This window comes from Dromaius novaehollandiae, chromosome 5, assembly GCF_036370855.1.
Source record: "Dromaius novaehollandiae isolate bDroNov1 chromosome 5, bDroNov1.hap1, whole genome shotgun sequence".
Lineage (NCBI taxonomy): Eukaryota > Metazoa > Chordata > Aves > Casuariiformes > Dromaiidae > Dromaius > Dromaius novaehollandiae.
Window position 1 is genome coordinate 17,921,959 of NC_088102.1, and position 70,369 is coordinate 17,992,327.

The 70,369-nt window shown below is 42.1% G+C and overlaps 3 protein-coding genes across 3 annotated transcripts; all 3 read left to right on the forward strand.

Moving 5' to 3' along the window:
• The first annotated feature begins 437 nt into the window (after positions 1 to 437).
• LOC112993594 (alpha-1-antitrypsin-like) lies at positions 438 to 5,664 on the forward strand. Its single transcript, XM_026117376.2, has 5 exons — positions 438 to 573; positions 1,304 to 1,987; positions 2,474 to 2,744; positions 3,393 to 3,540; positions 4,363 to 5,664. The coding sequence occupies exons 2-5, from the start codon at positions 1,321 to 1,323 to the stop codon at positions 4,561 to 4,563; spliced, it is 1,287 nt and encodes a 428-aa protein (XP_025973161.2). The 5' UTR covers positions 438 to 573; positions 1,304 to 1,320; the 3' UTR covers positions 4,564 to 5,664.
• A 15,694-nt stretch (positions 5,665 to 21,358) lies between these two features.
• On the forward strand, positions 21,359 to 27,874 carry LOC112993591 (alpha-1-antitrypsin-like). The gene is made up of 5 exons (XM_026117374.2): positions 21,359 to 21,641; positions 23,317 to 23,983; positions 25,464 to 25,734; positions 26,410 to 26,557; positions 27,638 to 27,874. The coding sequence occupies exons 2-5, from the start codon at positions 23,329 to 23,331 to the stop codon at positions 27,845 to 27,847; spliced, it is 1,284 nt and encodes a 427-aa protein (XP_025973159.2). The 5' UTR covers positions 21,359 to 21,641; positions 23,317 to 23,328; the 3' UTR covers positions 27,848 to 27,874.
• Positions 27,875 to 34,419: 6,545 nt separating this feature from the next.
• LOC112993592 (alpha-1-antitrypsin-like) lies at positions 34,420 to 40,680 on the forward strand. Its single transcript, XM_026117375.2, has 5 exons — positions 34,420 to 34,519; positions 37,306 to 37,976; positions 38,266 to 38,536; positions 39,105 to 39,252; positions 40,353 to 40,680. The coding sequence occupies exons 2-5, from the start codon at positions 37,322 to 37,324 to the stop codon at positions 40,560 to 40,562; spliced, it is 1,284 nt and encodes a 427-aa protein (XP_025973160.1). The 5' UTR covers positions 34,420 to 34,519; positions 37,306 to 37,321; the 3' UTR covers positions 40,563 to 40,680.
• Positions 40,681 to 70,369: the final 29,689 nt, after the last annotated feature.

Here is a 70,369-nt window from a genome sequence, read left to right on the forward strand (position 1 = left end):
TGTTCAGCTCCAGTCACACAGGATATGGCTCTACTAGCAGATATGCACAGCAGGCTTTTAATGTGAATACCAGGCACCATTTCTCTATGCCAACAAGGCTGCCTGTTGCACAGTGCTGCTATTGATGCAGTCCTCGAGCTGCTACGCTCCCAGCTTTATGAAGGTGGGAAGGAAAGTGTTTAGTCAGCCAATACCAATAATCTGTAGCTTTCAGCCCCTGTCCTGGGAGGACACACTGAGGAGAGTAACTGCTTCAAGATACAAATCCTCTAGCTTCACCTGAGCCCTGGTCACATGCTGTGGCAAGTGGAGAAGTGTCTGCAAACATGGAAACTGCAAAAAATACAGTTTCAGTTCTCCCCCAGCATCCAGCAGTATTAGCTTGCTTGAGTTGGACAAACTGTCCAGAAAATCTAGTGTCATTACTGTTTGCTGTTCATCCTCACTGGTAGTTTTTATCTGAACTCATTAATGATTAATGGGTAGATGCTGCTTAATCCTGTTTAATGGTCGTGAGTTGAACAAGGAGCAGTCAAGATCAGATGGACACTGCAGGCTCCTTTTTGTTGCACTGTGAGTACCCTTTCAGTTTTCTCTTGGATTGTTTGTGCATTTCAAATCGGGGGATTTTGTTGTTGTCTAGGAAGAGTGCTGTTCAACATGTAAACAAAGTGATATATCTATCATGCGAAAATCAGGGCATGCCAGGAACAAGCAAAAACTGGCTGCTAGTAAAAACGATACTTTACATAGCTAAATAAAAATTATTTTGGAAACCACAGAGATTGCTACAGAGAATTTGCTGCCACAGTGGCCAAATATTTTATCTTTGAGGAAATTGTACAAGTATTTTGTAACTTTGGTCCTAGACAATATGATCTGTGTTTATATCACATTTTTATTTGACAGATTTAACTCTCTAGTCATTTGTTCAAATGATGAAGACTTACAGGGCTGCAGTAGTTATCATACAGTGCCAAGTACAAAAACAACGTCCACCAGTTTCCCAACTTTTACTGGGGAAAAGGTCATAAGCTCCCAGTTCTTTGAAAACTTAAAAAAAATCAGTATTATGCTATTTTTACATGTTAATATGATCAAAATGACTTCTTTTGAGGGAGCAATTATTATACAAATAATTTATCATGAGACAGTTTCTGGGAATCACTGGCATCAGGAACAAGAAATATAGAAGTGAGGGGTTTTTTGGGAACAGTGTGTGTTCTGAGGGTGTCATTTTACTTGGCTGAAGTACACACGATGAAGAAATTAATTTCCATGCTATGTTCTGTATGTCTTCCAGAAAGGGTTTAACGGAAAATGAAGCCCACTTTGTGTTTTTTGCTGGCTGGACTGTTTATCGTTGCCCATTGTAATCAGCGCCCTTATCACCCCAATAAGCAGGATCATCCTAAAGGGACGTATTACCCAGGTCATAGTTCTCAGAGTGAAGGCGTTTATCCAGATAAAAATACAACCTTTATCAAACTAGCTCCCAGCAATGCTGATTTTGCATTTGCATTTTACAAGTTGGTCACATCTGAGGCAACCAATCAAAATATTTTCTTTTCACCCATAAGCATCTCTACTTCCTTTGCAATGCTGGCACTTGGTGCCAAAGCAGCAACGCTGATGCAGGTTCTGGAAGGACTTGCCTTTAACCTGAGAAAGACTCAAGAGCAGGAAATCCATGAAGGTTTTTGCCAGCTCCTCCACATGCTGAACCGTCCAGAGAGTGAGCTACAGCTGAGCCTGGGCAGTGCCCTTTTCATAGAAGAGACACTAAAACCACTACAGAAGTTCTTGGATGATGTCAAACGCTTCTATGAATCTGAAGTCTTTTCTATTGACTTTAACAACTCTCCTGGTGCTACAAATCAGATCAACAGTTATATTGAGGAAAAAACAAATGGGAAAATTGTTAAGTTAGTGGAAGATCTTGATCCTCTCACTGTGATGGTTCTTGTAAACTATGTCTTCTTCAAAGGTAAGAAATGTTGTAGAGTGAGAAGCTTATAACTTAGATGCTTACTGCTTATTACAGGGAGCGAAAACCTAAGAGAAAGAAACTGCAATTTAAATATTTTAAATGGAGAAACCCATGTTCAGTATTCACAAAATATTCCTGTAAAAGATTCCCATCTAAATGCGTTGTCAGTGTCAATGTTTGTGCCCTCCCCTGGCTGAGGAAAGACTGGGGTTTTTAGCAGATATCTTTGTTCCTGAGTAAATTCTTTAACGTGATGATAGACCAACGCTGAAGTGAAAGATGGTAATTTGGGGTTTTATCTCTTTGTGAAGCTCTTTAAGCACCTGAAAAAAAAGAGCTGCAATGCTGTAACACCTGAGGGTGTGGTATATTGAAAAATAATATTTGCTCTAACAAAAGAAAGGTTGTGGGACTAGACCTGTCTTATTCACAATGACAATTACTCTTTGTATTCCACTGAATTGTATTTCTTTTTGTCATCAGCCCATTGGGAAAAACCCTTCAGTACTTTAAATACAAAACAGGAGGATTTTTTTGTGGATAAGGATACGTCTGTAAAAGTTGACATGATGTATCGGAAGGGTTACTACAGAAATTACTATGATGAAGAGCTGTCCTGTTGGCTGGTACAAATACCTTACAATGGAAATGCTGCAGCATTACTTGTTTTGCCCGATGAAGGGAAGATGAAGCAAGTGGAAGATGCTCTCTTTAAAAGAACTGTGTCTCGATGGGAAAAATTCCTCCGAGACAGGTAAGAGGTTTTGCTATGGTGAGAAAGGCCACATTAGGAGCATGTATCTCACCAAGGCAAAACATTAAAGGTGGTCTTGTTGTACAGAAGCCTATTGATTTAGCAGCAAGGTAAAGTTAGCACACCTTTGTCGCATATGGGCATTGTGAAACTAGAATGGAGTGGCTACTTTTGAAGCATTGAGTATGAGGATGTTAAAAGCCATGTGGGATTTGCCACGTTGTATGCAAGAGAGGAAAATTTACTTATTCGCCAATACAGGGACAACTTCCATGGTGGCCCAGGCCATGTTTTATATGAGAACAGCCTTAGGACTGCTGGATATGTTCTTTTGAAGAACACCTTCTACCTGGCAGTACTGAGTCTCTGTTTGTCCTAGAGTTGGTTTAACTGTGTCTTGCTATCTTTCCCCGCAGTCCTAAGTCCCCCTTTCCCCAGCACAGTGGATATATGGAGAGAGGGGCGAGCATAGGCTGATACTACTCCAGCCCTCTACTGTAGATAGCTGTACTGGTCAGATGTGCTGTTCAAACCCTCACAGCAGACTCTTAACATTTAGGAAAATAAATGGGAAGTGTCACTAGACTGAAGCCACTCAGGAGCACTACCTAGATGACAATTTCTCTGTGTGTTATTTCTTTGTTACAGAAAAATACATCTGCACATTCCTAGATTTTCTATTTCTGGTACCTATGATGTGAAAAAGATAGTCAAAAAAGTGGGTATGATTGATGTATTCACTGAACAAGCTGATCTGTCAGGAATTACTGAGGAGCCTGGACTGATGGTTTCAAAAGTAAGTCAGCACATGCAATGCAGTGTTCACAGGATTTGTTGGTTCCTGGGAATATGGCACTGATACCACGTAAAAAGTTTATCACAGTCTTTCTGAAGCAATACTCAAACATCAACAGCTGCCAGTCTGAAGGCAAAGCGAGCCCTTCTTTCCTAAAGCTGAAGCCAAGCATACTTACCCCCCGCCCCTTACAAGCGGTTACACATGCACACATGGTTCGAGGACAAGTAAGAAGACAAACATGCAATTAAATGTTCTTTTGGCTACTAAATAAAATTACCTAAAGGTAGCACATTAACTTTGGTAAAATATCCTCTAATTCACCATACAGAGGGTAAAAGGCTGTTATTCTTGCCCTTCTAGTGCCCTCAAAAAGTTTTTTTTTTTTCCACTTAGATGATAGGGTCAATTCATGATAATACACAAAGCTACCAAAGGCAAAACTAAATCTGACCTAATTTACCAGGTTTGTTTACTTCCGGAGCTTCTTTCCATCAGTCATCCTGAATGCTCCTCGGCTGTGCACTGTTAGAGGGTTGTTTTCTGTGTAACATTAACACCGGTCGGCAGAGATGATGTGATGACGTGGTTGTGCTGTGGTGCGAAGAGGAGCAGTAGGCGATGGCCTTCCCGAGGCTCGCGCGCTGCGTCTGGCATAACGCAGGCTCACTAGACAGGAGTGAAGCGGGGGCTGCTGCAGCCTCCAGGAGAGAGCGTGCGGATCTTGATCCGGCAGCCACAGGGTTCATGCTGAAGTAGAAGTAGCGGCTCGTTTCTTGCCAGGATGCTAGGTGGAGGCTGTTTCACTTTGTCTCTTTGCAGGTGATCCATAAAGCCGTGCTGAATGTTCATGAGAACGGCACCGAAGCAGCAGGAGTCACGGTGAAGGAAATTATATGGAGATCTGGTGAATTTCCTGCTCCACGGCGAGTCAAATTCAACAGGCCCTTTCTCTTGATGATTCTGGATAAATTCACCCGCACCATCCTCTTCATAGGGAAAATCGTAAACCCTCTGAACTGACTGGCCAGAGGACACGCTGTAGCGCTTACATACAGTGCTGGCTCAATTCCTGCGGTCCAGCAAAACATTTACACGTACACACCGCTAGGTACTAGTGCATTTCTTTCACCCCTTATCATTATATATGTTTCTAATCCCTTAAAACACACACACTATTTTTCCTTGCCCAGAAGTTACTGGTATTTCCTCCCTCTCTACAGCTGTGTATAGCTTGTAGTGTTAAAAAACCATAAGTCACTTTTCCTGTTTTGTAATGAGCCCTTTCTGCCGTGCTCCTGTGGGGCACTGGAGATGCTCAAAGGCTCTCGGATGACCTGCCTTGCGCTGCGTGCTCAGTGTGCACAGGGGAGGGCAGGGAAGGGACATTAGGGAGAAGGAAGTGGGAGGCTGTAAGTCCTGTCTGTTTAACCTGCTGACTTCTGACAGCTCATCTCAAATGCAGATCCCCATAATATTGGAGTGAATCCCATTCCTTTCTTTGGTTTTTGCCGAGTATGGCATGAAGGTTTGCTGCCTGGGACATTGTAGGACACCCCAAAACTTGTTTATCAGTACAGCTCTTCTACCTGCCTCCCTCTGTCTCCTCCTGTATGAAACCCTCCTCCTGACAAGAAGGTTGTTTCACCTTGCAAATGATGTTTGTTCTAAAAACAAAGGAAGCAATAACAGCAAAAAGACTTTCGTTTGTTTTTGTTTTATTTTGCTAATATAGCCATGTCAATGCCAGGACATTTCACGGAGATAAGAGTACACTGAAGCAGTCCATGCGATAGTACCAGTTTCCTTTTATAGCTTTCTCGTCACTGTCATTTGTTACTTCTCCTACTGAGGCCGCCTTCACTATCACATGTTCCAGCTAGCCTGTCAGACTTGGTAGAAAAGAGAAGGAATGAAAAATTATAACTTCAGAGTGTTTGTATTTCCTCCCTGGAAAAAACAGAGCTTTCTTAGGGACTTGTTAAGCTGCTTAAACTCAGATGATTACCACAGGCACACAAACAAAATGCAAGTGATATTTGAAAAGTCACCTTTCTAAATATTAGCAGTGGATTATTGCTATTGAATAAAAACGTGTTGTGATTAGAAATTTGTACTTTTTCAGTCAAGGTTTCATGAGTCTAATTTATTTCTATTGTGTTATGTTGTTTTACAGAGACTCTTAGCTGATACCATTTTAAAATACTAGCCACACTAGATAGTTTTAGGGTTATGAATGGAAGGAAAAACAAATCAGTAAATATTTAAATTATTTTGTTCTTTTTTCTTTTATTTTGTGAATGAATGTTCCGAACATATCTTCATAAAAATATAGAAAGCCAATGAAAATACTTAAATTATGATTGATTAGATCATTTTGTTGTAGAATAACTAGAATTGGCAGAAAACAGCAAAATATAAATGGAAGCTTTTTTAATTTTAGGGTCTTAAAATGTTTGTCAAACAAATATAATTTAAAAGTGATGATGATTATTTCTAAAATATAATTATCTTGATTGGTTAGGTTCTTAATTTTCATTGACAGATTAAATTAGTATTACTAATATTACCAAACTGTAGCTGTAGGTATCCTGATAAGGAATATATGATCCTGTACATGTCTAGCTGTCAGCTCGGTAGCAGTAGACATTCACTCTAGCACCCTCCTCAAAGTCATGTAGACCAAAAGCATTGACAAAACTTTCTTACTGATAGCTGTATTTATTTGGTCTGCTTAATGTTCAGTAGTGAATAGTTGGCTTCATACCATTAAACATGTAAGGATTTGATCTTGTTGTAATACAGAAACTGATTCTATAGAAGGTCACGTAAAAGTTAGTGGCAATCCTAGGTCTACTTCAGGATAGTATGTCAAAGTCCAGCTCTACGATGACAAATGAAGGAATACCAGGAGACTTTGTTTGTTGTCCCTCAGGGACCCCAGATCAATAGTCCTGTTTGCTAGTAGGAAAAAAATAAAACGACTTTTTGCCAATCAGAACTCCCTTTGAGAGGTAAGCTTGGTGCTAAACTTATTTGCAAGTGGGTGGAAAAAATCAAGGTGCATGTAAGAGCATGATCCAACCTGTGCATTGACCTTGATGTCTGAAAAAGTACTAAGAGCTGTTTTGTGAAACTATAATACACTGTACCCCTTTCCTATATGTTATCTTCCCAAGGAAGGATACTTAATATGTGAGGTACTTAATTTGAAATGACATGTAACTGTATGGTTCTATAAAATAAATTACATATTTTATTGAATTCAGAAAACTATGTTTTCCCCTCCCCCAGTAAAAAGTGTAATCTTGACATATATGTAACCTATTTTTCCCCATAAATCAGTTCTTAAATAATGGCATGAGTCAGGTACTGTGTTATCTTATTCATGAATTGATTAAGTTTCTCCATAAAATCAGGTTTTTGGTTTTTTACCCCTGCTATTTTTATGGTTAGAAGCCTTCCTCTAATCTGTAACTTCAGGTTGTTTCAACCCAATTTAAAACTTTTCATTTCTTATGTCTGTTATCTGAAATAACTCTTTTCCTTTTCTGGTGTTTATCTCTCTATATATGCAGATTTCATCCTTATCTTCCCTTAGCCTATGCTTTTTTATACTTAAGAGTCCTAGCTGTTTTTCAGATTTTCATTGTGTGCATGTTCTGAATATCACTTTTTTTTACACTTGTTCCATCTTGAACATATTTTCCTTCAATATAGAAGACCAGAATGTTCCAGTCACCTCATATAATGCTTTTAATACTTGCAGCTCTACCAGTATGTCCTAATGGCATATTTTCCCCCTCAAAGCTCAATTCTTTAATGTTTATGGGCCATTTATTCCACTCTCAGAATCCTTAAAGTATCTTAAAATGCCATCTATCCACATGTACCGGACTCTGTCTCACTGAAATTTTGAGTTTAGTGTCTGGCTTTCTAGAAATGTTAGGTCAACTTTCAAGATTGGACGTAAGAGGTAACTAACTAAAATCCAAATCCTGAACAAACATATGTCTTGATCATGTTTTATTCTTGGAAAGCTTAGTCTCAGAAACTAAAACAGACTTTTGTAAAGAACTGACCCTCTATCACTAGCACTGTCGTCAGTATTAAATTATTACTGGAGTAATACCTAACTGATAAATAACAAGAAATTGTTGTCAGTAGAGAATCATCTTCAAATGGGAATAGGGGCCTTGTCTCTCTCTCTCTGTTTCTACAAAGATCAAGAAGTGCCACTTACTGAAATGTGCAGCAGACAGCAGGAGTGGGTAATGAGTATGGGAGGGTCACAGAGGAGACCAAAGGTGGGTCAGCCTCGAGGCTGTCACAGAGCCAGCACAGTCACAGTTTGCTCAGGACAGTGTTTCCTCTTTCAACCCACTGTTTCATTCCTTCCTCTTGTGGGGTTTTTGTTTGCTTGCTGGTTTTTCTGGTGACAGTGAATTCCATGAACAAGATGTCTCAATACAGCAGGGCAAGGAGCTTTCTTCCGGCTGGTGTGGTAGAGAAGCCCAGTGGCAGGGCGATGCTGCCCAGCCATGTCCCATGGGATGGTGTGGGTGGTCCCACATGCCCCTGCAGACTGGCCAGGACCAAGGGACCCTTCGTAGCCCATGCCGAGCTTGCACTCAGGTGGCTTCTGGGCCATACATCTGCAACTGCAGAGGAGCCTGCAAGGCTGCAGGTGGAAACTGTCTTCCTGAAGGGCTGTTTTTTGAGCAACAGCTGTGGAAGATGAGCTGCCAGTCCAGTAGAAGCAGCACAGACTGAACGGCTCTCTGAAGTAAGAGAAGGGATTTGCATCACAGGAGTAGCGATAAACTGTGTATCTGTTGTCTTGTCATCACCAGGAAAGAATTGTCCATAAAACTGATCCAAAGCGTAAAGGCATGAACAAGGAGCTCAGAAACCAGGATTAATCCACGGTGGAGATAAATTTAGCCCTAATCTACAAACTGCATGAAGTCAAAAGGCATTGGAAGAAAACCAGCAGCTATTGTGAGTAGTGCTAAAGATCATAAAAGAAGGGACAAGCAAGAAGTAACAAAACATATCCTGGTTTGGGGGCACAGAGAAAAAATATGCTTGAAGTAAATCAAGGAAAATAACGTATATCAAGTGGTCAGTGGTCAGTGCCAATGTGCAGGTCTGTCATTGTTCCCAAGGCTGTGCAGCATCGACTAGGAAAAAACTACAGGTATGTAACATAACCAACAGCCTTAAAGGTCACGTGCCGAAAAGCAAATTGCATATTCTGCTGGAAAGAACCACTAATACCTCTGTTAAATGCAAGCAGAAATAGGAGCCCATATTTTGATGAGGGAAGACACTGGCTGCTTGAAACGAAAAATTTCTGATAAAGCTGAGTCATATAATCCTGATGATGGTTTATCCTCATTAAACAAGAATTGTCATAGAATCATAGCATAATTTAGGTCCTTTACAAAATAATAATTTTTTTTCTGTTTTCTAACATAAAGCAATTAAATAGGTTCGTCTTGTTATTATATTGGTAAGGAATGACATATTCTGTTCTTGTATTGTATGATACTATTCTCTCTGCATGTCACTATTAGGAGAGAATGATGAAGAAAAATTTTAGCAAGGTTCATAAAGAACTGGTGAGGATGGACCCCATCATCCCTGAAGTAAGAGACTCCCCTTGATGCTGGTATGCCTTTGCTTTCATTTTTAAAGATGCTCTTCAGTTTTTCACAAATCACCATTAGGCAAATGAAAGCAGTATCAGGTTTCTTTAAATGTTTTACTATATGTCAACATACAGCAAAAATAATATTTCCTTTATTCCTGAAAATTAAACAGAGCAGCTGATGGGTAACAGTAGACTATCCTTCCAGGTTAGCAGCTGTAGAGACCAAGTAGTTTTCACTATGAAAAGTATTTTATATTTTTAGCATCAGGCAAATTATATGGTATTCCTTCTTGCTCAGATGACATTGTTCAATCTGATATACAACACCGAAGCTTGTAACGCACTACTGCAGGTCAAAGAGTGTGTAGCTGCTATTAGAACATTGTTGTACCTAACATATCCTTATATTTGTCTAACCAATGGAGAAGTAATGGAGATGTATGGTTGCAAGACATATGATTCTAAAATCATATGACTGGTGCATAAACAAATCCACTCAGGCTCTCAGATAGCAGCTCCACATTCATGAACAGCCACAGACCTGAGCATTAAATAGACAAAAGTATCAGAGAGGACTACTAAGCATGTTTGCATAAACACAGCACTATGATAATATTGTGGAATTTTGTTATCAAAACTATTAATGAATGCAATATAAGGTAGATACTCTATAAAAAGCAGAAAACTTAAAAATACATAGGATGCAGGTGTGAGAAAGGAAATGTTTTCAGTGTGAATGTGCATGACACAAAGCACTACTGAAACATACTATAAAAGAGCATGACACAAAGCATTAGTGAAACATACTATAAAAGAGCCATTTGACATAGAGCTGATTGACATATTCTTCTAGAAACTGTTTATAACTCTGGCACCAGAAGTGTCAAATTGTAGGAAAACTAATGGTCTTTGATCTAGGAACTGAAGGTCTTGGGGTGTGGTGTTCTCCTGTGAATTCAGAAACAGAAAGCTGGATCCTATCAAACTATGTAACCAAGATTCATAAGAAAATAGAAGTAGAGGATTAGTTTAAAGGCAGACAGAACAGCTACCTTTTTCTTGAGATAGAGAGGCAGCAGTTGCTTAGCATCCTTTGCTTGAAGGATCAACAACCTGAGGGCAAATATTGAAGCTTGACCCTAAGGAAGTATGGAAAGCAGTAGCTCTGGCACTTTTCACTAATGGGCCCAGGCAAACTCCTTCCCAGCTCCTGGTCCTATACCAGGTAGCTCCTTTTCTTGCAGGATGTTAGGCACTGTTGAAGGTTGACAAGAATAGCACTGAGGCAGCAGCAGTCACTGTTGAGGTATTCTTATTTCTTATTTCTTTCTTTTCTTCCTACCATCAAATTTAATCAGCCCTTCCTGGTGTTGATCATTGATCAACATACTCACGACATCCTCTTCATGGGGAAAATAGCAAACACTGCAGGAGACTGACTGGTTGGTGCCATTCGTGTCATAGACACATCACTTGGTGGTGTCTGACTTCTCAAAATCAGGTATCATATATTTCATTATGTAGTGAGAAAGTGTAGTAATTATCACACAACTAATAATTAATATGCATTCCTAAACCAATACTTCGTGAATTGCTCAGGTCCCAAGGAACCAAGTGATTTTTCACTGCTGAAAATGTAGCTTCTATTGCCACCAGGAACTTGGCTGCTATAGAAATGCCATGTCTGAGATCCACATAGCTTGCATCCATCACCTGCTAGTCACACTAATGCTCAGAAAGCCCTTATAAATGATATATTGTTAAAGGCAATACACTCCAGCAGACTTCACAGAGCATTGGTAACCCAAAATACCAAATACATCACTCTGGCATATGTCAGAGCAACCAGCCACATGGTTGCCTTACATGAGGCATGGCTGGGGCACCACCAGCTCAGAATGGGGGGGCCTGAATGCAGCAAGTTTCATTATTGCAATGGACCTGAAAAATGATTTCTGAAGGGAACTCACTTTAATTATACCACTGGCTGCTAAAAGACTGGAAAAGCCAGAACAAAACCGAAATTGTCCTTGAAGAGTACAAATGAATGCATTTCACACCAACATTTCCAACTCTTTTTAATGTAAAACCATAATGTTAACTCAGTAATTCTGTTATATATCAGATTCCTGGCTTGTGCTCTGTCATTTGGCCAGGAGAAAAAATATCTGCAGGGCAGGATGGAAGGTTTGTGGTTATTTGACTCCTGCAAAGGCTTGGCAAAGAGTTGTATTCTCCTCTTCAAATACAACATGGTTTAGTCATTTTAATCTTACATGTAGCATGATATTTCTTCCCTATTAGGAAAATATATATGAATATGACAGTGCAGTATTATGATAACTATATTTTGATGCACACGGGCAGGTCAAGTACTGGAAATACAACTGCCTTTTTCTCCTTTCCTCTCTTGTTGGAAACTTTCTTCCTGTGCATGCTGAAGTTTACCTGGTCCCAGGCTTTGACTGCAACTTTCTTCCAGATAAAGATTCATGGGATGCTTTTCCTGAGGATCTATTTGCTTTCTGAGAACTGCTTTGAGATTATGGCCTTAGAAGTTGAAGTTATAGAGCTGTCAGAATATCTCACTAACCCTCCCCACTTCACCTTTCCAGGGAAAGCAACATGCTTCAACCTTCAGAAATCAAATGTAGCTGTAAACCAGAAGTCATAAACAACCTCAGTCAGAAACTATTTCAGTCTGGGAAAGAGGGCTGGTGAAGAATTGGGTTCATAGTGCCCATCAGAAAGGGACGGCCCCATAAGCAAACCATTCTGTAACTAGGACTGTTGGCTTTCCATCACATTCTTTACATCTCTCACTCCTCAAAAGTAGCTGATGTTGACATTTCTTATGAGATTTCTTCTGTTTAAATGGAACTGTAAATTTTGCAGATTAATTGAGAAATGTGTGTCAGACTTTTAGCACAATATCTGCAAAAGCACCTGAACTACTAGATGCCCAGCACAAAATACTAAAAAAAAAAAAAAGGAATGAGAGCTTTCTCAGAAGCATATTTACAGCATCCATGACAGTTTTGACGTTGCTATTTAATTGCCTTATATATATATGGAGGGCAAGTAATGGAACAAAGAGCAGAAGATGACAGCTTGGCTCAGCAGGCTTCTTGAGACTGCTGTGAGTATGAGCTTAAAGCCACTTTTGCCTGTGTTAATTATGGTCAAGAAAGGTCAAGAGAAGTTTAAGTTTCTTATTTCACCTGTGCAGAAGGGTGGCTTTGACAGTGGTGGTAAAGAGAATCACCTCTCCGCAGAGGTGTTCTATAGGGAGCAGGAAAAATATCTGCTTTTGTGGAGCGGTACACAAACAGAAATGTCTTTGGAGTTTCTGTGAGGAAACATGCCACATCTTGAAGAGCACGGCTCTTCCCTGGAAAGAGGCAGAAGTCTATGGATTTACTTGCCTGGTCCAGAGCAGTCCTATGGAGCAGCTGGGAAGGGGAAGGAGCTACCAAGCTGGCTGAAATGCCCTCTGTGCACTGCGAGGGCCAGAGGCACAGGCTGAGGTCCCTCCTGCATTTGCCTTGAAACAGCATGTCTCCGCAGGAATGCAGGAAAGCAAGAGCAACCTGGCAGCATGCCTGCGCTAATTGGCTCATCTGTCTGGGCAAGCCATCGTGCAGTGTAGACTGTTAGTCTTTCTAAGGCTTGATTGGAACTTAATTAGTACATGTTAAAGCTTTTGGCATAAATAAGCCAGTAAATGATGCCAAAGAAAGGAGAAGCAAAGGAAATGATTGCAGGGGAGAAGAATTAACACCGTGAACTTTTCAGTTAGATGTCATTTAATCACGGGGTACAAGCTTAGACCAGTTAACTGCAGTTTGATCTCAAAGTAGCAGATCTGGCATATTCAGCCTGCCACAGTTGCACTAACAGAGGCTCCTGCCCTGCGATGATGTGGTAACAAGGGGAGTGCCACGAGAAGATGCTCACAGCGAGGTTCCTACTTGCACTTGCAGCCACACTGTCCTTTCTCCATTGCTGAGTCTCCAAAGGCTGGCTGAGGTTTGTCTTTCACAGGCTGGCCACATAACTTCCTTAAAGCTTTTAGACTGACAAACTTTAGGAATAAAGATTCTGGCCCTTCCATTAACTTTCTAAATTTGTATTCCTATATCACTTTTATTGGACAGTTTCATTCACGTTATCTTTTGTTTGTGTACCATATGGCACGTATAAGATCTTGATTTCAAGCTTTTGTCTATATTTTTTGTATATCCTTGAGTCTTTGGGACAGACTTCCTGAAATTGTTTCTCCAAGGCAAGCTTGTGCATAGGAGCTGGCAACTGATACGACACAATCACTTCTTGTTCCTTCTTCCTTATTTTGGAAGTACATGGGGCTCTCCCTGCAGCAAGCCGTGTTGCAACTTCAGAGCACAGAGGCAAATCCATGTTGTCTTCTGATACATTAATTAAAACTGCTCTAACTGCCAGCAATACCATCCCAATATCTGCTCAAGAGCCACTCTCTGCCAAGCTCTAGGAGGTGATGGCTACCACCCTTTTTTCATTTTGTAGATCTGGTACAGTGGAGTTAGACTCAGTGTTTAATTTAGACCCATTTGCATCCAACTCATTCAGTAAAGTTCTATGAATCATAAATGAAACTCAGAGTTATTCCAATCTGAGATGACTCACATTTTGGCCAGTTTTTGGATAATATAACACGTGGAGGCTGCTTAAAGCAATAATTCACTTTCTGCACTAAAAAGAAATGAAGAAAAAGAGGAGGATGAAAAAGACAGTTGAGGGAAACATATAGTTTGGATTCTTATGTCTCTTTCAGAAAAATATCCTTTTTGTAGTTGCGTTGCTGTACAAACTAAGATATCACAAGTATACATCTTCATTTAATTCAGCATAGCTAAATGAAAAGAGCAAATCAGTTGAGAGGTGGTAAGGAGTGTCTGATATGTCCCATCTTTCCATTTTTTTAACAGTAAAGACTGTGTTTGTCCATTTTTGTTTTTTTTTAACTGACATTGATCCCCAACATAGTTCTTCCTATGATCCCCCAAGAATTCCAGCTCTGTTTTCTTTCCAGAACACTCCAGTTGGATGTGACATGTATGCTTTGGATGGAGGTGGAATTTGGAAGGGGGAAGATGATGAAAGGTCAAGAGAAGTTTAAGGGGAAAATAGCCTCTCTAAACACTTCAGTATTCGTGGAGTTTGGCAACACTGAACTAACCACTGAGACTTGAGCCTTGTATCTCATTTCTGCGGGCAAAAGCAAGGAATTATTTTTGGCAGTGTGTGGATTTAATGGGTGTTCCAGTCTTTCTTTAGAAACTACTTCAAAGGCATTAATTAAGCCCCTTTTCTCTCATTGTTTGCTTGCTGGGCTGTGAGCTCAGTCGTAGATCTGAACTAGCTAAAATTAACCTTTATAACAAAATATTGATGGCACTCTATGGAGGGAAGGGTAATTTTCATTATGAGTTCTTACTGAGATGGCAGTTTCATTCCTCTTTGACATTGTAAATGGCAGCCAAGCCAACAAAAGTCCACTGTGATTATGTTTCACCCGCACATACTAACTGGTCACCAGTGATCAGTTCAGCTTGAGAGCTGTAAATTGTTTAAACATCTCCCTGGAAAGCAACGAAGGAGTTGAAACCTGGCTCATCTCAAGGTAGCCCTCAGTAACATTGACTTTGCATTAGATTTTTTCAAGCAGGTCATGGCAGAGGCAGGTGCTGACAAGAACGTTTTCTTCTCTCCTCTGAGCCTCTCCATCACCTTTGCAATGCTCTCCCTGGGCCCAAAGTAGCCACGCAGAGCTGCACAAAGGCCTCACCTTCAACCTGGCAGACCAAGGAGCAGGATGTTTATGAAGGTTTTCCTTCAGTTACTACTTGATATTGAAAAGCAAATATTGAAAAGCAGATTAATGCACAGTTCAAATATGGGAAATTCAGACTAGGAAAAAAATTCTACCTTTAGGGTGGTCAGTTGCCTGGAGAGGCTGTGAAATCCCCATCCTTAGAGGGATGTCCCTCAGCAACCTGATTTAGGTAGGCCTGTTTTGAGCAGAGTGTTAAACAAGATGACCTCTTGAGGTCTTCTTCCAACCTAAATTATGATACTATGATTCTACTGCACAGAGACAAAAACCCATGCATTTTGTGAATTGTATTTTCTTTAAAAGTAAGATTTGTTATATAGAGGGATATAGTTCCACAAATATCATGTCTTAATGTTTGACTTTGATCCCCAAGTTTTGGTCTTTCTCTGCCATATTGATTGATTTGAATGATCCTGCAAGAAACCCTTGGATAATAAAACTGCACAGATTTTGAGTAAGTTTTTTATTAATGAATGGATACAGGTGTGTTGTTGTAGGAACACAGGGGTTCTTTCTCTTTTTCCCCTTTCTACTTAAGTCCTTTCCAACATTGCCAGTTCTCATTTTCCTACTCCCCATGAAGTCTGTTTCTTGTCCTGGGGTCGGGTTTCCTCCCATTCATTTGCTCCAGGCGGTCACTCCATCAGGAACCTCCCTTCACACCACCACCATCTGATTCCTGTTCCTATGAAATTTGCCTCCTTTTTTTGCAGGATGTTCATAAAGCCCTGATGAATTTTGGTGGGAATCGCAAAGAGGCTACACTAGCTAGTACTGCTGAATATAGGTTTTGTTCTTGTCCTCGCACTATTCAGAAGTCATCACTGAGTGTGACTGTAGATTAAACTGTCCATAGCATCTTATCCAGGGAGAAAATAGCAATAAATTCATGTTATAGGACTTATGCTTTGAGGTGTCTCTCTTCTCTTGCTCATGAGGATGCTCCAAAACTTCAGGCACCCCAGTCAAACCCTAAATGACATTCCCATGCAATTCAAATAGGAATTTCGAGTTCCTGGAGGATCTGCTGTTTCTTTCCACATTAAGAAGCCATCAATATGAGGATGAAGTTTCTGCTGCCATCAGAGTCTTCACCGGGTTTCCCTAACGGGGCCTCTGGAGCTGTTCCTTGGTGCACATAGGAGCTCTCCTTGCAAGTGTCCTGGTAAGTCATATCCATCCCTTCCTTCCCTCTTCTGCAGCAGAGTAGAAGGCCTCTCCCTTGCCATGTCCCCTGATGCAGCAGGCACATGCTCCTGCATGAGACCAGCACAGCAGGGGCCACTGCTTCAATCAAATTCACAGCAGAAAAAATGGGAAACCCTGGCTCAGAATTTGAAAATCTTAATGCAAGGCAGTATCTTGCCCTTGTTCTGTTACCATCCACATGAGAACAAAAGGAAAACAAAACAAAACAAAAAATCTTTTCCAAAGTGTAAATGAAGATACTATAAATTTAAACCTGTGGCTATCTCTGTGCTTTGGGAAGCTTGCTCTGTGCTGCAGACAGGGCTTTTGTCCTCTGACACAATGATCTATGTTGGCAATATTATGGATTTGGCCATATTGTTTGTGGTTTCTTGGATGATACGAACTTTGACGTACCCAAACAGCTAGAATATGAATTTGGTATAGGCATTGCTAATGCTAAGCTTGAAGATAGCCTGTATTAAAGCTCAAAACAAAGAACATGCTATTCTCATTAACTGGATCCTGTTCTTTAAAACTGGGGGGGAGTTGTATGAGAAAACAACTTGAAAATGAAGATTCTACTACATAATCCTTGAAAAACAAGGAAAACTTGCAAGGAGAGATCTTTATTTCATATGCATACACACATGACATTCACCAGCTGTACTAACAGATACTGTGCCAGCAGCCAACTGTCAGATTGGATTGGGCTAATAAAACATTATTACTTTGTTAGGCACGGCTCATTGAACAGCCACTGCGGTTGCTGTAAAAAAGTCTCTTTTCAGCAAATTATTACCACTCAAAGAACAAGTTAAAGAAGAGCTATTTAGGGTCAGTAAGACTTTTTGGTAGATAAACTTTCCACTAGCATAATTGTAGTTTTCAAAGCTGGATTTTAAAATTACACTCTTTCTTTAAACCACAGCAATGTACCTCAATAAAAAAAATGACTTGGCCAACAAAATATCAAGCAATTTAACGTTTCTTTCAGGTATCTGCCACGTGTAAGCATGGAGAGCAGATTATTAAGACATTTTTGTTCTGGTGCATAAACATGGATTTAGAAAGCCTGTTTCCAGCCATTCCAGTGTAAGAAGTTTGCTTTCCACATGAGATGGAAAGCTATAGAAAATAAATAAATTCCATAGTTATTCTCCAATCAATAGGTATTGCACATGCACAGGAAAATTTTAAGGAGCTAACAAATGGAATAAATGGCATTATATCCTTTCTCTACTGAGGTTTTAGAGTTGAAATATTGTTTTTAAAGCTTTGCAATATCAAAATGGTAACACAATTATTTTGCACACTTCCTAATTATAACCGAGCTGTATTTCTCCCTCACTTAGTGTTTATCTAGTTTGGAGTGCTTTTTAGATTGTGACTATTAAGAGAAAAGTAAAGAAAATCATGAATTATCTTAAAACTATGAAGTGTGAAATTCTGTACCTGAAAGGCATGATTTTAAGGGCAGTCAGAAACTGAACTTCTGCTTTTTCATGTCTGATTGACATATGAATCTCAGCTCTATCTAGATTCAGTGAGAATCATAGACCTAAGTCACTCTGAATATGGCTAATCTATTCAGGCATTCATAAAGCAAATTTGCATGTCTGTGTTTATATATGCAGTTTATACATAATTCATTTATGGCTTTTAATCATTATGCACGTCAGAGTGCTATCACTGAAGCTAGGATTTATTCTGCATTGCTATGTGTTCTCATCAGCCTAAGAGTCATTCTGAGGGAAAAAGGATCCAGCATAGCATGGACCGTCTGTCAAGTCCTTGAGGAAAATCACAAGCACAGATGTGCAGGTTCCTTTCTCTCCCTCTTTGAACATTTGATGAACTATCACTAGGATGAGGCTCTGCATCCCTTTACTTGGAAAGCGGGATTTTGAGGCTTGTTTCTAAAGCCTTGCACAGAATACACTGGCCAGCACATGTATCTCCTCACCGCACCAGAACGTGTGTGTGTAGAAAACAGAGCTAGGCTTGGTCCTAACGTGAGGGTAAGAGCTGACATACAACCAAACACAGTGACCCAGCTTTCCAGATTAACTCTATTCAAAAGTGGCTTGTAGGTGATGTCTAGGGACTAGTTAAACAGGTTAAACACACTACACCAGGATACTTGCCTTTTCTGCAGAGACTTGTAGCTCAAAGGCTGTCTGAAACAGATAATTTATTTATATTTATAAATTCTTTGTGGATTTTTCTTCCATGATTTCATCCAGTTGCTAACTGGCAAGGAGTTCCACTGCTTAACCCTTGCATGAAATTCTGTTTTTTTTTTTTAACGTGAAACCTGTCATGAAGTGCTTCCCAGAGTTAGATTGGAAAATGGTGCCCAGTCCTTTCCTATTCATTTTTGCCGATCGTAATTTTAAATACATTAACATAGACCTCCTCAGTCATCTTTTTTTCAAGGCTTGAGTTATTATCTATTCAATAGTTCCTCATTCTGCAACAACTTCATTTTTCATCTTTCTTGTTGTCCTTCTATGTACCATTTCCAGTTCTACTCTACCCTTTCTGAAATGGGGGAGTAAAAGCTGCAAACAGAATTCAAGATGTAAACACGCCTTGCAGTTGTACAGTGGTATAATAATGCTTTTTTCCCCTACTTCTTTATTAATCATAAATTCCTAGCATTCAATTTGCTTTTATAAACACTGATGAACAGCAATCTGACCTTTTCATTAGAATAATTTGAACATCAAGATCTCTTTCTTGGTATCACTCAATAGGAAGATCACAGCAAATTACTGTCCATGTAAAATTAGTATTGTTTTTCCCCATAAGTCTCATTTTACATTTCTCTACATCTTACCTTTTATTGTCCTGTCACTCAGCACTGTGAAATCCTTCTGCAATTCTTAACATCTGTCTCTTGCCTTTGCAGCTCCAAATAACTCCATGTCATCAGTAAAATTTGTCACTGTTTTCCAGATTTGTTATGAATATATTGAAGAACACAGATCCCACAGCAATCCCTTTGGGATTCCACTAGTCATCTCCCTTCACTGTGAAACTGAGAATTTATACTGTTTTTTAATTTCCCATCTTCTAATCAGCTATTTATGTATATAAAAACATTCTCTTTTATTCCATGGAGCTGAAATTTCATTAAGAGACTTTGGTGAGAGCTTTGTCAGATGTCTCCTGTAAGTCAGCCACGTCAACTGACAAATACTGTCAGGTCACCCACTGACTCATTTAAAAAAGGAAAGAAAGAAGGAAAGAACCTCCAAGAAATTTGTAAGACAGGACTTCTTTTGTAAAACTGTGTTAACTCTTCCCTAATATATCCAGATATTCCCTAATTCTATTCTTTGGAACATCATCTATCACTTAGCTCAGATTTACATCTGTCACTAAGCTGAGATTTACTGGTCTGTCATTTCCCAGACACACACCAAAATCCTTTGGGCAGTTGGAAGGTTCTCATCAATGTGTCTTACAGATTTTTGTGCTCCATCAACTCCCTCTTATCCTAATTTCAGGTTCTCACTGCTTCACATAAGATTTAGTTCAGATTAGATTTTGTGCTGTTCTGACTGAGTTTGCCTTGCTTGCTGGTTGAATTCCATGTTGTTATAAATTATTATTGTGTCTAAACTACATATAAAGTACTGCTCTAGAGTAATAAAGTGAGAATATGATCATTCTTATCCTCCATTTCTGGTATTTTTTCATCTCCCATTGAAATGCAGCTCGAGAAATGCATATTACTTCCAACACCAGCTGGGTTAGTAATCAGGCTTTTTGTGGCTCACCAAAAATATATTATCCTTGGGAAATAAGAGATGTATCTATCTGAGAGGACAAGCTGAAAATACTGTTTTCACAAATACATCAAGCAATGAATGCATGTCAAGCATGACTTGTACACAAAAGAAGTGTGAATCAACGTATTACAGATGACAAGGTGGAAGACCATAATCTGACAAGCTGTAATGCTGAGAAGATTTACATTTCATAAAGATAACCAAGTGGATATGTTCCAACTAAAGGAGGCAGCATTACCTCTGACTGTGTAAACAAAACTAAAGCCAGTATGAAGGTATCACCTCCCTTTAAGTCAACAAGGAGATGACCGTTGACCTTCAAGTTAGAAAGGATACTTAAACCAGCATGCCTAGGAATCAACCAAATTGTGTTTTTCCTTGCAAAGCATGGAGACAAGGAGAGAATTAAGGACTATAGTCCATTTAAAGTATTGTTAAGAACTTCAGAGATTTTAATGAACTCGGCAGAGAAAAGCTATGTTTAGGGATTGAGTTTCAGTGCAGATCTGTTAAACACAGTAAGTGATACCACAAGGTTCTGCTCACTTGATGTATTATTTCAGGATTGGTATTTCTAGAAGGTTAATTTAATTTCAGGATATTTTGGGGCCTTTTATAGGAATTACTGAAAGAAATTCTAAAGTACTTTTTTTATAGATGTGTTGATCTCTCTGACTGTGCAAACTTGGTCCAGGTACAGAAGCAAAAGAGAATACTGTACTATACAGTCCTCACCATCATGGCATGGAGCTGATTGTTATTCTTTTTCATCAGTTATGCTTTGCTGTGTTTGACAGAGGCCCAGTGTAAAAGAAATAATAATCCTAATTCCATTAGAATATTTCTTGTGTATTAAGCGAGTTCTAGTGTTGGATACGTATGACAGGGTAGGAAAAACAGGACAATGCTTTTCAAGGGAGAATCCCATTAGCACTGCCAATAGTTTTAGTCACCATTCCCCCTGCCCCTCCTCTGGGATTTCTGTATTTGGTGCAAAGGGGAGGAGTGGGCTTGTGGTCTCAGTGTAAGACTGCACGTTGTGGGATTATGAGTTCTGCTGGTATACCTCTAGCCAGATGCACGAAGTTCCTTTGAAGCAGCGTCCAGCAGGCTGGGCAGTGTGGCTGATCTCGGATTGCGCTCCCACCAGCTCCCTTGCCTGGGCTACCCGTTCAGCCCTGCCATCACAGGTTAGCGCCAGGCGAAATTGTGCGTCTTTGGCTGAATGTTAATCTTTGTCCTCAGGTAACATATAGGGCAAAGTAACCAGTCTTGGCACCAATATCTTATTTCCAATAAATATTTGTTTAATAAGGGTTGCATACCGTTAGGGACACAACACTTCACAGACCCAGCTACCAACCAACTCGACCCCGTGGTCTTTGCTCTCGGTTTGGAGTGGACAGTTGTAGATACATGAATTTGATGCCTGGGAAAATTTGCCTCATCAGCATTCAGCTGTGTCCTTGTAGATAATCTGTATTTGAAGCCATGTAATGTTTAACAGAGGAAAGTAGCAGTATAAGTAAAGAAGCAAGAAACAGCACATCTCATATGAGAGCAGGACCCTTCTGAATGTAATGTAAGTACCCAGTTACCTTTACCTTAAAGATTTTGATGTAGCTGTATGGCAATTAGCTAGTGAGCCATGAAGCACATCTGCTTTGAAGGGTGAGACCTGGTGTCTATGCACTCAAGACAGCAGAACTTAATTCCAAGAAATACTGAATAGAAAATTGTGTAGATACATTATAGCAGCTCTACAGAATATGACCTTGCTCAGAACATTTATCCTAAATAGTTCTTTCACCTCAAAAGAAACCTGCTTCATTAAAAGGGGGAAAATATTCTGACTTCTCAACCACCAACCTTACCTGTCATCTTTACTGAGATTCCCTAGAGCTGTACTGCCCATTACAACCAGGCTGCCAAGACCCTGGCATGAATAGGATGCCTTACTTATGCCAGCATGGTCCTGACAGGATTCACAAAGCTTATTTTTGCTATACCAATCTCCCCATAGGTCCTCATCTGCTTGCATTTCACAGAGCAAAGTTTCCCTCATGGAGAAGGACTAGCTGGCTCCTTTTTCACCCAAATCTTAGTGGTTAGTGTGCTGACACAGTGTGGGGAAAATTCCAATTAAAATGTCATCATCTCCTCCTGAGCCATGTCTGAGTGCTTACCAGTCACCTGTAAGGTCTGAGTAGGTAACTCATTTGATCTTCTTCCTTGAAGCTGTTCCACTGGTGAAGACTGTTTTGAATTGCATTTCCAGTCACTAGTAATATTTTTAGTTGGCATAGCTGTTACCTGTTTTCTGACAAGTTGAACATCCTAGATACTACCAGTTATCCCTATGAATTCTTAATCTAATGGGTAAAAAAGGAAAGCAATAAACAAAGAATGCCCATAGTTATCAGAAATGGCCAAGATGCCATAACTCAGGCTCTTTGCTGGGTGCTGCTCCAGCCATGGGGCCATCTCCCTTGTGAAATTACCTCCCTGCTAAAGCAAAATTTGCAGAGACAGGAGGGGCCGAGACCACATCACTAACCTCACCCTCCTATGACTAGAGGAGAGGGTGGGCACAAATAGAGAGGGATCCATTTGGAAGATATTCCTAAGTTGAAGAAGTTGTTTAAAATAAAGCAACATACTCCAATCTAATCAAAACAGGTACGGAAGAAGGAAAATGCTGCTAGCTGCCTTGTGATTACTCACTTTTTATGTTAAAATGAGTCAGGAATGAGAGGAAAACTGTATGTTTGAGTGCTGCGGTGGCATATTAAGTGTATGTTTTCCATTGACGTAGCTATGTCATTTGACACGAGCCTCATTTAATCACTAATAGCATAATAACTGTCAGAGTTCTTAGAGGTAAACATAAGAGAATTAAAAATTGTTCTTGATGTGCTGTCTCACCATAAAAGAGATTTGCACTGAGATCAAAAACAGTTTGTCTCATTTGTTCTTTTCCTCTGACTCCTAACAAGTCCTATTTTTCTTTAATACTCACTTGCTTCTCTCTTCACAAGCAACCATTGATGAGGGACTTCTATAGCTGGAGGAAGGCAGAACTAAAATGGACAGGAATTACACACAGAAGCAGAGGATTTCAAAACGCTTCCATAGTAAGAGAGCTGGTCAAGAGAGAACAGTGATTACCAAATAGCTGTTGAATCTAGAAATGGATAGAAATAAAAAATGACATGTTTACACGACTATGACTGTTTTGTTCCTTCTTCACGCCATAGCTGCAAAAGGAGATGAAGGCCACCCTCCCACTGTGTTTGCTGGTGGCCACACTTCACCCCGCTGTCCACAGCCTGCCCCAGCTGGGCCACCACGATGGCAAGCACAAGGCAACTCACCCCCAGGAGCAGCATCCCTGTGGGGAAGATCCTCGTGGGTCCTGCCACAGGATAGTCCCCAGCAGCGCTGACTTTGCCTTCAGGTTTTACAGGCAAGTGACCATGGAGGACCCCCACAGGAACATTTTCTTCTCTCCAGTCAGCATCTCTGCTGGCTTTGCTGTGCTGGCCCTGGGCTCCAGAGCTGCTACTCAGGCCCAGGTCCTGGAAGGGCTTGCCTTTAACCTCACCGAGATCCGGGAGGAGGAGATACATGATGGCTTTCGTCATCTCCTTCTCGAGCTGAACCGCCCTGACAGCCAGATGCAGCTGAATATGGGGAACACCCTGTTCATGGACAAACACCTCAAGCCACTGAAAACGTTTCTGAAGGACAGCAAAAAACTGTATAAAGCAAAAGTTATTTCTAGCAACTTTCAGAATTCCACTGAAGCTAAAAATGAGATCAATGATTATATAAAGAACAAAACCCATGGGAAGGTAAATAAGATAGTTGAAGACCTTGATCCAAACACTCTGATGGTTCTTGTTAACTATATTTACTTCAAAGGTAAGTTAATTTATATAGATGTTATCTATTGTAGTGTCTTAACCTGGCCTGGACTAAAACAAAAATACCCCTAATTATGTCTGAATTATTTTTAAAAGAAATGCCAGCAGGTTGCGCTATTATGATGAGAAACATTGAAAGCTCTCATGCACAGACATCTTCCACATCTAAATTTTTCTAGGATATGTTTAAGCTCTTAGGCCTGAGAGTTCATTTATTTGCAATCTCTAAGCTTTGTGGAATTGCCAGAGCACAACGGACTTATGTATTTGTAAATTACCATATCAAAGTTTTTCTACTTATTCTTTCAAAAATTATTCTGCAGTAATTTAATATGCTGTATGAAGTAGAAAAATATATTCCAAAAGTACAGATTATTAAAAATTGCCAAACAGCTTAATTTGCTCACATGCCTATTAAATGGATGAATACCTATGGAGTCAGGGCCTCAATGTTCTACAGCTTGTCATCACATTATACATATCCCAAGAGGTAGTTGGGAATGTACCTGTTTTGGCAATGATCAATTTCCTCTTAGATGTTATATCCATTTGTAGCATGCAGGATGTAAATGGGATTTACCGCCCAGAAATGAATGTTTGGAAAGTGAAAACCATTCAGCAGAATGTTTTTGTTTCAAGTACTCTATTAAATTTGGGTACCCTAGCCTCAGATCTGTTCCTTTATGATGTTAGAGTATATTATTTTACTTGTTGGGGGAAAAATAAACTCAACTTTAGAAAGTAATCAAAGTACTGGTGAGTTTACATTCTAGTATTTATTATTTCTTGGTTTTTTAATTTTTATTGGATAGTCAAAAAGCTAGAGAACGTACTTGTACAACTTGTCAAGCTGTGGGCCGTGTGTATTTGTTCAGCGAATGACCTGATTTAATACAAATAAAATATCTGAAAATATTTGGTTGAATAAACATCAAGAGAAACCCGTTTTGAAGATTAAAGCCCCATTCCATTTACCGTAATGGAGTTATAATCAGGCCAAAGAGTTTTGGTTGTTCTTGCATGGGAGTTTTTCTTTAGTACTACTAGATGAATAACATGAAAAAACATGACAGGAACTTAACATGTTACCTATTAAAAAGCAGGCATCTGCTGGGGAACTGGCTTTACAAGCAATACTCTCAAACCAGAAAGTAACTGTCTGCTTCCTGGTCAGCTTTTCTTTTCTTCAAATCAGATTTGATATAATATGATGAAGTTACTCCATTTAATTTATCTGCCTTACAAAGGCATTGTACAAGTCCATGTCAAGTTTACTCTGCAATACTTGATTATTGCTGGAAACATTAGTTTGAAGATGACAGGGAACAAGATCTTTAACAAATTTTGAATATCTTTGATCTTCAAGTATGAGTTCAAATCCAAAGAGATGTATTCTTTTGGTGTAAATTAGTCTGGACTATACTAATATATCTTCTTTGAAATAAGCATTCAATTGCGTTCTCTCTTTTGGTTTTAAGCCTACTGGGAAAATCCTTTCAGTACTAAGGGGACTCATAAGGATTATTTCTATGTGAATGAGAAGACTTCAGTTGAAGTGGAGATGATGAATCGAGACGGGTTTTATAAAAGCTACTCCGACAGAAAGCTTTCTTGTGAGGTGGTGCAGATTCCTTACAAGGGACATGTGGCGGCATTATTTATCCTGCCCAGCAAAGGAAAAATGAAACAATTGGAGGATGCCTTTACAAAAGACACTGTGTCTAAATGGGAAAAATCACTTGAAAGACGGTAAATAGAGAATTCTGATTTGATGCCTCACAGTGGGTTATATTCCAAAGTCTAAATAATATGATCAGACTACAATTTTGCTGTTTTTACTGCTTTTGCTGTTGACTAGAGATTTAAATGTTGAAATGGGTATGAAAGGGTAGACCAAATGATTTCATGTTATTTACTTGCAGCAAGAAGTGGAATGAGTATTGGCTTGTGATGAGGGAAGAGACCTGTGAGTTTGGAAACTGGGTTTCTTTTCCCATGTAGTTTATAGTTGATCTTAAGTGTCTCTAGTTCCCATCTCAGGTACAATGTGTTAAGTGTGGTAATACTGTGACATAGCAACCAGATCTCTTAGTGGGAATGGAGCACAAAATCCAAAAGAAAAACCTTTTGGGCTAGAAAGTGAACTCTAATGTAATCCAAACGTGATGGCATGATGTCCATTTCTGTCCAGTAGAGTGACTGTTGCAGTACTGTATAACAAAGCTCAACTAATGTCTTTCTCCTCTTCCATCCTCCAAATCGTTGTTTTCACCCCTCCTTTTTGTTGCCATCTCTTCCAGATTTGACGACAATGGCTTTTTCTTTTTTTTTCTGGACAGAAGAATGACCAGCCCGTTGGAAGACTTTAGTCCAAGATGAGATTTGATTGCAATAACTACCATCATTTTCTTTTGAATTTAACAGGAGGATAGAAGTGTATATTCCAAAACTATCTATTTATGGCACCTATGACTTAAAAAAGATGTTCATGACTCTGGGTGTAACTGATGTGTTTTCTGACCACGCTGATCTATCTGGAATCACTGAAGAGCCTGATCTAAAGGTTTCAAAAGTAAGTTTGTCAACAGCAGTGATGGCCTGTGGATTCCTCAGTGCCCAGTTGCCTTGCCTAGGATATGCTGAGGTGGGGGACATTTCTTATTTTTAGGGCTGTTTGGTATTCAGTGAACTAGAATATTCAGCCAATAAAGCAGTAGCCTTAAATTCTCTCAGACTTGTCCAAGATCTGGAGCTAAGAGAAGTGAAAAAGTATTTTTACACTACTGTCTTCCTTCTGACAGGCTGAGATGGGGCACAGGTTGGGAGGAGTATAGCATTTGTCCCAGGAATTAAACACAGCCCATTTGTCCCAGGAACTAAACACTCTCCATATGAAGAGAGTCTCCGTATCTGTGTTGGGGATGCTTTGCATCAGGGTATTTGGCAGAGAAAATGATCCTTTTTATAACATGTGTGTTCTATAATTTTAAAGGATTTTAAGCCCGCGCTGACATTGAACACACTGACAAGTGCTAATCATGTAAAATGGACCAGATGGGGGAAAGCATCATTTCCCAGAAATAAGAGATAATGTTGAGATAAATGTTAACATTCTTACAGTTACTGTAAAAGGAGCACTTACCATGCTTTAACAATTTGGCACTAGTAAAATAAAATGATTAAAGAGAAATAATCCAGAACAATTTTAAAAATTTAATATGGAGATTAAATTTGTGCTATTAGGGATGCATACAAAGTGGTCCTGGATTCCAGCTTCCTTTCCCTCTGAAATTGTAATTTCTTTTGAGTTTGCTTGAATGTTCTATTTTCAATTAATACCACAAGATGTACAGTCACTGGGGTCTGTTAGATACACCCACGGTGAGCAATACCGAATGGGAGTGCAGTCACAAGGTGCACAGTCACTGGAATCTGTTAGACACACTGACAATGAGCAATGCTGAATGGGAGAATTGCCTTTAGAGATTACATTGCTAACAGACCCATCATGCACTCTAGTGGCTTTCCGCCTGGTCACTGGCCTATCAGCAATTTTTGTGAAAGGCGATAGTTGAACTCATTTAGTGCTAATTTTAGTTTCTGCCTCCCAGTCTTCTCCACGTACATTAATACTTGCTGTATTTTATTGTAGGCTGCTCACAAGGCCCTGCTGAATATCCATGAGAATGGCACAGAGGCTGCAGGAGGCACTTACACAGAATTAGTTCCTCATTCTGTTCCTCCTGTTGTTAAATTCAACCGTCCGTTTTTGCTGTTGATTGTCGATCAATATACTCAGAGCATCCTCTTCATGGGAAAAATTGTAAACCCTACTGAAAAATCACCAGTCTTGTTGAAATGAATTGCATCCTTCATGCAATTATATTTCTATGTGATTAAAATTGTATCAAAGCTGTTACTAATGATTTTCTAGTTCTGAAGAAATGAAATAAGTATGTGATCATTCTTGAAAACACTGTTTTTCCTTCTTCCTCCACTAGAAAGTAACCCTTGAGCTATGCCTATTAGTGAATTATAGATGGGCTTAGAAATCAGGCTTTTAATGACCAATGTATGCCATCTTGAAAAACAAGGTAAATATCCAGCCTGAAGGAAGCATGTTAAAACATTTTAAGTAAATATATATTGAGCAAACAGGCTATTCCTGGGTTGTGAGTAGGAAACAGAGAAATTGTTGAACAGACTTGCTCCAGCAACTACAAGGTCTTATCAGGCGCTGGTCCAGGAGAGGGCTGTTTTATTACAGCTCAAAACATAAATGCAGTCCATCCAGGGATATCTCCAGTTGTCCTCTTCCACCTGCACATCAGTGAAGGAGAAAGGTCATGCTGTATTTCCATGAGAAAATGATTCTCCCTGCTCTCTGAGGATGTCTGCACCAATCTGACATCACTGTTCTGACGCAGTCTCATGGATCCAGGGTAGTACCAAAATCTAGACCCAAGTCAAAGCACCTAGGAGGATCTGGAGCACCAAGGAAAGCAGATGCCTGCTGACAAAAATGCAGTCACTCTGGATGTGGTGTCAGCCTGATTTCCTCTCTCTTCTCTCCTTTGCGTTCAATAGAATTATTTACTCCCAGCCCAGTGATTACACCAGTCAATGGAAAGACCGTACAATTTCAGCAGGGTCACATTCCCCCCTGAAGCAAGAGAGGAGGTTATAACATGCAAGACATGCTTGTACCAAAGAGATTCACTGTAGGAGGAGTATAGACTAGGCAAAAAAACTGGCCCTTCTCTCTGTGTTGTGTGTCATTCATTTTCTTTCAAGATACAGGGTTGTGTGACCAGGAATTTAAATTTTAGGGTCAGGAATTTGAGTTTATAGGGTCATGAGGGTCATCATAGAGCACTTAATAACTGGGGACAAACTACTCTGTAGAGCCTGACCTGTCCAAGGCAATTATTACCCTCTCACACCAACCTCTGCAGTTAGAGCATTTGCCTTGGCTATAGGAAACTCATGTTCAGATCAGTCCTTTTCCAGTAGGCAGACAATCCCATACTTACAATTTCCTAAACTCCAGGCAGATCCGGCTGGCCACTGTGAAGGGAGAGCTGCTATTGCATTTTTGGAGTTCTGGTAATGGTATTTTCCTGGGAGTTGGAAGCCCAAGTCTGCCTTTCCGTGGGTAGAGAATGGTTTCAGTGTGGGCTTGGCAAAGCCTAATGAATGCTCTGCAAACTACGCTGCTGAATGAAGCAGTGGCTGAAGCAATGTTATTTTGGGACATTGATAGAGCTCTAGGGAAAGGGGGGGGGGCATAGCTACAGATCAAAAGTTCAAGAAATCATTCTCCTTTCAGACAAGCTTTAGGTGCTTCCTTTGAAAGACGAGTCTTTTGCCATACTCAGCTTTCCAGCATTCGCAGCTGATGACAGCCACCCACTTTGTGTTGGCTTTTTTGAGCCCCTTTTAGTGTCTCAAACTCTCCAAGGGCATCCTATGGGGAAACAGGGGCTAAATCAGAGCTGGGGCATATTTTAATCAGCCAGACACCCAAAGATGCTACTTGTATTGCTTTGCAGATTTGATCATTGCTTCATCAAGAGGCATCCGTCTTAACACTCCAATAGGAAGTTCAGGAGAGAGAGGGTGTGAATAGCTGAGAGGGCTAAAACCAATGCTGAGATTAATTATATTCACAGATCTTACATCTGTGAAAGTAAATAAAGTGCTCCAAGGTCTGTTCTCTAGCCCTGAGGTCAACTGGCTTGTCACAGCTCATATCCACATTGCTTAACTTGCTGGCCCTGCAAAACATCCAAGCATCTTACTGGAAATAATCCACTGGCCTGTGCTAACCCCTAAAATACGCCCAGGGCTTATTTGGAAGAATTCAACTGGAACGGGCAGTGCCTGTGTCAGGAAGCGTACTAAAAATATGTGAATATGAATGATTGCAGGATGATGCCAGGCCTGTGTCCCAGCACAAGTAAGTGTACTAGTACAGCTGTAGCCAGGATGACGGAGTGAGGCATGGAAACCACTCCTTTGTCATTCAGCCCTGTAGCCTCCTGCTCTGCTGGCGACATGCAATTACTGCACACCACTAAGGTCCAGATCATGTTGCTAGCCCCTGAGCTCCTTTTTCCTTCTACAGGAAATAAACTTGTGAAGTTCAGGAAGCAAACTTCAAAACTATTGCAAATCTCAAACTGTGAGACTCCCACGTGCTTGTCATTGCTGCGTTGTGGTGGTTTCTTCTGATCAGCCACGTGCATTTGCTGTCACAGTAACTGTGCATGTATGTTTTCAGAAGACTGCTCTCCATTGAGGATTTGTGCAGGTCTTCAGGTAACGTGGCAATGGTTTGGTGCTGCAGATACCTAAAAACACTTCACGGCTGAGTACACAAACTGTCGTGTGAAAATGAAAGGTAAAATATGCAACTTTAGTTGTATTATGTGCTATCATAAATGGACTAAGATATAGTTTAAAATGTGTGATACAATATATTACGGAGTCACAGCCACTGTACTTCCCTGTACTTAAAAATCTTCAAACCAAAGTTTTTGGTACAAACCAGAAAGTGTCTTTGGTTTGGGGACTGTGTTCCAGCTTTTTGACAATTGTGCAAGTTGTTTTCTGGGTGCTGCCCCAGCTCTGTAAATTGGGTGGAGCTGACAGAACGTGGCCTTTGGAGAGTTAGTTGTCTTGGGAGCTGGACCCCCCCACCCCTGTCCAGAAAGGCTCAACAGCCAAAGCGATGTTGTGCAGCTCTCCTTCCAGCGCCAGTGCAGAGGCACGCAGAGATGGAGGTGACTGGGTGCACAGCTCTCCATTCCTCAAATCTGACAGTGACGTTAAATAGCACAGACCATGGACTGCTCCAGTATCACTGCCAAACTGGTACTGAATCAGAGAGATATAATCAGATCCCGCCTGATCACCTCATTCTCACAGACAGCTCCAGACTAAGGGGAAACACATATTTTTTGATTGCTAAAAATTTTTAGAAGTGGTTTTAGTGAGAGACCAGAAAGACAAATGTTACCATAACCTAAAATAGTAATAACCATAGAAGTTCTCAAAGGGCCAGATGAACAAATTAAGGAGTTGTTTCTGGCACAGCACACAGTTATGAAATCTATTTACAGTTAGATCAAGAAATACATTTGCTTTGCTCCTTACCCATGCCTGCCAGCACTCCCCTTTGCTGTACTGCAGCCTGTTGTTCCTGGCTATCCTCAGTCCAATCACCACAAGTAGTATAAGAAAACTATGCATCCCAGGAGCAGCATCCCTGCGGGGAAGATCCTGGTAGGTCCTGCCACACAATAGTCCCCAGCAGCGCTGACTTTGCCTTCAGGTTTTACAGGCAAGTGACCGTGGAGACCCCCCGGCAGGAATGTTTTCTTCTCTCCAGTCAGCATCTCTGCTGGCTTTGCCGTGCTGGCCCTGGGCTCCAGATCCACTACTCAGGCCCAGGTGCTGGAAGGGCTCACCTTTAACCTCACTCAGATTCAGGAGGAGGACTGACCACTTTCCTTTCCTGTCAGTTATTCTAGCTGCTACATTTTTTTTTTTCCTTCTGGGAGTTAATGCATGCCATCTCTAAGTTCTTGTATCATGATAATTAAGGTTTTTGGTCAGTAGTCCTAGCTACTTGAGTTTGATGATGCATTGTGTTGAAAAAAGATATTCAAGCTACAATTCAATTTGAGAACAAAATTATAGTCTTGCAGAGCTTATCTGCTGTTCCTTTTTTTTCTTTCCTTTTTCTACTCTAGTGATTTTTTTAAACTTATAGCATCTATTTTTTAAAAGCTTCGGCATGCTCATGCAGAGCTTCAATCTCAGTGTTTTCATTCAACTGAAAACTTGATAGAAAATATATCACAAAAACCTGAGATGAGCTCTCCTTGAGAGATACCTGTCTTAAACTTTAAAATTCTGGCTCATTGACTCCAATGGAATTCACACCAGACCTTAAATTTCTATATGTTCTTAGAAATACACTTTCATTCAGTACTAGGGTATTAGGTATAGACAAAGAGGTCTAGTTACCACTGTCAGTTCCAACGAACTCTCTCCTTAGCCTTCAGCTTTTATCTTTCTCTTAGGCATACTGGTTTGGAAATGGAGCCAGCAGCACTTTCCTTATTCTATGTGAAAAGGCTGAGCATTTGTAAGACACGTGGAGATCTTAGTTGGGATATTCTTTACAGAACCAGACAAAAAGATGGACAGGACCTGATTGTTATCCTAGTTATGGCAGTTTTACAGTGGTCCCAATCTCCTGATTTTAATGGAGCTGCTTCTGTCAAAAGGTATATTTATATGCACTTTTGTGGATGGACCTGGAGTGGATACATCTTTCTAAGGCAAATGAAATGGCTGCATGAGGATTTATCATGCCAAGTACACATTCTCTTGCTCAGTCCTTATTGTCTTGCTGACATTTTGCTTCCACAGCCAAAACTCCTTTGCCCTGGGATACCCAGAAATAGAGCTTGCAAAACTGGCATGTCATAATTTGATAACCATGTGGGGACAGGAGTACCTTAATGATATGGGATGAAATTGCCCCTGCGAGGATGAACCGAGCCTGCCTCACATTGCACAACTGAGCAAAGACCTACTGGCAAACAGGAGGGAAAGAGAGAATTAATTAATTCCTTAGAGGGGTTAATGAAAAAAGGTCCATACAGGCCATTATCAGGCTGGTGGGAAAAGCACTTCTGTCAGTGCTTTGTATGACTCCCGAGATGGCAAGAGATGCTCTGACTCCTGTCGCAGGAGAGCCTCCATCCCCATCTCCTCATCTGGAAACACACAAGTGCTCTGTGAATTTGCACTGCATGGGCTTCCTTCCTCCAAAACTCTGCACAGACATCCTGATTTACCCTCACATTTCACAGTGACATCTGTTCCGTGGGCAAGGTTTTCTACACAGCTATTTGCACTAACAGGAAAATGAATATAAGAAATAAACGGCTTCATGTTCACCAGGACCTCACAGACACTGACATCTAGCAGGTACACTGGTGTTACTCTCGTGTGATAATTCACCCTCATTTTGCATTGCATTCAGCAGGAGAGACTCGTATTTTCCAAGAGTCTCTACTTCTGGCACCTATGACCTGAGGGAGATTTTCAAAAGACTGGGTGGGACTGATGCACTGGTCATGCTAATCTATCTGGAATCATGGAGAAATGGGTGGCTTCGAAGCTTGCAAGCAGGAATGGTTGCTTGTGGGTTTGATGTAACTGCAAGCCTAACCCTTGACTAGGCTCACATGTGAGCCAGGGTGAGGAGAATCAGTGTCCTGGGGTCTGTGACTGGCTACCCCCGCTCGCTGACACGCTGAGTGCTCCAGCATGGCTGGGGAGGAAAGAGAGCAGTTGATGCAGAAGCTGCACTGTTCCCCACAGTATTTTACGTAATTCTGTGATAAACTTTCTGTGTACTTACTTACACCTTGAAGAAAGAGCTATCTGTGAAAGTATTTTCTAATCATTTCTGGCTACTAAAAGATAGTAATTAAACAACAGTAACTATGGCAGATATATTGCTATGTGTAGACAAACTGTAGATTTACCTAGAGTGAAATCATGTACATTCAATGGAAATAATTACTCATTGCTAATTAGGATCAGTGTCATGCATCTCATCCTTAAATAACCTTATAAATAGCTAAATACTTCCTGTTTCTCTCAGATGGGAGAGACCCTGGCATGATTCATATGTAATATGTGCATAAATCATACCATGTGGAAGTAGTGCGGGGTCAAGAAGACATCCTCCCTTCTCCCTCACTAACATTTTGCCATGATGAGGATCGCCCATTACATTCTTCTATTTGTTTTCTGGGTTTGGCTATTTCTCGAGCCATGCTGATATTTTACTTTTCTCCTATTATTTTATTAAGTTCTAAACTAAACTCATCAAAGGCCTTTTGTAAATCTAACCAGTATCCCCTGATTATCCTTTATCTAATAATTTAATGAGACCTTCAAAGAATACCAGTTAGGGTATGTCTGCGTTGCACATTGCAGGGCAACATGGAGAGACTGAGCTATTCCTGAACAAACTTGTTACTGCCTTGGCCATACAATTAGGCAGCATCCTTGCTGCAGAACGTCCCATGCGGAAAGCTCAGTAAGACACATCATCCTTTTTATACACAGAGGTAGGCCCTATCTTAGCTTTCTAGCCCTTCTAGTGTTCAGTTTTCTACAGCATTTATAACAGTTATGCCACGTTATCTTGCAAAGCTTTTTTGTCCACAATTTAGTTCAAGCTCAAAAGCAGCAAGGTCCCTGCTTATGCTGTTCCCTCAGAGCCCAAGGGGCTGGCAGCATTTTGCCTCTGTAACGGGAAAATAGGCTTATAATGGTCGATTTCCAGAAAAAAACAGCTCGCTCGGTGTTTGCTTTGCAGAAAAATCTTATCTGCTCTGTTTAATATTTACCAGTGGACATGAATTTAATCCTACCCAGCGAACTGAAGAATTGGGAAGGAGTGCTCTGAAAGAGAGCTGCAGCAGACTTTTATAAACGCACTGTAAGTACCATATTATACTTGCTTAAGAGACTTTGAATTCATGTTGTCTGGGATCTCTGCTGCTTATTATACAATATTTTGTTCTGAGACGAGTTTACTGCGTAGCAGCAATTGGAAATAATCTTAGCCTTCTAGAAGCATGTTCTAAATGTCAGGAGGAGGATACAGGCAGTGGTCAGACTCCTAGGTGCAATGGCACCATGACTGGAAGATGACATTCCTAGTAAATACTTCACTGTCATCAACACTTAGGTGAAACACAAAACCTTGTGTCTGCTTCCAGAGGAGCAAATTCAGCTGTAATCTCAAGTGCCCTTTACAAACCAGAGGTCTGACATAGTGTCAGGCTGTTGAAGTCTCAGAGAAATATGTTAGCACATAAATACATAGGTACAGTAGGCGGCCTCCTCTTAGTTACTGCTGAGAAATGGTAATTTGAAATATTTTGAAACATTTCTGAAATATTTTGTCATTATAACAAAATACTTGCATTTCTTATAATTTCCAGCTTCTGGGGTTCTGAGATTTGCTGGACATCAGAAAAATCTTGTTGAAAATTTTGATAAAGTATCAATTGTACAAGATCTCTTACCTACACCTGAAGTTGGACAGGAGCATCAGGGTGAAGTCACATCTCTTGTCAAAGCTGTAGTTCCTTGGTGACTTTAGGGTCTTGTTTCTACATTACGTATAAGCAGGGCAAGTAGCACATTCTGGAACTGACCAGTATTGTTTGCTTATTATTGGTGAACCGCTTTCTGTCAGTAATATCTTTACCAAACCTCCTTATTCAGGCTATATTTTTCTATGTATTTAACCACCGAGGTCTAATTTTTATATATTATTTTTTGAACACTTCAGTTAAATAGATCCACCTACTTCCAGGAAGCTTGTGTCCTAAAAAACAAAGCAAAGAAAAATGGTACCAGCTTTTGGTACTTATTCTTTGTGAGCTCCATCGTCTCCATGTTTTGGAGGAGAGAGCCAAGATTTGGCAGAGAAGTGGCCCTTGTATCAGAGATCTCCGTGAAAGTCTGTCAAAAACAGGACAATTAATAAGCCTCTGATAAAACCCAGGTTGCACATTTATTCGTATTGTAATAGGTTAGAAAATAAAATCCCTGGAGATTTCATTATCTGAGCATGCCTAAGCCTCTCAGTTCCCGCTGGAGCCATACCAGCTCCACTGGAGGAACAGCTGTGGCCCAGCTCAGGACTATCATAAGGATGCCAGATGTTCTTTATAATATTTGTTCCTGGCTACTCCAGGCTGGCACAGGGCAGATGACAGAGCTGAGGGTAGAGTCCCTGAACCTCCAGTGCTTCCAACAACGCAGCTACTGGCTCCTAGGCAGCCAGGAGGAGAAATTTATCTACCTCAAAAGCAGATCTGGGGAACTAAGAAAAGAGTACTCATCAGCTCAGAAGAAATTGCTTCTGTCTAGAATGACATTTTCTTTTCAGAATCTATGGTTTTATCTCAGATTTTAGGCAAGCTAAGCACCTATACTCAGCAGTGCCACAGCTCAAATCTTCAGTGTCTCAGCTGGGCAGCCAGAAGAGGGGAAACCCGGAATTAACAGCTGCCCATGAAAATTTTGATATGAGGACCATACCTGGCATTAGACACAGCCTGAGGCAGAATCCAATGCTCTAGAATAACTAACCAGCTGCCAGGAACAACATTAGCATCTTCTCTATTTTCCAGCACTCCATTGCCTCCTTTATATTTTTGAGCTTCCAGCCTTCAAGGTAAATTAGGTGAAGGCCGCTGTCAGGGACATACTTCTCCAGTATATTTCATGATTCATTCCCTGAAAAGGATGGAAGACAGACCGTGGAATTATGTAACTAAAGCCTATCAAATTATGCAGACACATACGCACCAGGGCTGAATTTCTGCTACGCAAGCAACTTCCACTACAATCTATCCTAAGCTCTTGAGTGTTTGGCTTTGCAACCTTATGGATATTTTATGTGCAATAGAGACAGCCAGTAAACTTTCTTGGTTGACCCTCATTCTGCTGAAACACCGAGGATTATGTTTTGAATTAATATAGTTTGTGAGTTCAGAGCTGCTGCATAAGAGGCAGAACAATATCACCAGTTTAAAGGGTGAGCCTACAGATGGATTTGTTCAGTCTTGTAAGTGACGTTACATTTGTATCACTGCAGTGCTTGAGAACCCCAAGTCGTAACAAGACCCCAGGCACTGTAAAAACACATTAGCAAAAGCCCCTCTGTCTGCCAAAACACCTACTGAATGCGTGTGGGGGCACCAGGTGAACTCCACCGTGTACCCAAAGGTGCACAGAAGGGCAGTGAGACCATGCTGGCCAGCCTGATAGGCAGCAGACTCAAAACACCCACTGCTGAACCAAGACTGACAACTGTATGAATTGCTATAGTACTGTTGCTTCATTTTATGGAAATCCCCATCAGAGATTTACAGACTTGGAGTACCAGAAAACAAGGATAAGAAATTCATTCTGAGGCAAGAACTACTTCACACGTGATACCTTACCAAAGGCTACACACAACAAATTCTTCCCTGGCGATGTTACGTTACTATCTTTTTTCCTTTGCTAAATGCCTGGCTGGCTGGAAACTGATGGAACCGAATAGAAACGGACTAGGCAGGAGGCCAAGCAGAAGATTATTTCTAAATAGATCGGCAATCCTAACCATTAACATCTGAAAACTAGTATCTAAAATACAAGAACTACTTTTACGCAGGAAACATAAAATGCTCTAGATCTAAAACTAACGCTATTCTTTCTTAACAGAACTGACCAGAAAAAAATGAAGTCTGCCTTGTATTTGTGTTTGTTGCTTCTTGGGCTTCACGTCCAAGGTCACCGTGAGACCAGCCACAATAATGAACAAGAGGAACAAAAAACAGTTCATTCTCCAGGAGACCATTCCCAGGTTGAAAGTGAAAACCTGGCTCATCTCAAGATAGCCCCAAGCAACGCTGTCTTTGCATTTAGATTTTACAAGCAGATTACGGCAGAGGCAGGTGACAAGAACGTTTTCTTCTCCCCTCTGAGCCTCTCAGCTGCCTTTGCAATGCTCTCCCTGGGGGCCAGAGCAGCCACACGCCACGAGCTGCACGAAGGCCTCGCCTTCAACCTGACAGAGATTGAGGAGCGGGAGGTCCACGAAGGCTTTCGGCATCTGCTCCAGCTACTGAATGACCCTCACAGACAAGCCCAGCTGAGCATGGGCAATGCCCTGTTTGTAGATGACCGGCTGAAACTGCTCCAAAAATTTGTGGATGATGTCACAAATTTTTATGATTCTGAAGCTATTTCTACTAACTTCCAGAACACTTCAGAGGCTAAAAAGAAAATCAATGATTACATAGAAATGAAAACCCATGGGAAATTCATTAACTTACTCAAGAATCTTGGTTCAGACACTGTGATGGTTCTGGTTAACTACATTTTCTTTAAAGGTGAGTGGCATGACAAATGTGGGTAGAGGTTACACACATATACTCTGGATTTCTGATCCCAATCTCCAGCAACCCTCAGCCTATATTTTACTTGTGTGATTTTTATTAGAACTGTTAAAACAACATAAGGCTTCTGTCCATGGCCACAGGGCAAGCATCCTATAATGGAGATAGGCTTGCCGTTGACTTTACTGCTCAAATATATTATTCTGAGCATCAGCTAATCTGGCATGCCCTAATTAGTCCTTTTGCAGCTTATTTAACTCTATATTCATTCTTTTGTCACAAGGCTACTGGGAACAACCTTTCAGCAGTTTGCTCACCACTGATGACGACTTCTTCGTGGATGCCAAGAAGTCTGTTAAGGTCAAAATGATGCATCGAAGCCAAGCCTATAATAGCTATAGGGATGAGAAGCTGTCTTGCTGGGTAGTAGAAATCCCATATAAAGGAAATGTTGCTGCATTGTTTGTTCTGCCTGATGAAGGGGCAATGAAGCAGGTGGAGGATGCTCTGCTGAAAGAAACTGTGTCTAGCTGGGCAAAATCACTTGAAAAGAGGTAATCCTTTAACTGTTCCTTTATTCAGATACGTTTAAACATAGAATGGGCCGTAACTACTCATGCAGGCAAGTATAATTTAGGATCCCACGCTGAGTTGCTAAGCCCAGCTCTGAGGATCCAGGCATTGCACAGTCCGCATAGATCAGAGGCGGCATCAGGAGGTTTCGTGCGTGAGGGGAACTCTCTGCTCAGCTCCCTCAGCCACAGCAATGGGAGTGCTGACAACGGTGAAGTACATGGCAGGTACATGGCCCTTGGGAGCCAACATGGAGCAGGGAGAATCCCCTTCAAAAGAAAATGCCATTTCCTTTTCTCCATCCTGGATGACACTGTCCACCTAGTCACTTTCCAAAGCCAGCACTGTGTCCCTGAACAACTGATCAAACTAGGGGGGCTGGTACCTCAATTTCTGCTTCTGTAACATGAGACTTCTCACTTTCTTAGAAAGCCAGGCCTCAAGAGGTCAGCACCACAGAAACTTGAGATGGGTATATACCTGCAAGAATTCCCCATATCAAGGGATGTTCCAATAATAAACCCACATTTTTAATTTATTTCTGAAAAGAGAAATCCAGCTGCACCTTCCAAAATTCTCCATCTCTGGCTCCTATGACGTCAAGAACCTGTTAAAGAAAATGGGTGTAATGGAGGTCTTCAGTGACCAAGCTGATCTCTCTGGAATGACAGAAAATACTCTCCTGAAGGTTTCCAAAGTAAGTATGCAAACAGAAAGTCATCATGAGATTTCTCTGCCCCTATTACATACAGATTTCTTAATCTTTCCAAATAGCCTGATCCCACTTCGGGACTATACTCATGACTCACTGATGGTAATAAGGGAAGGAGAAAGCTAGGGATTAGATGGCTGTTGTTCCAAGAACTCAACATTAAATTGTTTCTTGCACAGCAACCCTGCAAACTCACCTGAAAGTTTCTGAAGAAGGAAATAGAACTGTGAAGGACAGAAAATAAATAACAGGAGATAATTTCACAAAAATCTGATGCAAAACAATTGATGTATGACAAGAGTCATACAGTTATGGCATAAATTTGGCAATAGTTATTCAATGTATATGCCTTTCGTTATTACATTATCTGAGCACCTCAGAATTTGTACGAACAACAAACTTGTGAGACAGGTATAGCCCTATTTCACAGGTAAGAAACTGGTGCACAGAAAAATTAAGTGATTTGCCTAGTGTCCCAGAAAATGTATTTCTTGCATCATGAAGGAAGTGATTATTCCCCCTACTATTGCCCTTATTATTCCTTGAAGGAAGAGCACCAAAAGCTGGCCAAAGACAATGAAATAAGATCACATGTGGGTTCAGAAGTATGAATTTGCTGTACCCACCACTGAAAATCCTGTAAAGTAAAGCCAGATCAGTGTGCCAGCCGCCTTCCAGAAAGGCACCCGATAAAACTTGCCACTAGCGTGTCTTCGCAGAAAGAGATTTTTGCACACACAGAGATTTAGGTAAAGTGAAAACATTCTTTTGTGGTGTTTAATATTAAAGAAAGAAATCTTACTCTGAGAAACAACACAACAAGAAACGTCCTCCATTCTGCTCAGTCTCTCCAAGCAGCGGAGTCTGACTCTGCCAAACTAGTGAAGAAAACTCTCACTAAGCTCGGAGCAAGCTTTGCCCTTCTTGGAAAGGTTGGACCTGAGTATCTTCTCCACAACAAGTAATACACTCATCCCGTGCTTCCTTTGACAAACCATCTTCTTATGGTGTTAAAGCAAGCAAGTTTGTCCGCAACTGCTTCTCACTCTTCTGCGTCTATGTTTTAATCTTTGCTTCTCTTGCAGGCAATTCACAAAGCAGTAGTGGATGTAAATGAGAACGGCACAGAGGCTGCTGCAGTGACTGTGATAGAAGTGATCGTAACTTCTCTTCAGTTTCCTCCTCCTCCTGTCATCAGCTTCAACAGGCCCTTTCTGATGCTGATTTCTGACAAAACCACCCAAAGCATCCTCTTCATGGGTAAAGTTGTGAACCCAGCTGCCAGTGAAGACTAGGCCAGAGCACTTGCACTCAGCGCAGAAATTCTGGAGAGCTTGTGCACGTCCTGGGGACTTCTTTGCAAAAAGGGACTGGAATCAATCCCTAATAAACAAGTAAACAAACATTAAATGTGGTTATTACTCATTTGCAAGCAGAGAGTCAGTGCTATGTTTACAAAGTGTTCCAGGCCATATAGGCAGCCGTGGGGTCTTCAACAAACACTCCCCTACCTTGCTTGTTCGTCACTGGTTCCACGGTCCACTGCACGAGGATAAACTGGCTGAGAATCTGCCTGTCTCCCTCGTTCTTCTGAGTTCTCAGCTCACAGACACGGACTCCAGAAATCATCCCCTTCAGCTGAGAAACCATCATTTTCCTCTCTCCCATTCCACTGAACCCCAGAACAGCTTCCTACAGCTCTGAAACCCTTCCAGTGCTCAGTGGCTAAGAAGGGAAATAGAAACATAAGCCTGTGAAACCTTTCCTCTCCTAGATGATGGATGCTCCTACAATCAGAATAACCCTTTTCTGTCCAGCCTGACCACTGCCTCCTACCAGCTCAGACCCCTTGCTCCCATCTGCATTCCTCATTAGTTGCTCCAGAGTAAGGCGCCCAGCCTTTTTGACTGGACAAGAGTTTAGCATCCATGTCAGGGAAAGCTGAACATCACTGCACAAATGGTCTCATGCATATACAGCAGTGTCCATGCTCCCTGGGAGAGCCAGATTTGCTGGTCATGCACCAGCCAGGTGTTATCTACAAGCACACAGCTAATGCCATTTCTGTGCCAGGCTTTCCTGCACTGGAAAAAGCATGTGCTGCTAAACCAATCTGTACAGCCTGCTCCCTGCAGCTATATTCTCCCAGGAAACCACAGGCAATGGGGTGGCAGGCCACAAGAATTGCTTGGCATAAAAGGATCCCATATCTGACTTCCCATTTTCCTAGGGCCATTGAGTCCTTCTCTCTCTCTCTCTCTCATGTGACTTGCTAACATCAGTGACATGGAAACACCTGGAGGGAATGGAACAGGATTTTGTGGTCCAGCAATTCTGAATTTGTGATGCCTAAATCAAACAGTGTAGCTTCTCTTCTGCTTCACTCATGGTTCAGGTGCTGTTTCAGACTTGTCAGCTAGCTCCCCTGGGAACTTTGTTTCCATCAAAAGTTACTTCTTTTGGATGCCATGCAGTCAGTCATTCCCCAGAACTTCTTAGTAAAGAATCAAATTCTCCTTGCCCTGCCAAACTGCTTATCTCCAAAAGGCATCGGGTCTAATTTAATTTTCCACCCACTAATATGGTCGACTGAGTAACTTGGAAGGTGGCCAATTGACTTCCCAAGGATTATTCTCGCTGAAGGCTTCAGGTATCCATCAAATTGATCTCTTTGATGCCCTCCAAAAACGCTAAGGATGAACTTAGAAACACGGTCCTAAGTAGTGATAATATAACATGAAATTCACTGATGTTAATCATCCTTAACTGATACATAGAACATTTTCATAGCACTGGTTATTAATGAATTGTTATGAGTTGCCATTATTATTAATTTATCCCATTATCACAGAATCAATAACTGATGAACCACTAAGCACTTTACCCATACAGACCAAACTAAGCAACAATATCTCCTCCAAAAGGTTTCCAGTCTAAGCCTTGCTTTCTAAGTGAGGAGGGACAGGAGTCAAAAGTTTTAGCTGACAGGGCTTCCAGCTCCGAGCCATCGCGAGAGGATAGTGGCGGGGTGGCTGCTCAGCTTCTGGCAATGCTGGGTCAGAATGAGGATAAACACTTCTGTCGTGGCTCAGTTTGGGAAGGTTCTGACAAGTCATATGGGATTGTATGGGAGAAAACAGGAATTTGCATATTTGTGGGGAAAGGCGATTGAGCTTTTCATGTGGACAAGCATAGACAGTTGCCCAGACCTATAGGCAACGGAAAGCCCTAGTCGTAGAGATTTACTTATTGAAAGTATTTTATCCACAATCACTGTGTTGCGTTCAGATCTTAAAGAAAGAAAAACCAGCAACAGCTGGAAAATTCTCTACAGAATATCTTAGTCAGCTATAACTGTTTAATTCACTTTTCCTCTCAGTAGATTGAACTCAGTTGTTCTGACAATGCTTGAAGGAACAACCCTCCTTTGCTGGAGCCAAGCCAAGGATTTCAGCTCTGCCAGACTAAAATGTCTTTATGCTCAGTTACTAATGCAGCTACACAGTCATTGCACCTTCCCTTTGGGAGTGGTGGGATTTAGGCGAGCAGTGACCATGTGCTGTTTTGGACAGGTTAGAGGGAAGGAAGGAATGAGAGAAGTGGGAAACTGTTAGTATTATCTCACTTCTTCCCTCCCCGTCTGCCCACTTTTGGAAAATGAAGGAGAAAAAAAGGGATTCTTCCTGGTTAAGTTGTAAATACTAGATATCTGAAATAGAAACCCTTGCATAAATTCATGATTCTCTTGTTATAAGAATCATGAGATTCTCTTACAGAAAATAGCACAAGTTTACTTGGTGCCACATGGGTTACAAGTTACTTGAGGATGGAAAATTTCAGGTGAAAGGATAGTTCCCAGAAACGCTTATGCAACTTCCCTGCGACAGCACACAATAAGAACTACCACTCCAAAAGCTTTCAAAAAACACAGACCAGTGACTTCTCGAACAAACAGTTAACTTCAAAGATTTTCTTGAAGGCTTAAATTGGTCTTGAAAAGACACTTAGAGAGCTGGAAGAGATCAGGAGTGTTCTGAACTGATTTGCTCAGGAATTTTAGTTCTGTGGTGAAGCTAAAGGGATATAACAAGCACATGATCATACAGCAGAAACAATGAAAGTTTCACCGATCTTCTGAAAGCCTGCCAGAGAAACAGCCCCCACTTCAGCATCCCAATGCTCATTTTACTTGAGTAGACTGCCCGAAGGGGAGGAAGCCAGGAGCCAGCACAAGGAACAGCCCTGGGGACACGTGGTGCCACCTCAGGGGGATAACCAGCAGCACCTGGTCACCCTCACAGATAATTTGAGTACAATATTGTCCTGCTGCTGTGATCTCCAGTAAATACCACAGTGCTTAGGCTCTTGGTTAGAGATGGCTTTTAGGTAATTTGTGAGGGGAAAAGGTCTATTATAAATTAGAAGGGGATATGCTTGTTTATGCTCATCTTCAGCTGCACCAAAGCTGATCATCTTTCTTGGACTAAAAATAAGCAACAACTGCACAAAAACCTCAAAGTGTAACACTATTTTAAGGGACAGATTAGAGGAATTCATTACTACAAGAATGTGTGGCTTGTAGCATAGCATGCATTTGCTCACAAACATTTTTACTGCCCTCAATATATAACTTCATTACCTTTAGTTTCAAAGTATAGTTTATACTGGTATTTGGTAGCAGTGCTACAGATTTTCTAAAAACTTGCCAAAAGGGAGCAATTCTATCCAGCTCCGGGAAAAAGTCTTTTCTAATCGTTGACTGCATAATTTCAAGCTGAAAAAAATGAAAGTGAATGGGCATTTCAACCTTTTTCTGAAACCCAGTCATAATTTAACTTTCACAGGTAAGAAGTTTTAACTGCAGCTTGGAACCTGCACTTTTTGGAATCAGCATTTAGCAAGTTTCTGCAACACATGCAAGTTTGCTTATGAAATGAAGTGATCATTCCTAGTAATTCTGAGGTAAGAATAGAAGTTATAAATTCCACAAGCTTTTAGAAATTTGAAGAGCTAGAATTTTAATATAAGTCCCAATTTCCAAATCAAAACTTCTGGAGCATGGTCTCATGTGTTATTGAATCTCTCAGAACATACAAGCTACATCCAGTCTTTTTTCACCTGTCAGTCATTCAACGACACTTACGTTCTCCTGAAAGAAGGAACATATGCTTGAAGGGAAAGTGCTTGACGAAATCAAAATGTGAAGTCAGGGGGCTGAGAGCTAGTGTACTCCACCATATAAAGTCCCTTCTCCTTTTTTCCTCTGATATGAGGAAGGTATTTATTTATGCACAACTGTATTCATTGAAAGGTAAAGTGCAGAAAAGAATTGAAATCCTGACCTCTGGCACACATTGTTCCGATTTTGATGTTATAAGCCTGTGGCCCCATCCTTTAGCACACTGTAAAAATAAATATAATTCAAGCTTCTGTTTCTCCATCATGCCCTCCTTTATCATCCCATAAGAACATAAAAAAAACTTATGGACTGCAATGCATGCATGCAAAGGTGGACCAGGAAAACATTCAAAATCCTCCCACTGCTAGGGGAACTGTCTCATGGGGTGAGCCTCAGCTGGCAGTAGTGGCTGTGCTGGTGGATATATTCTGACATGGGGGTAACACCAGAACAAATCAAGAAAGATCTCAGTGGACAGAGACTTTACTGCTGGCCAAGGAACCGAGCCCACAGACCTCTAGCAGCTCAATTCCGCCCCGCCCTGTCTCATACGCTGCCCAGATTCCTAGGCCTGGTGAGTTTTTAGTCAGAACTCCTCCTCTTTCTGCCCTTTCACTGATACTGCTTTGGTTAACTGAACAACGGGGATGTATTGCTAATATTAGGGCCTACAGGTTGCACGGAAGAGGGACCCTGAAACTTTTAAGTGGCAGAAGCTGGGGGGGAGGGGGGGAGAACCACCACACAGCCAAAGTAGAAAATTGGAGTCACAAGGACAACTGAGGAATTTTCTGGTGCATTTCTTGGTCACAGATGGTCATGAGTGTAACTATTTCAAAGGAAATGTTACAGTGATTCCTGTGCTAGCACTGGGCTGGTTAACCAGCTGTCCCCAATGCAGAAAAGTTTACCTTCCTTGTAAGCAGGATTAGATTAAAAAAAAAAAAAAAAAAAAAAGCAGCAGTGTCCCTGGTGAAGGCATCACCTGCAGTTAGCCCCAGCAATGCTGACTTCACACTAGCTTTTACAAGCAGGTCACGATCAGAGGCAGGTGCTGACAAGGTTTTCTTCTCTGCTTCGAGCCTCTCACTGCCTTTTCAACACTTCCCTCTCCCCAGGGGCCAGGCCTCGCCTCCAACCTGACAGAGATGGAGGGGCAGGAGATCACTCCTTGTTTTATTCCTGCTAAGCCTGCAAAAATTTTCTTTTAACTTACAAAACAGCCATCAGATTGAATGCAAGGCAGTGGCAGGGTGAAGACGCAGCAGCTCCGGGAAGGCAGCTGGCAAGGGGAATAGCTGCACTGTCCTTTCTGGAGGAGGAGGAAAGGCTGCAGATGGAAGGAGCCAGAAACAAAAAAAAAAACCAAAAAAAAACATCAAATCACTTGCCAGTGGGTCAGTTTCAATTGCTGTAAATGAAAAAGTCACACTGGGACTGAACATTACCTTCGGTCCCCTGCCACCGAGAATGGCAGTTGATCACTTGTAGAAAGGCTAGCAAAGGAAGCGGCTGGGAGAAGATGGAAGAGGGGCTCTGGGTCAAAGCATGACAAGAATGGCTCTCATTTTGAGGGATAACGCATGATCTTTCATTCAGGCATAGACCACCACGCTAAGGATTTGGCTTCTTTCCCCAGATCTGTTTTCATTCTCTCTCATGGAGTTCATCAGTTCTAAAGTTAACTGGGAAACCTTCAGCACTTGCTCCAAGAAAATCGATACAGGGAGCTATACGCCAGCCAGGCAGAGCAGAATAGGATGAAGCTGTTCATCTAGAGAAACAGAACAAAGAGATACTGGTTGAGAACTAGGAGCGAAAAGGAGTCCCTTCTCTATCCTATTTCCAGAGTAAAAAAACACAACCATGTAGGCTGTGAGAATTATACTTCCTTCACAATGAGGGAAACGGCAAGCTGTTACAAGTTACCTCCCTGAGTAAAGTTGATTATATGGGGTGGGAGGGAAGCAAGTTGAAGGTAATGCTTGAGGAGCTGTTGCATTACTCTACACATCAGCACAGATTAGTCTAAATTTCCACTCTGTGATAAGAGCTCACCTGTGCCTTCAGGCAAGTCCTCAAGTAGACAGCATGAGCAGTACCATGCCCTACAGAAACATGCTGGAAGCCTTGGTGCCTCAGTTTCTCTCTTGTGAAGGAAGTAATTGGCTTTTCACCTGCTCTGGATAGCCAGGTGGATGGAAATTCTGGGTAATTCTGTAGTTTCCTCAGCCAGATTTCCACACAGTTTCTCCCCAGGGGTGGTGATGTTGATAGTATTCTTCTAAACAGCCATGGTGGTGATTGATAGCAGCTATACAAACCCAAGCACAACAGTTCTCTGCTCTCCATATTGGCCTTAACTATTCATCTTGTCTTCTTTCTCCACCAGCACAGCATCTGTAGATAACTAGACAAAAACAGGAGAATCCAGCCATCTCTGCCCTGGTGGGCTGAAAGAAGTACATACCACTCTGAAATAGTCATGAGTGCCCAGCGGCAGCTACTCTGACTAGTCTAACTTCAGTTTCACCTTAGAAAATGTTATATATTCACTGGTTAATCCAACTTGTGCTTTACATTGCACATTTGATAAGGGCCTTCAGGTGCAAGCTCAAAGTACTGAAAAGGCAGAGAACAAGAGGTAAAATACAATACAAAGGAGCAGAAATGCATATCACTTGCCATTATAGGTGAGACAAGCTTGTAAGTGACTGTCTAAGGAATCAAATGCTTCATTTTCTATTATTGATTTCTTTCTCCTCCCCCCCCCCCCCAGGCTTCCCCCATTCCACTTCAGTCCCACCTGTTCAGATGGCATCAAGGAGGGAGCCAAAGGGCTCCAAGGATTGCTCTGCCAGAGTACGGCACCCTTTTTAGCATCTTTTCATTCCCATCCCTATACTTCTGCCCCACTAACTGCAGAAGGGGAGCTTTCAGTTTGGAAGCCCAGATGCTGCAGGAAATCACAGGGGTAGCACTGTTCGTGCACATATCATCAGCAGGAGAGCTGGACATCACTTAAGTTACAGTCTCAAAAAGAGTTTCCAGGCCTTGGATAATCTAGAGAAAGGCGACTGATTTTTCTCGTCTGTTCTTATAATGAATGATTCCCGCTTTCTTCTTTTTCTAAAAGGAAAAACAAAAGAATTTGAATCCTGCTTCTACCCCCCAGCTAGACAGCCGATCTGAAAGTTGTGCCAGTGATGAGCCCACTTTCTCTCAAAATAGACCCCAGCAACTTGGATTTGCCTTCAGAGTCTGCAAAAGGGGCACAAGAGGGACAGACAGCAAAAACATTTTTGATGCACCTTTAAGCCTCCCCACTGCTGTTGTGATCTCAATACGTACTAAATCTGCCTGCTGGAGTCAGACACACTAAGGTGTTGCATTTAGCCTGACAGGGGTTAAGGGGCAGTAGGTCCATGACAAGTTTCAGTGCATGCCCCAGTTAGGAAACCTGAAAGCAAGGTCCAGCTGAGCATGAAGAATAAGCCAACTGGAACTGCTACAGAAGTTTTTGGATGACATCAGAAGTTTCTCAGCAACTGAGAAGTTATTTCTAGAAACAGCTGGAGCTCTTTGGTGGCTGAGAAGTGGAGTAGAGCATTTCCTATGAATGCTTTGGAAACTGCTGACTCAGCCGATAGCTATCATCCACACAGGCAAATGGATTTTCTCACCAGCTGCATTTCTTTAAATATGTGGCAGTATAAGAAATGTTGGAGGGGTAAGGGGGCTTGTAACAAAGAGGCACAATCAGGTTTCTAGTCCTATAAAACTAAAACTGAATAAAAGCTCCTTGCTAACCCTGTCAAAGCTTTCCATGAAACTTAATAATCTACATTTGTAAATCTGTGTCTCTATAGGCAAGTACATCACATTTATGCAAGTGACTCATCAGGCATTTTGCCTTCCTACATGCTGCTTTGAAGTCAGGGGAAGCTATAGATACATATCAACTGTCTCTACTGCAGGTTGGATTGATTTTAGCATTTAAATATGGCACTAAAAAAAGAAACAGAAACCCACAACCTCTGCATAGTTTAGGAAGAGAGACATTCTTCCCACAACTCTGCAGGGCCCGTGACGCTCACTGCGTTTGCGCATTGCGCGATGCCTTCACACGCCTGTCTGCTCAACCCTCATTCGGGAGCCTAGCGCCCAAAACAGAGCCGACTATTCTGTTCTGTGAGGGATATTCTGCAACAACGGAAATTTGCCTTGAGATCTAAAAATCAGTAACTTAAGTGTTTTGATTATTCAGAAAGCAGGGGCCATGTGCACACATGGGTAGGGAAGGGAGAATAACATCAGAATGAGTTCCCCCTCACAGGATCAACTTCGAACAATTTAGTTTCCTATCTTGCAGGCAGCATAGCATGAAGACATTTGGTAGCATGCAAGGGTCACAGGCAGGGGCTGAGTTGAATGAAAGTCCTTTCTTCAGTTTTGAATTAGGTGGATGACATCAACAAATCTAAACTTAGGGAAAAAACATTAAAAAAAAAAAACACACTGAAAGCCTTTGAAAGCCTGTCACTTTCCAGTCTAGGCCCTTATCCCTTGCATTCCCTGTGCTATTATAGGAGGAGAAAAGATTAGATATAAACCAAATGCAAACCAGCTCTCTCTGGGGCACAGCCGTTGAACCATTTTTGTAAGAGTTCAGGAGAATCCTTGCAGTTCACCAAAGGAATAGGGGGTTATTCATTTCTGTATGTTTCTGAAATGAAACAGTCTGATCTGGAACCGATCTGAAACAGGTGCACGGCCTCAGCTTAACAACAACAACAACAAAAAAAAACAACTTAGAAAGCTTTCTCTTTCCTAAAACTGCAGATTTAAAGAAAATAAGTTCCCCTTCACTTCACATGCTTGCCTTTCACCAGGGATATTACTAGCTAATAAAACTTTCAGTGCATCAGTAATTACAAGCATTGTTTGATGGCTCCAGCCAGCTGGTTACAAAGTAGATATTCCATTGCAAAAAAGATTTCTGTGGTCTAAAAAACTTAAATAATGACCTAAACAGATATTAAGCATGTATTTCCTAATGACTTCTTTTTTCTTCTTTCAGTTTCATTTTCCAATTTCTCAAAAGCCTCATGAGTGACATGTTTCATTATAAGATGACCCAGGATCATTTTTGTTTTTTCCTGGTGGCAAAATATCAGGTAAAACCCAAATGATAGCCAAACTCAGCAAAAGTCATAGCGAGCCCTGTGAGCACTGAGCAGCTGCCTGCCTGGGTGGGTGGCAAAGTCCCACGGACACAATAGCACTCTATTGTTCATTCCACAGAAGGGAAAAAGAAGCAGGCAGAGAAGGCTCTTTGCAATGAGCCGCTATACAAACAAGGAAGAAGTTTCACCAGGATACAAAGCTTGATCAGTTGCTATGTTCACATACACTTAACAGCAGAATAGTTTAGAAACATTACACCTAGGCAGTACAACCATCTGTTGCTCTTCCTACTGGATCAAAATACCCATCATGCTGTCCCCAAAACCAGGAGTGTTTTGTGTCGTAGATAGGTGGTATTTACTATAAATACTGGCAAATATTATACAACCAGCCTCCTAGCGCACTGAGAGGTTCAGTCAATTAACATTTAAGACCATAGGGTGGTTTCATAGAACTGCAGTGTACTTAAATTAAGTCCATATTACTAGCTACTCTAGTGTCTAGGATCACTGGAAGACTGGATTGGTAGTTTCCAAAGCAAGTCTCTGAACAGAGATGGTAAGCAAAGGATTTGGTTGCATCATTTACTCAAGCAGTTCAAATGGCCTGGTCTGACAAGGTCCTTGCTCAAGGGGATCAGACCACAAGAGAATTGCAAAGTTGTACTCTCCCTTTTCTACAGGAAATCGTTAATTGCCCTATCACTATCAATTAGGGGATACTCTGAGCTCACTAGCTCATTTGAAACACTGCTGTAGAAGTAAGTGTTATCCAAGAAAGAGATGAAAAGGCAGGTAGAGTATACAACATCAGTTACAGCTAAGATAAAATTAAGGGGCACAAAAAGAACTTATGAAAGGACACAGGCTTAACTTAAATACACCCATGGGCACTTACTGCAGCATGTGAACACCTCACAACCTATATTTACCCTCACAAGGATGTCATAAGGAAGCCTGTCATTTTTATAGGTAGAAAGCTACGACAGAGACAAGCAAATTCCCTGCAGTCCCATGGAAGATCACTAGCACCATTTTAAGTTGTACCTTACTCCAAGGCAGCTGCCTCAGGCAGGTATCTTGTGGTTTCTGAATGGGAAGAAAGAAACTCTTTCTTGCCCCATGAACTCCTTTCCTCCTGCACTCAGGCTCGCTACCCATGCAAGCGCACTTTGCTGCAGTACTTTGCTGCCACTCATACCACCACCCCCACCCTTGGCACTCACTGACCTGCTTCTGCAGAAACATGATCATGGTCCAAAAACAGAACAGGAGCCTGAGGAGCAAAAGTTGCAGTAGGCAATAGCCTCCTTCTGAGGAAACAGTTGACTGAAACCAAGCACCCCTCCTCTTCCTTAGTGCCTTAATCATGAAGCATCTCCACAAAGTAGTATCAGCTGTGAGAGAGAAGATGATGAACACAGTGGGTGCAATTTTTAGGAACCAGACCCCTTGTCATGCTTGTGCCTGAGGGAGGCTCCCAGCTCCTCCTGCACCATCAGGAGAGTCTGAATGCTTATCCATAAGCATTCAAATGCATATACACAGCATGTATAAATCAAGCTGGGTGAGTCAGGCAATCAGCCTGCTAATTGCAGGAAGAGTGCTCAGCTGAACACAAATCTGCTCATCTGAAAGCTCTCACATCATCATCTTAGCACAGCTCCATTTACAAACGTGTGGTATGTGTGCACCCAGGTTTGCAGATCATGCATTTCTCAGGCCACTCAAATAACTGATTGCATCAACATCAACCCATCATTACTGAAGCATCTTAGGCAACGGAGTTGTGCCAGAAACCTCTAGACGATAGTTCACACATTTCTAATTTTTACCAAGCCTATTACATTACCAAAGGCCTACATTATTAACTGGCTCTGCAGGATCTGTATAAAATCTGGCTTTCCAGGGCAGAGGTTTTCTTCTTGAATGGATCCCATAATGCTTATTTAGGGAGGTACAGTGCATGACTTTTTGCTAGATTAACTCTTTGATGCCTAGAAAGACCATAAAACAGATTCCTTGCTCTGCACCACTCTCATTAACTTTGTTTACTCCGTGAGCACTGAGCTTACTGCTGTTAAAGGAATGTGAGTAATAACACAAGGACCACTACGCTCACAGAAACACAGCAACATGGATGCAGTACAGTCCTGCTGGGTACACTGCAAAACTCTGCTATATTTTGTTAACGAGGAGTGTGGAGTCGCATTAGATGTCTGATGTGGAGGTTTGTTTGCAGAGTTGTTTCGCGCCAGTGTGGCTGACAGTATTCACTGTATCGTCGCCTTCAAAGGCCCTCCCACCAGCTCAGATAGGGACTGTGTCATGGGCATTCTTTTTCTAGCTCAAAAATATAGAGAAATGAAGTAAATATGCATCAAGTGCAGAGCCCTAGTTGAGGCTCGACCAGTTCAGCGCAGTGCCACAAAGCAGGGAAGCGGCTCGAGCTAAGGCCATTGCCCAGGGAATTTCGTACTCATGTGTTGGCAGCTCAGCTCTCATCTGCTAAATACCATCTAACTCCCTCTCACTCCACCTGCTCCATAAACATCACCTCAAAGCAAATGGTCCTACTTCTTGGCGTTGGTGGTGCTGGGGAGGAGGGATCTGAGTGGTACAAAATTAGTGGTACAAGTTTGGAGAATGAAGCTCAGGCCCTTTTCTGTGCATGTGACTGACAAAGCTGGATAGGGAATGGGGAGGAGGGCGAGAGGGAGGGGAGGGGAAAAAGACCAGTAAGAGGATAAGAAATAAGTGGTGGTGAAAAGATGACGATAATAGCAAAATGGGACAACATCAAAACCTAATCACTTGGAAAATACAAACGCAGATTCTCATATCTGAAGTAACTTGACTTCTTTTCAGGAGATAATAGTTCCAAAAGAAGATGAAAACAATCTTCTTTCTGGGTGTGTTCCTGACTGGGCCTCATGTTGCAGTCTGGTGTCAGCCCACTCTGGGCCAACCTGATGATCAGAAAGAGCAAGAGTCTCCAAATGAGGGTTGGACCACACGTGAAAACCTGGCTCATCTCATGATAGCCCCTAGCAATACTGACTTTGCATTTGGTTTTTATAAGTGGGTCACAGCAGAGGCAGGTGACAAGAACATTTTCTTCTCTGCTTTGAGTCTCTTGGCTGCTCTTGGGGGGGGGGGGGCGGGGGCGGTGGGCAGTCCTCACCTTCAGTCTGACAGAGACTGAGGAGCAGGTGGTCCATCATCAGCATTCCCTGCAGCTACTGAATGACCGTGACATCTCTAAATGAACAACCAACAGTACTCCAGAAGTTTCTGGATGATGCCCAAAGCCTGTATGATGCTGATTCTATTTCTAGAAATGTCCGGAAACTTTCAGAGGCTGAAGGGCAAATTAGTGATTGCTTAGAGATAAAAAATAGGAGGAGGGAAACTGTGAAAGAAAAACAGAACTGAGATGGAAAAGTTTAAGGGAAAGAGGCACTTTTCTGCCTATCAGGGCACCCCTTCCTTCTCAGGAGGAGCATCTTATACTGCACAGGAAGCTCAGGGAGGGGAGGAGAGAGTTTCCTCCCTTGGGAGATCTTGCTAAGGCCTCTGCTACTTCTGAGGACACCTTTCGCAGTCCAGCTTTCACCCTCTGCCTCCTCAGTCACAAAACACACACAGAGACACACACTGTTGTTCTTCTAATATTTCTGCTCTTTTTATTTTTTTTTCGGTATTTGGCTCCACCAGCTGAGTCCACATCTCTCAGCTCCCTTTTTTTTGGTATCTAGCTCAGAAGTATCCATCCTAAAGTCTATGTGCTCTGCAGGCTGAAAAAGCAAAGTTGCTTAGCAATAACTGCACTTTTCCGGAAAAATTTTGCACATATACATGCACTTTCTTAACTTCTCAACATTTCACTGTCTCAACTTCCTTGCTCATATTTCATCCGAGTTTGGGATTACTAGCTGAGAGAAGCTGAGGACGTACGGCATACTTGGCTGTATGTAGGCTCAGCATATATACAAGACACTGCCAGGACAAAAGTGTCAAGTGATTATGTGAATGTGCATGTGGACATTGCTGGCAGCTGCTCAATAACTTTCTTTTTCATCATTAGCTGATTGTTTATATGTAGCTTTCCACTTTGGCTGACTCCACATACCACTTCCACTGCAGTAATAATTACCTGGATCTAGGATTCAGAGTCCTTCACGTAAGCAGAGACCTCAGGATCATCTTTATCAAATGCAGCTCCTATTCCAGATACCTCTGCAATGGTGTACTCACGGGTGAAAACATGCATGCAAGATCCAGGTAGTTGATATGCAAATACTAAACAACAGAGAGAGCTTTTAGTGGCATCACAGTATGCTGGAACAAACACATGGAAACTCCTGTTGGAGTTCAAGGCAAAAAGGTTGACTTCATGGTATCCCTGAGTATCCTCAATACTTGTAAATGGCACTAGGACATCACATTGGGCAATTTTTCCTGACATCTTGAGCTGCTGTGTGTTGGTGTAGATCTCGGTCCTTCCATAACCACAGGTGGAACTTCCCACTCATCAGTCCAGTGAGGAAGCATGTGTCATGGAGGGAGAGGGTGGAAGGGCTCCTCCCCAGGGTTTGGAAGGTCTTTCCTCCCAGGTTCACTAGGAGGCTGGGAGTGCAGTCCCCAGAAGCAAACAGCACTGGCAGAAGGGCATGTGGTGTGAAGATTTTATAAACAGAAGCAGTCCTGTGACCCCAACCCTTGCCTGCAATGTAGTCACACTTGGAGAGCTGAAGGAGACTCCAAGAATTATTAAGCTGCTTAGGGAAACAAGCTCTTCTCTTGGACAGAACTTTGAATGAACAAGAAATTAGGTCCTTCCTAAAAATACTAGTTCGGGTTTCCACAAGGCTTTCTGGGGAAATCCTGAGGCCTAGCAACCTCAGAAGGTCTAGATGGATTTGAGCGCTTCATTTCTTTCTTCCACGTGCCTGTTACTAATCATCTGAGATAACAGTCACTTGAGAGAGGTAATGAAGGACATCCCTGCCCAGTGTCGATGACCTGCCACTCTGAACAACAGCTTGCTGAAAGCAGCTTCTTTCAATTCTGAAACTGCTGTGGCGCACAACCCTTGGATTTAAGAGACAAGAAAAGATGTGCCATGCTCAGCCTTTCCCTGCACTGTCTGTGCCGCTAGAATCAGATTTGATCGTTTGCTTTCAGTGCAAAAGATCCAGCACCAGAACATGCCCACCACTCCCCTTGTCTACATCTTTGCCTCTGGATGGAGTGACAGATGCTGCAGCTAGGGACAGACAGCAGCTGCAGCCCATGTTCGTACTCTGAGTAAGCCTCAGAGAAGCATAGGCCATGCTGCTGTGTGTAACAGTCCCTGTCCCTCATGGTTAGCTTTAGGCATAGGCAAAAGAGAAAACTGCAGGATGGCTGAATAGCACCACTAATGGACACCTGCAGTGCTCTTCTCTGTACAGATCCTGCTAAACGTCTGGCCACTTATCATTTTCCTTGGCTATTGGGGTGCAAGGTAGGAAGGCACCAAGGCTCCAATGTGCCTTTACTGCAAGAGCAAGGTAGCACTGCATGAACTGCAGTCTCTCTTATCCTCCCCTCTCTACTGCTCGCAGCTCACAGACTGCAGGAACACTAGCAGCTGGACATTTCCAGGGGGAAAGTTAGACACCCCTCTAGATCTATGTGAAATATCTTCACAATAACTCATATTCTTTGATATTTACCTCTTCCCTCTGTAGAAACGTAGTGCAAGTGACAACAAAGGGAAATGCAGCCTTAAAAAGCTGGGACTGTTTTAGCCCCTGAGGGATCACTGTGAACGCCAGTGATCCTGCTTTGTGGAGCACCTCAGTGATGCAGCACACTGCTGCTGAGAGCCGTGGTGTTACCCATGCAGTTCAGCTCCATTCATACCTGGTTTAACTCGTGCTAACCCCCTTGGTTTTAGATCCAAAGCTGATCTCACCTGGGCATAGTGCTCTGAATGGAGCAGGTCTCCTGCAAATAGCAGCAAGGGAGTCGGGGATGCTTGTCTGCTCCAGCCGACCGTGCACAGTCACCATCCCAACCTGGTGCTCCCAGTGCCTGCGCAATTCCTGTCATTCATCTGCTTGGGCTCTGCCATCGTGAACCAGCTCAGACATGTACCAAAGGCTGTCTAATATGGTAACCTGTCAGCCAGCCCCAAATCAAGTGAATTTTTTCAGTGTCGCAGGGTCGTTTTGACTCCAGCACTTTTGCTTTGCCTGCATTAAAAGGAGTAGAGATCTTAAACAGAGCATTATGTTTCAATTCTGAAGATATAATGCATCTTTGAAAGAGGAAATAAATACTGTGTGCTTTAGATGCTGAGGTTCCTCACCTCATGGGCTACCTGCAGTCCCTTATTTGTTTTCTTTCACTTCTACTTTACCGGAAACTTCCCTCCTTGACCCCATTCAGAATCACAGCCTTCTTCCTACAGATCCCACACTGGTTTTGCAGATGTGGGTTGAATTTATTGATCAAATAACTGCACTTTTTGCCTTGCTAGATCACCCTCTTCTGCTTATGCTACCTGAATCCAAAATATTCAAGACCTGCTCTGACTGACTGAGAAGATGATAGGAGATTCAGTTACCACAAGCAGGAATGGCAAAACCGCTTCAGCTGCCACAGTGTACGTGTGGGATGACAGCCTTTTCCCTTGGAAGCAGGCTGATGTGTGTCCTTCATCCTCCAAACCCTTTCCTAATCCCCCATGGGTCTCATCCACAGAACAAACCAAACACCACACCAGAGCAGTGCCAACAACCAGTTTCAAGTTCACTGTCTGAATGAAAAACACTGTCAGAAAATCACTTTTCATTTTCTCAGGAAAAAAGCAAAACGGTTCTACAATCTATCAGCACATTCTGTCTGAACCCAACTGAAAAGCTGCACATTACTGAGGGTTGGGGAAGTGTTACGAGGGTCAGGCAAGATTAAAAGTGAAACTTTTATTTATACTTTTTGAGGTCAAAAATGTCAAAACTATATGTTTTAATGTTTTCATTTAAAAACTATTTAGGGAGAAACTACTAGATAGGTTCGGCACAGATTTCAGAAATTGCTTTGGGCAACCCAAAACAACATGTTTTGATGAACAGAAATTTTGACAGGACAATTTCACTTAGTCGGAAGCCTGTCTCTTTTTACTATGCAGCTGACCTGTCTCTAAATGGCAGATCCCTGAGCATTTGTGAAAAAAGAATAGCAAACAGCATCTGCAATATTTGCTCTTCTTCAGGAGTGATTACTCCTGTCTGGTCTGGTTAATGTTTACGATATAATCTGAGTTTATAGCACTGTTCAACTGTAGAAGGAATGAAGAGTGGAATACACTCAAAGAGCACTGCTGCTCTGACCTTCTGCCTGTGGACTTGGACATAGTTGGCTAGAGCAGGAATAAATCTCTCCTACAAATTAACAGATTTATAAGCAGCTACTGAGCACCAGCTCTTCCATAAAGTGAAATCTTCAAGGGCTCAGAGTAATTACTGGTAGCAAATCCCAGATGTTCCTCCATAACCTGCAACTTCCAGTCACCTCCATGGCCAACATCACCCAAACAGCTGGGTGCCTTTACTCATTTTAAAATGAGTGAAAGGAGATTCTGAGATTTTTTAAAGAAAGGTAGCAAGTCAAAAGCCATGAGGCAGAACAAAACAATACAAATCTTATCAGTATGAGAAAAAAAAAGGTTAAAAATGAAGGTAGGTATGAGAACAAGGTGCTTTTACTGGATAAGACACATTTCAAGCTGTTCTTCTTCACCTATAGACCTAATAACTCTTGTCTGGTAATATCAGTGCACACTGGACACTCTTCAGTCAAATTGTGCTGGCTGTATCTTTGTATGCCCGGGTTACTAGTGGAAATGGTCAAGGCAAACCAGGTTTGTTTGCTATACATCTGTGAACACTATCTTGTAAATAATAGCAAACAAAATACAATCAATGGAAGCTAAAACAGAGCTAAATCAATGCTGAAGTTGCATAACGGACTGCTTAGGTATTAGGAAATACAGAAGTTAATGAAGTACTAACAACTTGGTCTCAGGTCCCCCTGTTCAGACATTCCGTGTTACTATTTTATATTTGTTTTTTTGAGAGTCCATCTTGGTTTTACCTTGAAGAAGTGCTGAATATTGCTTATCTCAAATATATGAATATCTATGACTGGAGGTGAGACAGAGTTCACAGAGTGGGGTTTTTTTGCAGCTTGCACCCATACAACTTAAAGTCACGGCGGAAAGACAAATGGGTTGCATAGGCAGCTGGTAACTGGGCAGAGCAATGACAGATGGCAGAATTGCAGCTGAATAGAAACTTAAGAAGGATTTTTCTGTAGGCACCCTGCCAACACAAAAAGTCTTCTCTAGAGTAGGGTGAATTCCTTCCATCCTGCAATGGGACTAGAGCAAATAAGGAGAAGCAAGGTCACATCACTAGCAAACCAGCTTGCCCTCCTGGGCCTCCCTAACCTGAGGACAAGTGTGTGCTCGGAAGGGCAGTCTGCCCCTCAGACACCTCTGGAGTCACGCAACTTGTTCGTATGAAGGGGGTGGAAGGAAGAGGGGGTTGTGTCATGCTAACCCTCCACACACACACAGGCACACACATTGATGACACTGAAAACAGTTATGGTACTCATCTGACTATCTTAGTCTTCCCTTGATACAGCCAGACTTCCCTACCCTTGCAAGGGTCTTGAAAAGAGTCCTGAAAATTTTTAGCTCATCAAGTCCTGCTTTGAATCTCACTGTGGGTAATATTTTCTGTGAACAATTATTCCTTGGCTGGAAGAAGAAGAGTTGGGCTCAGCAAAAGGTCTACTGAGGCCAAAGCCTCTTTAAAGGTAATTGGTTGCAATGGACTTGAAGAACACTTAAAACCAAATTTAATGTAAGTAAAGAAGGGATTTTGCTTAACACAGAATATGATTTATGTTACTTTTTAGATGAGATTATGCTTTTTCAAAAAGCAGCTGATACTGAGACTCAGTTGTATCTGTCCTCCTTTTTGGCTTCATGTGATAGATCACAGCTATCATCCCTCTTGCCCAGTAACTGTAGTGAGGATGAAGATCACAAACACACAGACTAGCCTGCTAAAACAGACTGTGTAAATCAAAAATGAACATTTTCTGAAACATTTTCTTCCCCCATCAGCATTTCCACCTCTTTTGCACTATTGGCATTGGCTAAGAGATCTACCATGATAAGATGAACACTGAAAGGTTTTGCCTTTAACCTGTCAGAGATTTGAGGAGGAGATAGGCAAAAGCTCATGTCATCTCATTAAGATGCTAAATCATTCAGACAATGCCCACATAAAATTAAATATGGGAAACACTGTGTTCATAGATAAGTGGCTGCAGCTGCTACAGATGTTTTCAGCTATTGTCAAAAGCATTTATGAAGGAGAAGCTTTCTCTAGTGACCTTTAGCACTTCACCAAGACTGAGAAGCAGATCAACAGCTCCAAAAAGCATGTCAGAAAATCACTAACAAAGTCAAAGGTCTTGATCCCACAGACACAGTAATGAGTCTTGTCAACAACATTTTCCTCAATTATAGGAAACACAATGCCAGTATAGCAGGTATATACCTGCCAGATCTCACTCTCTCATTCAGCCCACTACTCCCAAGCCCTCAGGCTCATTTTAACACTAAAAATCTTCATATTTGTCTCAAGGTACTTGAAGCAGGAAAACTTTTCCAGGTGAATAATATCTGGATTTCTAATGGCTGACTACCTGTTTAAATGCAATTATAGTGCAAATAGTATTGTAATTAACTTGTAAAGATGGAATTAGGGTGTTTAAAAAAATGTTGAAAAATTCATTGAAGAACTATTAAAGAATGCATGGGGATTTCACTGTAAGATACTTGCACAAGAAGACCTAGCAGGGGATTACCACAGGGGACTTCTCAAGAGAATTCGTAACACATGGTCATCATGAAGATTTTAGAACTACAGTGCATGCATCCAGTAAAATTATACTTTTATATAGTATACATATATGTATAAACTATAATAACATGTACAGTAGCTACAAATATTCCAATTGGTACTTCTGTTGAGGAGAATTTAGAACAAATACAAGGATATTGGCAAAATATTGTTTTAATATAATAAAAGAAGATCATTTTAAATAGTAGCTGCTTTGTTTTTTCAGAATGCCCCTATTTTCAGATAGTCCAAAAAATTTGTCACAAGGAAGAAGTTCCATTAGGAAAATAGCACTCGTATTTGTGTAACCCTCTGCAGGAAAGAAATTATTTCACAGTACGTAACCCTTCAGCTGCTTCTCTCTCAGTGGATATTTTACATGGGCATAAAACATTTAATTATGCAACACTTGCACTTATGCAACTCTTGACTGGAGGACTAAGCAATGAAGTAAACAAAACCACTCAGGAATGTGAGATGACTTTAGAGTATGAATAGCGGGCTCCGTGGACATCGGCATTTCAGTTGTGCTTCAGCACCTTGGAAGCATGTCTCCCTGCGCCCCAACCACGTTTGGTGAGCGTCACGGCATGCCTTGGAAGGCAGGAACCAGGCTCCTTCTGGGTGAAACTGGACTGGGCAATGCCTTCAGGAGCTCCTCATATGTCTGCTCCCTGCCACCACGCTAGAACTAGTCCAAAGGGAAATTCCTCTGAAATATGTCTAGTGGAGACACCAGGCTCTCAGCAAAACCAGTTTTTGCTGCCCTGTCATTAAATAGCTTCATGTAATGCTATGCTTATTAAAGAAAAATGATAAAATAAGACTAATTTATCTGAAAAAACAGTTTTAAAAACCTATGTACACTCTTGCTGGATGTTGTAGATCATCCAGTTCCCCTCTTTCCCAGAGAGTTCCATTTTTTATCTGTTAGTTTTGTACCAAGGGAAGTATTGTGCACAGTGGAGAAATGGAATAGGTATTAATATTCAAACATTGATCTTCGTTACTTATATTTTCAGTAAGTGTTTATGTTGAATCTTTTTCACACTAATTTTCGCTGAAGCTATTCACACCTCTTTCAGACTGAACCTTGCTATCTTTTTCCCCATTCCCTCTGACACGTGCTTCTGTATTTTCTGAGTTTCATACAGAACACACAGTATATTTTAAACTTGAAGTTGAGGGTAGGATACCAATAACTTATACTGTACAGAATCTCTAGAGCAGATGGGTGATTATATACTGTGTGTAAGCTGATACTGGTTTGAGCATGTTGTAAACATGAGGATCTGAAACAAAACCTGTGCCAAAATCTTCACTCAGTTGCCCTAATTATCCACACAAGTGCCAAATACAGCCATCGGTCTCCTCAACAATACAAATGGTAACTTTTAGTGTTCATGAACAAAGACTTTGTGTAATACATGTATATATGCATGCAAAGTACTGTATAATACTTTGAACATATAGTCACTTAAATGCTTTAATCTTTATTGTAGGCTCTCTCTCCCTGAACAGTGGCAAATGTTTGTGTATCCCAAGATTGTCCATTTTGCATAAGCCTGCACTGACACGCTCAGGAAAATGAATGGGATCAAAGTATTTACCAAAGCACCCCAGAATTGGGGGGAATTACTGGGAAGTGAAGCTGTGATTCCAAGCAGGTGTGCAATGCCTGGATGTGCCTACATGCCTGAGGTAGTTAAGCAAAGGCCTGCCTATGAACAAGACATTTCGATCCGGGCTTAGAAGCAACTCTTTCTTATTTTCATGAAAAAAAAAATGATAATAAGGCATCGTTCCTAGCTAAGGACCTGCATATGCTGCACAGAGATAATGGTGAATTTTTGCTTTCTGCCTGGGCTGAGATCAGTACCAGCCTGGCTCCCACTGCTAACACCAAGCTGGGCTGAACAAGGCAATTTCTGCTGTGCTGTGACCTTGCAACCAACAGCGCCATCTCATGGGTCACTTGTATTAGGTCAAGGTTAGACACTGTCAGCCAATAAACCTCATTTATTTAATTTTGTTTTTTTCAATTACAGATAAGAGTGGATAGCAATGCTTAAGAGAAAGGCCTGCCAGTCTGCTTGGACCTCTGAAGAAGTAACATGGGACAGGCAGCTGCTGAGATTGTTCTGCTCCAATGACCCAGGGCCTCTTTCTGAATGTAAGTTTTCCCAGCATTTTGCCCACATTGCTGCTGTTATCTATTACTAATCTAGAGAAGGAAATCCTTCTTCTACCTAGTGACTCAACTCAGGATAGTGAAGAATAAAAGTCCCCTCCAGCTGTCTCTGAAGGAGAGATGGGATCGTGGGAAGATGGAAAAACTCCATGCAGCTTAGGGGAAACCATGCCTGCACACAAGTGGGGAGCCAGTACCATGGTTGCCACATCAGCCTAAAGACTGCTTCTTAGGAGATCCTTATTCTGTCATAGACTTTCACTGAAATTTTGATTTGGAGTCTAGTCTTGCCATGCCTTGCCATGCCATGCCTCTGTTAGTTTAGAATTACCATATTTCACGTGGGCCTTGTGTGCACTGAAACCAATGATGTGGTGTGATACCGAGTGATGGATATTTCCCAAGGTTCCAGTTTTTCATTCTTCACATATCAGGATCTCAGTCAAGCTGGATTTCCAGCTGAATACCAGGAAAAGACAGTTTTACATAAAGAAAGCAGAACTTGTAGACTTGCGTTCTTTCCCCCCTCCCTGAAGAAAAAGGCTTTTTCAACTCCAGATGTCTAGAAGTTAATACAAATATGGACTTCATGTAAGCACTCACTTCGGTTACAGAATATTGGAAAAGTTTGTTGCTCCCTTCTAAACAACTGTCTGCATGCCCTTGTAGGGCAGACCTCTCCTGCTGTAATTCTCAGTGCAACTCTGCCAAAAGCACGAGTGAGGGATTTAACCTTGAATTCTCAAGACTTGCTGTTGGGGGTTTCTACCTAAAAAAAGCACAACGACTACAACAGCTTCTGCAGTTCACTACACTCTTTCTGCAATAGTACTGGGAGGCAGTTTGCTGTATGGAGACTGCAAGATCAGTCCTGTGTGCTCCATGAAAGCCATTCATGATTTGTCTGTTCAAGGGCAAATTCTCTTATGAACAGTTCAGATCTACAAAGACTTCCTCATAAACCCACATGTCTCATAATCAAGAGGTAACAATTATTTCTCATTATTTCATTGCAAAATGTTCCTAAGGCTGTGCTTGGTGAGAGAGCCATTGCTGCAGGAGATCCCAACACACATGCAGGACCAGAATCAGCTCCCCCTTCAATGCACTGATCATCCTCTTCCTCCCCCTGCCTGTTAATAGGCATACCAATAGCATTCTCAAAAACAATAAATCCCTTGGCAAAGTACATACTTGGCAATTCATATTGTTTGTCTTTGATGCATTGATTCCAAAGGGGCTATAAAGCTTGTTCACATCAAGAGAAGATAGCTATAAGGTGTATTTCCACAATGGTTGTTTTGTTACTAATTAAAACCATTAAATAGTTGGAGGAGTTAACACTGCCAGCACTGACTATAATGCGTTCTACATAAACAAGCAAAACTTCATCTTTATCCTTGTGTGTAATTTGTAGTCAAGCAGTAGCTTGGAGAAGGGGAAGGGAAGCACCCTTATACACATCTTTTACAACTTTTCTGTGCTCCTTACCCCCAAACTGTAACTCTTCTGAGCTCCTCAGATCCCTCCAAGCCCCTGGAAAGGGGCAGATGAGGCTGTGTGGAAAACAAGGCAACATTAAAAAAAAAAGAACAATAATTTTTCAGCGTACTGGAAAAGGATAAAAAGTATCTTTGTTTAAAAAAACAGAAAAGAAGAATTAGGGAATTATAGGCTACTCAGCCCAACTCAAGTTCTTGGAAAAATGCTGGAAATATTAACAAGAATAAAAACCATGGTAAGCATCTAGAAAATAACAGGATGACAAATAACAAGAAAAAAACAAGATGTCAAAAACAAAAATTTTTTTAAAAACAAACCACATCAAACCAACCTAATCCCCTCCTATGATGGAATAACAAGCCTTGTCATTAGGAAGTAGTTGAGCTAAAGTACAGCTTAGCTAAGCAATGGCTAGGTTATATTTCATTTTAGTAAGGCTTTATTGTCTTACATGACATTTTTAAGTCGAGTACAGGAATATGCACTGTAAAATTGATGTGAGATTGGAAACCATATTCAAAGTTTTTAATGGTCCAATGTTAACCAGAAATTGAGCTTCCTCAGAAGGGTGTTCTGGGTCTGGGATGGTTTAATATTTTCATTATTGTTGATATAAAAGCATCTGGTGTGACCCCACAAACAGCTGTGGCAGGAGCAAGCACAGGGGCAAAACAAGGCAGCTGGGAATGGGGGGACCTCTGGTTTGGCCACTGGAGAAATGCAATGTCAAAGCAGTCCTCCAGCAGTTCCTCATATATGCCCAAAAAGCACAGCACAGCCACCTTAATTCTGACACTCCCTATCTGCTGGAGTTTGCAACTAATGTGTCCCACAGAGGAGTCTGGTGCGTGACAGTCCGTCCTCAACCCACTCCTGCTCGTCCTCCCCTGAGGCACAAACTCCAGCAGAATGTAGTAACAGCCCAAGAGACCCGAATTTTATCATTGGCAGTACCCAGTACTGTCTGTTTCTGGGGCATCTAAAGAGATGATAATCAGGACAGATGATAGATTCAATAAAAAATGAAATTCCAAGGGAAGAAAAGACAAGACAAACACTGGAATAATCAGCCTAATACACAGGAGGCAATGGGAAGACTTACAGGGTTTAAACTCAAGCCAAAGAATAAGCTAGTTTTCAGTTTGCTGGAATAGCTATATCTGTAAGCTGCCAAATTCCAAATTCCTAGTCTTTGAAAGAGACCTAAAGGCACCTTGGCAGAGGTGAGGTGCATTTTAAGGAGGGATCTGAAAGAGGGAATGTTTCTACTGAGCATGTGCAGGCCATAAAACCTGAAACCCTCTGGGCAGCTTCCAGGGTTTAAACCTCCTATGGATCATCTCATGTCTCACAGAGGAGGCAAGAGGCAGAAAGAAATTTTAAGCCTGCAGAAGCCTATGGCCTTCCTTTGCTCAAAGAACCAGTCATGATCATCACAAAGATACAACTGTGAGTTGTGGCGGTCTGATACACGGACTCCGATGTGCTGGATCAGAATCAACTTTATTCAAGCAAGCAAGCCCTTTATATAAACTCCAGCCCGGATCGGTACTTTCCCAAAGGCCAAGTTCCCATCATCACTCCTTCTCACCCCGTGCGGCTACTACCTTATCTACATACTGCTATTTATTCCTCCCAAGGCTTTCGGCTCCTTAACTCTATCTTGTCCAATCCCTCACTGTCTGCCCCTACATCTCCCCCTTTTTTATTTTCTAAACTAAATATTGCCAGTGTATTTGTAGAGCAAGTACTTGATGCAAAGCCCTTCGAGTCATTCTCTGCATAAGGCTTATTAAGCAGGGGAGATAGATAGCAAGGGCTAGAAATCTTAGCAAGATTACCAATCCACACGCCAGTACCTTCTTAACCCACGACCCCAAACCTAACATCCAGTCCTGTCCCTCAGAAGCGTTCCACTCTGATTCTATCTACAACTTATTAGTAAGGTCGCGTAGTCGCGGTAAGCTTTTATGAATTGATATTGACCCTGCCCAAGGCAGGCAGATATTGCCGGAGAATGTCCCGACATGGGCTCATCTTAACTGGCTCTCAGTCCTCATTCGGTGTTTCGAGGGATGCGTCAACAGGTCGAATCAGGCATGCAGGCATCCAGCGAGGCCCATTACCTGTAGAGAGACAAGCATAACCTTTCCCCCATGTTATTAAGTCTACTGGTTCACTTCATTGACCCGTTTCCAGGTTCTTGTAGTGAACCCGAGGCTGTTCTCGCCACGTAGGGCATGAGAAATGCTTATTAACTGCACTTTGGTCCGTATAACGGTTTAAGAGGTTGAGAACACATAAGGCTTTCCATAGCTGCTCTTGTGGGGAGGCACCAGGGCTATTCCCCCTTTTTTGTTTTTCAAGCATGTTTTTTAAGAGTACGATGGGTACGTTCCACTATTGCCTGGCCAGTTGGGGAATAGGGAATTCCAGTCACATGAGTGACCCCCCCCCAGGTTTGGAGAAATGCCCGCGTTTGCTGTGCACTGTATGCGGGACCATTGTCAGTTTTAATTTGAGTGGGAACCCCCATTGTGGCAAAACAGGCAAGCCAGTGACGACATACATCACGGCTTTTTTCCCCAACATGGACAATAGCGACAATGTAATGGGAAAGGGTATCTACAGAGACATGGACATATTTCAGTTTTCCAAATAAGGGATAATGGGTAACGTCTGCCAGACATTGCAGGGTTGCAGGCCTCGAGGGTTGGTCCCCAAGTACGGTGGTAACAGGGATACATTTTGGCAATCAGGGCAACTTCGAATAATGTTTTGGGCCTAGTCTCTTGTGATATGATAAGTTTTTTGTGGCGCTTTTGCATTTTAGTGAAAAAAAAAGAAATCATGGGACAATTTAGCCTGCTGATCAAAAGTCCCTTGCTGGGTTCCACTGGGTTTTCCTCCTTTGTCAGGAATAGGCAATCCTCCTGACATAGTTGGACCACCTTTTTTTTATTTATTTTTTTTCTTCTTTCTTTATTCATTTTTTTAAGTCACACTCTCTCTTTCTCTCAGTCTCTGGGAACCGCACTCACACCACCCGAGTCTTTAACTGCTAGGACTGCTGTCCCTTCGCAGCGGGCGGCTTCATCAGCCGATGGGAGCCCCGATCGGTTCTCAGGCTATACGCACTCGCACACATAGTACTGCTCACACTCACACCAGTCGCAGTGACTCTAGACTTCTGTCTTACAGTCTTGCAGTGCACCTCATGCTGATCAGGCTGCACACTCCCCTTTCTGGCCAGACCGAGCTGGGACTCAAAACCCACTCAAACCCTGGGGATGGGACTCGCACCCATCCCCTGGTACGCCTTACGGTGGCCAGCCCGTGTACCCCTTACAGTGCACTGTTACCAGACCAGAATTTAGAATTTAGGCGGGAATTTAAGACTCACCTTTTCAGTGCCTCCTGTTGCCAAAGATCTCACCCGATGGCACCAGATGATCATTTGGAGACGAGAGGCCCTGACAGTGGTCGCCTAGGGTCCCACCTGGTTCGCCAAACTGTTATGGAAATTAGGCTTGTCGGCCACCATAACAGGGCCTGACCCTAGGTTCCCACAGAAAAGTTCAGAGCCAAATCAAAACAAATTAAATAATTAAATTTTAATGATACACATGCAGTAATTACAGCTCGAGCTGGGTGCCTCCAAAGAGGGACTTACTGATTTAGACATTACAGAAGAATCTGTCTTTGTTGCAGTTGTAGATACAATTTCATTTCTATGTCATAAGGCGTATCATTTTCCGTTGGTAGCTCAAACACACACCTAAGTTTTGAATGCATGAGTTCTTCTGGTTTTGCCTCTTTCCATACTGCTTCCATATCTGAAGTATCAGCTGGAGCAAGCATAGACTTTCTCTTTTTCTTTTTTCTTTTTTTTCTTTTTTCTTCTTTTCTTTTTTTTTTAAACCATAAACTTGTGCTTACTTTTCTCATTAGGATCATAGTCAAAAGGCTGTAGCATCACAGAAACATTAATTGATGTTCCTGCATTGATAATTGCACTGTTAGGTCTTACACAGTATCTACGTGGTGCTGTGGTCTTAACTTTGAAGCACACATTTCTGTCTGTAGGATTGCCGAGCTTCAGGTTTGTGGTGACAACATCTGTGAAAGGCTCTTTGAATCTGAGCTCGTGCTGCGGTTCCAGGCTGAGGCCTGCTCCGCTTTCACCGTGTTCCTCCTCCTCCTGCTGCTCGGCGATGGCGGCACCAGGTGCAGGCGGCACCGGGTGGAGAGAGGAAGGGCCGGGCGGGAGGGGAAGGCAGGCAGGAAGGAAAGGAGGGAGGGAAGAAGGAAGGTGGGGGGCGTGCCCGGCCGGTGTAGTCACACCCCACTGAGTGGCCCTGGGGCGATGGATCCTTCCCAGAAGCTGGGTCAGTGTGGGGGGGTTGTGGGCAGTCCGCACTCGCGGGCGGCCCTGTCTCTTGAGGGGGCGGTGGTTCCGAAGGGGCCCTAAGATGGACACAGCAAGGCGCGTTAAGAGGCGGATAGATGTCAGGCTCCTGTTCCGGATTGATCGGCCCTGGGTCAAATGGATTGTCTGGGTCGTTTCCTGGAGGGTCCCATCCACCCACCGCCCCCACCACTGTGTCGCTTGACGGAGGTGCTGTGGGGGCTGCGGCTGCCTCTGGTCCCTGTGTTTTCTTCTTGCTATGCTCTTTCAGGATCTCAAGCATGCTACGCCACGGGGCTAAAAGTCCTGCCGCCGTCTTATCGTTTCTTGTTGCCGCGTCCCAGAGCTTAACTCTGATTGAGTCCCACGTACCGAGGCTATAAATCGTGCTAGAATTCACCTCGGGACAGTTCGAGCATGCCCACATCAATAACATTTGGAGGTCTTGGGGGGGTATATCTCTGCCGTGCTGTTTCAAAGTCTTTTGCATTACGTTTAGCATGGACCTATCTTGCGGGGAGATTCCGTTTCCCACGACTCCCACGTGTTCCTGGCCGCTTACCTCCGTCCAGCGGTAGGTAACCTGTTGCGCGCAATGCCGCTTCCTTTCAGCGGCTCTGTTCAGCCGGGCTCCGCCACCGGTTCAGCTAACCGCTGCCTCTGCAGCCCTGGACGAAGTCAGTCTTCGGTCCCTGTTCGGGCGCCATTTGTGGCGGTCTGATTCACGGACTCCGATGTGCTGGATCAGAATCAACTTTATTCAAGCAAGCAAGCCCTTTATATAAACTCCAGCCCGGATCGGTACTTTCCCAAAGGCCAAGTTCCCATCATCACTCCTTCTCACCCCGTGCGGCTACTACCTTATCTACATACTGCTATTTATTCCTCCCAAGGCTTTCGGCTCCTTAACTCTATCTTGTCCAATCCCTCGCTGTCTGCCCCTACAGTGTGTATGCTTAGACCATATCATTTAAGAATATAGAAGCAACAAATTCACTGAATCTTCCTCTTCCCCTATGGTTCCCAAGAGGGAATAACTGCAAACAGATACAGAGAGGAATGAAATTTGCCCAGATGAAAGGTGGAGAACTGTCAACATTTGTTCTCAGACCCACTTGCATATAGTGTTTATTCATGGCACAAGAAAGCAGGACATAAGTCTATTCAAATAATTTTAAAATGTAAATGTACAAAACAAATTAACATGCATTGAACATTTTCCAAACCCTGTTCTTCTGTCCTAAAGGATATTGTCAATAGAGACAGTTCTTTCCCCAATAATAACACAAACTCATCTCTGAAGATGCTTTATCTGTCCCCAGGCCAGCTAGGGAAGAAATGGATATGTTGAGCCACCTGCAGTAATGCTTCTTGCCCAACTCTAAGGAGGCAAATACAAGTAACAGCAATATGGGATCTTGAAGGCCCAGCTAAGGGCACATCTTCAAAACTGACCACCTTAACGGAGATCTGTGAAGGGCAATGACAGGACCAAGAGTTTCTTCGGCAAAAACTTACTCCTAATTTTGAAATAGCTTGTTCAAGTTCACCTATTCCAAAGCTAACCATTTTCCATTCTCCCCTTCTGCCTAGACTTTTAGAAAGCACATCAGCAGCAGGTCTTAATACAGGTCTAGAGATATTAAGGAAACTGTATGGAACTGCACTGAAACCACAATTAGTCCTGCAAACTTTTGAGATCTCTGAGGAGAAAAGCAGAGTCTTCTGCAATGCCGCAAAGGCTCGACCAGGCGGTATTACACAGTGGTGCATGACGCCTGCCTCGGCTGTGACTTGAGCTGGTAGCACGGCAGATGGTTGAACAGATTTGTTTGTTCCCTGTATGTGTATCGTCTGCTGTGTTCTGGTAAAGGCTGTGTCTGGGCAGCAGGGAGGGAGGCTGTCTGTTTGCCTTGTGCTGGCTTCCTGGCTTTGGGGCTCTCCAAAATACAAGGGGGATGACACCTTCCCGGAGGGGCTGAGTGTTTCAGGAAAAAGCTCCTGGAGCCAGGCAGGGAGGAGCAGAAAGAGGTGTCTCTGCAAGGTGAGGAGCAGATCTGCAGAGTGGAGAGAGGGTCTTCTGTGATTATGTTTTCACAGTCATTTTAATTAGAACCATAGAATAATCTAGGCTGGAAGGCACCTCTGGAGGTCATCCAATCCCACCACCTGCTCAAAGTAGCACCAGCTTAGAAACTAGATCAGGTTGCTCAGGGCCTTGTTCAGCCAGGTTTTGACTGTCTCCAAGGACAGAGATTTCACAGCTTCATGGGGCAACATGTCCTAGTGTTTGACTACCCTCACTGTGAACATGATTTTCCTGATATCTAATTTGAATTTCCCTTGCTGCAGCTTGTGTTCCCTGCCTCAGATACTATTGCTGTTTATCTCTGGCTCCATCGTCTCTCTCACCTACCCCAGTAATCAGCTAAAGACAGCAATTATATCCTCCTCCTCTGCATTCTCTTCTCCAGGCTGAACACCAGCCTCTCCTCATGCATCTTGTGCTCTAGCCCCCAGACCATCCTGGCAACCCATCACTGGACTCACGCCAGTGTGTCAATGGCTTTCTTGTACTGGGAAGCCCAAAACTGGACACAGTAGTCCAGATGCAGTCTCAAAAGTGCCAGATAGAGGAGAATCATCACTTCATTCAGTTTGTTG

Excerpts from the sequence above, each read along its gene's own strand:
- LOC112993592 (XM_026117375.2), top strand. The coding sequence starts at position 37,322 with ATGAAGTCTGCCTTGTATTTGTGTTTGTTGCTTCTTGGGCTTCACGTC. Across the intron at positions 38,537-39,104 it reads GCAAAATCACTTGAAAAGAG|AGAAATCCAGCTGCACCTTC; the intron begins GTAATCCTTTAA and ends ATTTCTGAAAAG. Across the intron at positions 39,253-40,352 it reads CTCTCCTGAAGGTTTCCAAA|GCAATTCACAAAGCAGTAGT; the intron begins GTAAGTATGCAA and ends CTTCTCTTGCAG.
- LOC112993591 (XM_026117374.2), top strand. The coding sequence starts at position 23,329 with ATGAAGGCCACCCTCCCACTGTGTTTGCTGGTGGCCACACTTCACCCC. Across the intron at positions 23,984-25,463 it reads TAACTATATTTACTTCAAAG|CCTACTGGGAAAATCCTTTC; the intron begins GTAAGTTAATTT and ends TTTGGTTTTAAG. Across the intron at positions 25,735-26,409 it reads GAAAAATCACTTGAAAGACG|GAGGATAGAAGTGTATATTC; the intron begins GTAAATAGAGAA and ends TGAATTTAACAG.
- LOC112993594 (XM_026117376.2), top strand. The coding sequence starts at position 1,321 with ATGAAGCCCACTTTGTGTTTTTTGCTGGCTGGACTGTTTATCGTTGCC. Across the intron at positions 1,988-2,473 it reads AAACTATGTCTTCTTCAAAG|CCCATTGGGAAAAACCCTTC; the intron begins GTAAGAAATGTT and ends TTTTGTCATCAG. Across the intron at positions 2,745-3,392 it reads GAAAAATTCCTCCGAGACAG|AAAAATACATCTGCACATTC; the intron begins GTAAGAGGTTTT and ends TCTTTGTTACAG.